The sequence below is a fragment of the Rana temporaria genome, chromosome 6 (assembly GCF_905171775.1).
Source record: "Rana temporaria chromosome 6, aRanTem1.1, whole genome shotgun sequence".
NCBI lineage: Eukaryota > Metazoa > Chordata > Amphibia > Anura > Ranidae > Rana > Rana temporaria.
The window spans coordinates 208373758-208444902 of record NC_053494.1 but is presented as its reverse complement, the minus strand read 5'-3'; the positions used below and the strand labels follow the sequence as shown (position 1 = coordinate 208444902).

The 71145-nt window shown below is 44.8% G+C and overlaps 2 protein-coding genes, 1 long non-coding RNA gene, 9 other non-coding genes and 3 pseudogenes across 21 annotated transcripts in view; 2 read left to right on the top strand and 13 right to left on the bottom strand.

Annotated features, from left to right (window-relative positions):
- Nucleotides 1-9417, top strand: part of LOC120944224 (probable hydrolase PNKD) — a 126247-nt gene extending 116830 nt beyond the window's left edge. Inside the window, exons 8-9 of the mRNA XM_040358190.1 lie at nt 5212-5327; nt 8584-9417. Of these exons, the coding sequence (XP_040214124.1) occupies nt 5212-5327; nt 8584-8757 (290 nt within the window). The 3' untranslated portion in view covers nt 8758-9417. The remainder of the gene's footprint in view (nt 1-5211; nt 5328-8583) is intronic.
- A 9737-nt stretch (nt 9418-19154) lies between these two features.
- Nucleotides 19155-42901, top strand: LOC120942702 (ciliogenesis associated TTC17 interacting protein). Its single transcript, XM_040355629.1, has 10 exons — nt 19155-19396; nt 23569-23669; nt 24891-25091; nt 28240-28295; nt 31299-31385; nt 33760-33930; nt 34744-34865; nt 36675-36751; nt 38695-38783; nt 42599-42901. Exons 2-10 carry the CDS (start codon nt 23576-23578, stop codon nt 42827-42829), a joined length of 1128 nt encoding a protein of 375 aa, XP_040211563.1. The 5' UTR covers nt 19155-19396; nt 23569-23575; the 3' UTR covers nt 42830-42901.
- Nucleotides 42902-50266: 7365 nt separating this feature from the next.
- On the bottom strand, nt 50267-62019 carry LOC120944223. Of its 10 annotated transcripts, XR_005750367.1 has the most exons (12): nt 61693-61816; nt 61147-61214; nt 60612-60678; nt 59474-59541; nt 58748-58815; nt 58224-58290; nt 57668-57735; nt 54959-55026; nt 54253-54303; nt 53677-53744; nt 52433-52490; nt 50267-50438 (listed from the first exon to the last, which is right to left on the bottom strand). It is a non-coding gene; the product is annotated as an uncharacterized LOC120944223 (long non-coding RNA). The 10 variants fall into 10 exon arrangements; XR_005750374.1 differs by lacking the exon at nt 54253-54303 and having other exon boundaries at nt 61693-62019; XR_005750371.1 differs by lacking the exon at nt 59474-59541 and having other exon boundaries at nt 61693-61815.
- On the bottom strand, nt 50520-50632 carry LOC120944592. Its single transcript, XR_005750453.1, has one exon. It is a non-coding gene; the product is annotated as a small nucleolar RNA SNORD89 (small nucleolar RNA).
- LOC120944593 lies at nt 52719-52830 on the bottom strand. The gene has a single exon (XR_005750454.1). It is a non-coding gene; the product is annotated as a small nucleolar RNA SNORD89 (small nucleolar RNA).
- LOC120944591 lies at nt 53944-54056 on the bottom strand. Its single transcript, XR_005750452.1, has one exon. It is a non-coding gene; the product is annotated as a small nucleolar RNA SNORD89 (small nucleolar RNA).
- On the bottom strand, nt 54428-54527 carry LOC120944601 (annotated as a pseudogene).
- On the bottom strand, nt 57377-57486 carry LOC120944597. Its single transcript, XR_005750458.1, has one exon. It is a non-coding gene; the product is annotated as a small nucleolar RNA SNORD89 (small nucleolar RNA).
- On the bottom strand, nt 57935-58045 carry LOC120944594. The gene has a single exon (XR_005750455.1). It is a non-coding gene; the product is annotated as a small nucleolar RNA SNORD89 (small nucleolar RNA).
- On the bottom strand, nt 58455-58562 carry LOC120944598. The gene has a single exon (XR_005750459.1). It is a non-coding gene; the product is annotated as a small nucleolar RNA SNORD89 (small nucleolar RNA).
- LOC120944602 lies at nt 58938-59036 on the bottom strand (annotated as a pseudogene).
- Nucleotides 60318-60423, bottom strand: LOC120944599 (annotated as a pseudogene).
- Nucleotides 60846-60957, bottom strand: LOC120944595. Its single transcript, XR_005750456.1, has one exon. It is a non-coding gene; the product is annotated as a small nucleolar RNA SNORD89 (small nucleolar RNA).
- Nucleotides 61411-61521, bottom strand: LOC120944596. The gene has a single exon (XR_005750457.1). It is a non-coding gene; the product is annotated as a small nucleolar RNA SNORD89 (small nucleolar RNA).
- LOC120944600 lies at nt 61928-62035 on the bottom strand. The gene has a single exon (XR_005750460.1). It is a non-coding gene; the product is annotated as a small nucleolar RNA SNORD89 (small nucleolar RNA).
- Between the last annotated feature and the right edge of the window lie 9110 nt (nt 62036-71145).

Below are 71145 nucleotides of genomic sequence, written 5' to 3'. Positions count from 1 at the left end.
GGGGGTGTGCCCTGTGACTGCAGGGCGCTGGGCAGGATAGACAGCACCAGGTGACACCAACCCTAGTAACGCCACTGGTCCAATCAATATTAAAGACGGCCCTGGAGAACAGAATCCCACACTCCAAGATTTATTTGAATATCACAGAAAATACTTTCTCAACCAGGGTTCCTTCAGGGGTTGCTAGGGGTTCCTTGAGCAATGGGCAACGTCTGCCTTTCAAGTAACAACTGGCACCAAAAATTTTTTTTAGATATCGTTAAGGAGGGGATTCTTCCAAATGACCACCAATGTAAGGAGCATTCTTCCCCACTGGCCAATATTCAGTAAGCTGTAGGTACAGACATTTTTAGCAGGGCTTCCTTGAGACTGGAAAGTTATTTCAAGGGTTCCTATCCATCCTAAAAAGGTTGAGAGAGGCTGCCGTAGCTGTTGGTGAAGGCTTCAATACTGAAATGAAGGACACAGTGTGCTGTCAGAGAGCCAAGTATGGTATTAGGAGGTCTTCTCTTGCATGGTCTCTTTAAAGGAGAAATCCTGGAAATAAAACTGGAAAGGTTAATTTAGAGAAGGTTAATGTACTGCTGTACCCAGCTCCAGGTATTCAGGCTAACTGACCAAGATGGACAATTCCTGAAATTGTTCCCAAAAGTCACATACCCCTATAGGGAACATGTGGGCCTCTGCAGAGCAGTACAATTGCATAGAGCGGAATTTGGAGTAAGGAAGAGAGAGGGGGGATCTTTTCTGGTGTTATGATGAGACGTCCCACTCATTTGCTCTCCCTTAAATCTCTAAAGCTGCTTTCTATTTTTCCTGTTGGCTTCATCACAACCCATAGGTCTCGCTGCCTGTTTTTTAATCCATGTTACCATGAAGCACGTTGCACACTTACTCAGTATTTGCTGATGAGTAACATTTGTCTCTTTTCTTAAGTCGCTTATAAGAGGCAGATGTCTTTCTTGGCAAAGCATACTCCGTTAATAATCTTTGACTAAGTTTATCTCCGACGTGGATTTAATTGGCACCATCCCTACTGAATGTAAAAGTCAAATCTTTTATACTCGTTTAAGCATTATGGCCCCATTGAGCAGGCTTTACACTGATCTGGGCAAGGCTGAAGCCTCTAAGCCAGTGGTGGTCAACTCTCTATATATGGGGGGACCTCCATCACCAAAGGGCTGCACATACATTTACGTGAATATTAAGTCTCTGAGACAACAGGGTATAGTCGAAGACTGGCGCTCATTATACAAGAGATGGTCAGAGGCTGCAGACAAGACACAGAAGATGGTCAGACTACGGACATGGCACAAGAGTTGGTCAGGGACTGGGGGCATGGCACAAGAGTTGGTCAGGGACTGGGGGCATGGCACAAGAGTTGGTCAGGGACTGGGGGCATGGCACAAGAGTTGGTCAGGGACTGGGGGCATGGCACAAGAGTTGGTCAGGGACTGGGGGCATGGCACAAGAGTTGGTCAGGGACTGGGGGCATGGCACAAGAGTTGGTCAGGGACTGGGGGCATGGCACAAGAGTTGGTCAGGGACTGGGGGCATGGCACAAGAGTTGGTCAGGGACTGGGGGCATGGCACAAGAGTTGGTCAGGGACTGGGGGCATGGCACAAGAGTTGGTCAGGGACTGGGGGCATGGCACAAGAGTTGGTCAGGGACTGGGGGCATGGCACAAGAGTTGGTCAGGGACTGGGGGCATGGCACAAGAGTTGGTCAGGGACTGGGGGCATGGCACAAGAGTTGGTCAGGGACTGGGGGCATGGCACAAGAGTTGGTCAGGGACTGGGGGCATGGCACAAGAGTTGGTCAGGGACTGGGGGCATGGCACAAGAAATGATCAGGGACTGGGGGCATGGCACAAGAGATGATCAGACTTTCCTGAGACAATAGGCATGATGAGAGAAGGCAAGAGATTTCAGAAATGCTGGAGATGCACTACACGGGCCTGCTAGAGACCATTGTTATAACGGGGCACTCGGGAAATGCAGATTAGTGTATGTAGGGGTCCAGGGGGCTGCAGGCTGTGCACATGTCTGTGCCATGTAACCTCCCTCTCATGCCTCGGTGTGCAAGTGGGTTAGACTGCAGTGGGTTCAAGATGTCCCATAACATTCTGCTGTGTAACTTCCCTGTCCTGCTCCATCACAGCTGGGGTGGGCTCAGGTAGGAGCACTGCACTGAAACCACCTCCTGTTACATGATTCTAGCTTCTTAATTTATCATAGTGCATTCTTCTGTTTCAGCAATAGGTGTTGGTGCTGTTATTTAGTTGGATTTCCTCCCTGTCGGGGCAGACATGTCAGTCCAGGGTTGCAATGCACCAAAAGAAGGATGCTAACATGTCCCCTGCTTGAGCTAAAAAATGGTGAGATGAAACTTTGCCTGGCCAATTCGAGAATAATAAACTCTAATTTAACACGTGTGTAGTTTTCATACATGTAACTGTACAGAACCCTTTTTTTTTTTTTTTTTTTTTTTGAGTGTCTGTTAGAAGCCATTTGATCAGCAAAGATTTGGACAGCTGGGGTGGAGGTGGGGTGGGGGGGTTCTTTCCAGCCCGACTCTCTCTTGCTTTTGACCTGGAGAGAATACAAGTAAATATCACCTGAGAGATAAGGTTCCACTGTTGTACCGGTTTGAGAGGAACCTTTTGGTGAATAGAGTAAGCTTTTATATTTTCCTACTAGTCTTGAACTGGAAAGGAACTTGCAGTTATTGTGAAGTTGCTGATATAAACATAACCCGTAATCTGAGTTTCCTGCGCAGATGTAACATTCTACTTTACACAAGACTGTACTTTCGGTATTAGGATTCTCCAGCTGTTTTGAAAGAGACCAACAAGAACAACATTATGTGGAAAGCCCCTGCTGAATGTTCTATAGATATACTTGGATCTTGTAAAACTGAATTTATATTGACTGATGCTGATTGCAGAGAGAACTGATCTGTAGTAAACCCACCCTGTGTTTATTCCAGATCTGGATGTAGATAGTTGTGAGCATCAGAAACCATTGAAAATGGATGGTCCTGCTCAGGGCCGGCCTTTGGGGTGTGCGAGCTGTGCGGCCGCACAGGGCGCCATGGCCATCACAGTTCGCAGAATGTGAGTCGTAGCAGGGCCGGCTAGGGTTGCAACCTGTCCGGTTGTGACACATGTGCCCCGGTTTTCACCCACCGGAAACCCGGGCACACATTCCATCATGTGGCTGGTGGCAGCGGATCTCTGGCCCCGGCTCCCACACCTGGAGTGGTGCCGCGCATCCCGTGCCCGGAAAAAGTATCAAACAGTGCCGGTGCTGTCTGAGCCCAGCGGGTGCCCTGTGATTGGCCGAACGGGTCATGACATGAAGGTCTGCGATTGGCCAGGCGGAGGCTGCTGGTAACATGTGGAGGCAGGGCTGGGCTGTGGATAATCGCGCCTGCTCCTGCTCCCGCCTGCTGTGCGTCTCCCTAAGGTCGCTCTCATCTGCTCTGTCAGCCCACCTCCTCTCTCTCCGTCACCCCCCCTTCCTCTCTCTCTGTCGCCCCCCCCTCCTCTCTCTCTGTCTATAATTATAGGGCGAGGTAGTGCTGCATTTGTTTTTATTTAAATTTGCCACCGCGCGCTTACGTGATGCATTATTGCTCTTCTCCAGGTCTTTAAAATCATATAGTGTAAAGTGCCGCTAAAGTATTCGGGTTTGGCTTGAAGAAAAGGTGACAACCCTAGGGCCGGCACTACCCTACCACTAGGCGCACTGCCACCTAGGGGTGCCGCTGACTCCTGCCTCACCTTTTCCTCCTCATTGTTGCTCCCCAGGCTCCCGGCAGAGGATAGAGGGGCCCCGGACAGCCACTTTGTGTATTTTTAGGTGACCAGGGGGTGAGGGGTGAAGATGGGGGGGGGGCGCCACATGATTAGCTCGCACAGGGCGCCTGAACACCTAAGGCCGGCCCTGGTCCTGCTTATTCAATCAATAAAATACTTTGACAAGGAAAAATGGATGGTCCTTCCACAACCATCCAATGAGATTCGTAGTCCTTTTTTCATGTAGAACTGGAAATCGGAAGGGTAGAATCTGATTGCATAAAAATGGCATTGAGATCTTCTTTTTAAACGCTTGTGTCCATGAGACCTTTTGTGACGTAAAGGACAGATACACCCAAACATAATATTTTGGTTGTAGGTGATACCGGGTATGCGGAGTTAGCCCTTGGGTTCTTACAGTATAAGTCTTAGCCCAACAAGATCTCCCAGCCATAGATCCCAACTATATCTGTATCTGTCCACCTGGGAGTCTTTGGTGTTCTCGTCTATCTTTGTGTGTTCCAGCGCCTCCTGTTAATTCTCTTTTTTAATGTAAACAAAAAAAAATATTCTATTAGCAATGGTGGGAAGTCTTCATGGTGGGAACAGTAGGTGTACATAACTGGGGATTTATTGTGGGGATGGTGAGAACCCATCATAATGGGCACAGCAGGTGTGCAGACCTGGGAATTCAGCACAGGGATCTTAAGAACCTCTCATAATGGGTACAGTAGGTGTACAAACCCGAGAACTTGCAAAAGGGATTGTGGGAACCCCTCATAATGGGCACAGAAGGTGTACAGACCCAGGAACTTGGCTCAGCGATGGTGGGAACCCCTCATAATGGGTGGGCACAGCAGGTGTGCAGACCTGGGAATTCAGCACAGGGATGGCGGGAACCCCTCATAATGGGATAATGGGCACAACAGGTGTACAGACCCAGGAACTTGGCACAGGGATGATGAGAACCCCACGTAATGGGCACAGCAGGTGTACAGATTGGGAAGGTCAGTGCAAGTACAGAGGGAACCCCCTCATATTGGGCACACCAGGTGTATAAATCTAGGAACTTGGCACAGGGATGGACGGAATCCCTCCATAATGGGTACAGGGATCTTACAATTGTAGCCCCTGAGAGACAGAAGAAATGGTCAGGGGGCTCAACTGTCCAGCATCTACTAAGCACTTAAATATCAGTTCTGGGTGCGTGCATCCTTTAGGTTTTTCATATGTCTGAAATAAAGGTTATTTTCCTATAGCAGCCACTCCGATCACAGCTGTCATGTTTCAGATGCAGCTTGGAACATATACGGATGGATGCGATCAGTTGCTTTAGGCCATGTAGACCTTTTCCTATGAACTTGATGCAAGTGGTGGTCATTTTTTATTTATTTTTTCTCTTCCCATGCAGGACATGAGTATGCCGCAGACAATCTGAAATTTGCCGAAGTGGTGGAACCTGACAACACTGTTCGTGACCGGAAGACCCAGTGGGTCAATCAGCAAAGGCTGGAGAAGAAGTGTTCGGTGAGTAGGTGGCCAGATCAGGGGAATGTATTGTGGTGACAATTTAGTAACAGACCAAAGGATACGATTTGGAGGAAGGTTTGGCCATACGTCTGGTCCCATCGACGAAATTTACCAAAATTTGCATAATTTAAAGGTCTACCTCAGTGGTCTCCAAACTGCGCCCTGGGGGCCAAATGCTTGCCTTTGTCCAACCCTTGGGGCACTATTCCTCCCACAGATGCCAGTGATGGGGCAGTATTAATTCCCCAAATATGGGCAATTGTTAACTCCCACTGATAGGACATTTTCTATTCCCATTTGCCATGATCCGGCCCCTCTAAAGTCTGAAACACAATAAACTGGCCCCTTTGTTTACAAAGTTTGGAGACCCCTGACCTACCTGGTTAGAGCTAATCTGATTGCCTAGACCAGGGTTTCTCAACCAGTGTTTCTCCAGTGGTTGCTAGGGGTTCCTTTAAGCAATTGGCATTATCTGCCTCTCAGATAAGTTTCCACCAACAACAATAATAATAATCTTTAGTTATCTGTAAGGGGGTAATTATTCTCAATGACCATGAGTATAAGGAGCATTTTTCCCACCGACCATCACACTAAGGTAGCATAGTCATTTTTTAGAAGAGGTTCCCTAAAACTGAAAAGTTATTTCAAGTGTTCCTTTGTGTTGAAAGGGTTGAGAAAGGGTGGCTTAGAACCTAAGCAATCTAGAGTTCTACCTGGTTAGATCTAATCTGATTGCTTAGGCCCAGACCAGCTATTGTTGGCCAGGGTTCCTTAAGAGATGGCTAGAGGTTCCTTAAGCAATTTATGCCTCCCAGATGACACCATTGGTCTTTTTAGGTATTTGTTAGGAGGCTTTATCCCCAGTGACCATTACACTAATGCACTGTGAACTTTAGGTATAGATATTAAAAGGAGCTTCCTGAGACAAGGAAAGTTATTTCAAGGGTTATTCCATGTTAAAAAGGTTGAGAGAGACTGTTGTACGTGTAGCGCCTAGTTACTTTAAAGTACCGGTGCTATTTAAATTTAGAGGGAGATCAGAGTGTTAAACTCTGATCTGGTTAATATGTTCAAATTGGGTCTCTGTCTCAGCTTGGCTGTGCTGTGGGCTCATTCTGTTGTACTGGGGTGTTCTTCCCACCCCAGGGCAGTAGATGGCAGCAGTAAAGTCAAGGTTTGGATTCTCTTCCCCAGCAGTCAATCAGGAGGATTGAGCCTTGCTGTGCATGCTGGGGGAGGGTGTTTATGGGTCAGATGCCATTGGTTCAGGGGCTTCTTCTTTAAGTGCGGCATCCACCTTTAGGGTGTCTGCACCACGGCGCCCCCGCGTTATGGCCTACCGGGCCGGGGCGTGCGTGCCATGCGGAGTTCCTGGTTCCGGGACCATGTTGGTCCGGAACATTTGAGCTGTGGCCGGGAACCCAGTGGTCGACTGGGTTCCCAATCCTGAAGACCCCAAGCGGTATAGCTGTTCGGTGGGGAGTCCATCTGAGGAGGGCCAATGAGAGGCTGGCGATCCAATAGGGTCTCGACAATCCACCGGGGATCTAAGTATCTGGACACTGAGAGGCTGGTCACCTGTCAGTCGGTACCTAAAAGCAACTTGAAGGAGATCCAGGCGTAATTCTACCAAGGAGGTTCATCTCCGTAACCACAATGAGGAGGGCCTGTGGCAGAAGTTTCTCTCTGAATCCATTCCAGGAGGGTCTGTGGCAGAGATTTCTCCCAAAGGTTCCAGTTCATTCCAGGAGGGTCTGTGGCGGAGACTTCTTCTTAAAGGTTCGAGCGATACTCTGGCTGCCAGGTCAGTGAGAGAGGTACGCCAATCCCACTCAAGCAGGAGTGGTGCAAGAAGTGTTACACGTGGGAGCAGGACTGTTTCCCTATTGCTACGCCTGAATTTGCTATTCTCCTTCTCCTTTCAACTCCACCTTCTTCACCACAAGTTTTATTGTTTTTACCCGGCTGGGTAATAAAGAGCAGAGGAAAAGACACCTGTTGCGGACATTCCGTTACTTCTGCTATATGCACCATACACCCCTAGGTATTCAGAGAGCCACAAGGTAAATGTGCCACCCAAAACAAACCAGCAGCTCCTCCAGGGGTAGTGCTACATAAGTTTGATAGGCCTCCTTTGAGGCAGTGCCCTATGCCCGGTTCCATTCCAGGCCTTCTACAACAAGACAGGTTGGAACAGGAGCGGGCAAGCCCTGGATTCCCCAATGATATCTCCTGGGGCACGCTTAAGCCTAAGCTGGTGGTTGCAGGATCAGAACCTGCAAAAGAGAAGATCCTTCCTTCCAGTGTTTTGGAGAGTACTGACCAGACGCCAGTCTCTCGGGCTGGGAAGTGACCCAAGAGGGGCTCATAGTTCAGGGCGATGGTCAAGGACAGGACAGAGCCTGCCCATCAACATCCTGGAGTTACGGGTGGTACGTCTGGCCCTATGGTCCTAGATGGTGAAGCTTCAGGACTGCCCCATTAGGGTTCAGTCTGACAATGCCACCACAGTGGCCTATATATCACCAGGAACCATTTAGCTCAGAAAGAGGTGAACCACATACTAGCCTGGGCAGAGGGACATGTGCTGGTTCTATCGGCGGTCCATAGCCCGGGGCTAGAGAACTGGAAGGCAGATTATCTCGGTCGTTGGCAGATCTGCCTCGGAGGGAATGGTCCCTACACCCACAGGTGTTCCAGAAAAGTTGCCAGCGCTGGGGGTGGCCAGAAGTCGAGCATCCAGGTTCAACAAGAAGCTACATCAGTTTGTGTCCCGAACAAGGGATCTCCTGGCAATCGGAGCAGATGCTCTGGTAGTTCCATGGAGCCAGTACTCCCTGGTTTCGGCTTTCCCCCTCGATCCCTCTCCTTCCACATTTTTGTTGCACAGGATTTGGAAATAGAGGGTTCCAGTAAGTCTGGTGGCACTAGCCTGGCTCAGAAGGCCCTGGTTTCCAGAGATTGGCAATAGACGGGCCATGGACACATGAATACACATTTACAATACAAATGTCAAATTGACAGTGCTATAAAATTGCCTAAAACCAAAATGTTTTTTTCTTTAATGAAGTAGCACAAATGGTAACCAGTAGTAAACTCAGGTTTCATCTTTCATTGGTTTAGATAACTCAGGACAAAGAAAGATGAATTCTGATTGGCTGCTAGAGTTTACTAACCTTTGCACCTTGCTGTTGGTCTCGGGATGTTAGCCCTGGTCTGATTATTAAAGGACTTTTCTTTTTTCTCTTTGCAGTGCCCATCCACAATAGGTGAAGAGAAGGAGTACAATCCATTCCTGCGGACGCATTGTAGAGACTTGCACATGGCGCTGGACCTCCAGCGAGGGGCAGATGAGGAATGGAGTCATTTTCGTGCTCGAGTGTTGGAGGAGGTCCGACGGAGGAAAGATCTTTTCAAGGAAAGATAGTTTCCCCATCTACAGGATAGCAGACGGCTGTGCAGAACGACTCTGACCCCCCCACCCACCGCCAGGCACCTGATCCCGAATGTGTGATGTGTGACCTCCATCCAATGACGTGCTGTGAAATCCTCCCCGTGTGTTCTGCTACAGAAATATAATCTGAGTACACTGGAACCCCCCCGGAAGAACACTATAATCACCTGTACAGAATGACACCCCAATTATTTCCCCAATCAATGAAACTTGCACTAATGTCTTGGAAACACACTGGAGCACTATATAGAGAAGGGGGGGGTCACTGCACATCTACCATTGTATAACACTGGGGACTGATTCACTGGTGTGAACACTAATCGGAGGATTCTGGGAAATATCAAGTTCATCCTTTTTATGTTCCTCCCTTCCTAATTTCACTACTGGATATATTTTGGTAATTTTTAAACCTGTGACGCCTTCAACTGCCCTCTCATGTTCTCTTACCACAATCAGTCTGTCTGATTTTCTTTTTTTCCTCCCTTTTTCTTTTTACCCCCTTACCCTTCTTTCTCTGTATATTCATATTCTCCCTCCCTGCCATTCCCACTTCTATTTCTATACCATTTACAGTGGAACCTCGGTTTAGGAGTAACTTGGTTTGAGAGTGTTTATGATTTGCGAGCAACACTTTTTTTTTTTTTAATTTTGACTCGGTTTGTGAGTGTTGACTCACAAGACGAGCAGAATTCAAGCTAAATAGGCCTGCAGTACCTCATTTGGCCTGAGGTATGGGGCCGCAGAAGCCAAGCAGAAAATATGCATTCAGTACCTCATTTGGCCTGAGGTACGGGGGCGCATGAGCCGAGAAAAGATGAACATTGGCCTGCAGTACTTCATTTGGCCTGAGGTACGGGGGCGCATGAGCCGAGAAAAGATGAACATTGGCCTGCAGTACTTCATTTGGCCTGGGTACAGGGGCGCAAGGAAACTAGCCGAAGTGTCTTTGGGCCTTTTCGGCGCTCTCTGGTGCCCCCCCCCACCTCTTGCCGCATTCGGTATTGCATCCCATTGAAGTCAATGCGGGAACTAATTATTTTAGTTTCCATTGACTTCAATGGGAAAGCGAGTACTTTGGATTACGAGCATACTCCTGGAACGGATTATGCTCGTAATCCGAGGTTCAACTGTACTCTCCTTCATTCTCTTTCCTTAGTCTTTCTATCTCCCCCCTATCCTTTACCTTGCTTTTTCCTCATTTCTTTTCTCGCCCCCCTTTCTGCCTCCCTCTTTCTCCATCTGTTCCACTTGTTTTCCCCTGTCATACATCTTTTCTTCTCTCTTTCTACTTTACCCCCCCCCTTTTTTTTTCTTTCCTTATCTTCCTTACTCCTTCTCCCCTTTTTTCTCCCTCTTCCTTTTTCTGATTCTTTTTTTTCCAATTTTACTTCTTTCCCACTCCACCCCCCCATACTTTTCTTCCTTTTTACCTCCTCTCCTCCTTTACTCTTCCCCCTTCTCTTTTTTTTTCTTTCCTTACTTTCCTTACTCCTTCTCCCCTTTTTTCTCCCTCTTCCCTTTTCTGATTCTTTTTTTCCAATTTTACTTCTTTCCCCCCCCCCCCCCCCCCATACTTTTCTTCCTTTTTACCTCCTCTCCTCCTTCACACTACCCCCTTCTCTTTTTTTTTCTCCCCTTCTCTCCTTCTGTTTATCTTTCCCTCTGTTACTTGCTCTGACCTTACTGACACACATATAATCTTGGTGCACTCTAATGGGTTTATACTCTTAAAGCCCTGTACACACGGCCGGGAATCCCGTCAGGAAAAAAAAAGTCAGTTTTCCTGACGGGATTCCTGGCAAGCTTGCCGTGCATACAGACGGCCACTCAAAAGAACCGACATTCTTTAGAATGTCAAGAACATGGTAACGTCATTGACTACAATGAGCCGGTGCTCGTCACATTCAATGACGTCGCCGCCATCTTGCTACACCCCACACTAACCTTGTATGCTACCGCGCATGGGTCAGTCTTATCGAGCATGCGCGTGTTTTACCTCGAACAGGTAAGCATTCAGACGACTGTTTTTCTCAGGAGGAAACACTCTGCCGGAAAAATAGAGAGCAGGTTCCCTATTTTTCCAGTGCAGTTTTCCTGTCGGGAAAAACTGCTAGGGCGCAAACACACGGCCGGGATTCCCGGCCGAATGCTCTCCTGGCAGTTTTCCTGCTGGGAAAACCGGTCGTGTGTACGAGACTTTACCAGTAATAGCACCGACTTAGAGCATCCGTAGCAAACTCTGGGCCAGATTCACAGAGGAAATACGCCGGAGTATCTACTGATACTCCGGCGTATTTTCAAATTTGCTGCGTCGAATGTTTATTTGTAATTCACAAAAAAGATACGACGGCTTTTGGCTAAGATCCGACAGGCGTACGCCTTCGTACACCTTCGGATCCTAGGTGTAATTTTCCGGCTGCCGCTGGGTGGAGTTTGCGTCGTTTTCCAGTGTCGGGTATGCAAATTAGCTGATTACGGCGATTCACAAAGATACGCGCGTTCGTCGCAATCTCTTACGTCGTCGCTAGTCGGTTTTTCCTGTCGCAAACGTAGGCCTGCTTTTTCATGGCTTACATTTACAACAGCCTTGTTAAAGTATGGCCGCCGTTCCCGTGTCGAATTTAAATTTTTTATTTTTTTTTGCGTAAGACGTCCGGGAATACGAAACGACGTAACGCACGTCGCCGTTCAAAAAAATACGTCAGGGCACCGTAATTTCGCGCAAAGCACGTCGGGAAATTTTCACACGAAGCATGCGCAGAACGTTCGACGCGGGAACGCGCCTAATTTAAATGGTACACGCCCCATTTGAATTAGGCGGGCTTGCGCCGGACGGCTTTACGTTACACCGCCGTAAGTTTACACGCAAGTGCTTGGTGAATCAGGCACTTGCGCTGAAAACTTGCAGCGGTGTAACGTAAAGACGATACGTTACGCGGCCGCAGATATATGTGAATCTGGTCCTCTATTCCCAGTGTTCTTCCATTTTGAAGGGCGTGTTTATAACTGCCATGGAAAGGTTCTCAACGTTCTGTATATATGAGGAACATATATGTATATTCTATAGATGTAAATATTCTCAGGCATTCCATTCCTAACATTGTGTTAAATTTTAGGATGATGCAGAATAATTTATAGGATGCTGACACAAGAATTGTGACACTCTAATGGATGACAATGAGGTCTTTGTGACTCTTCCTTGCCGGATATATACATACCACAGTAGACTGTACATGAGCACCGGTCATCTGGCCAATGGTCTAGTTTGGCCTCCAAAATGGCGACCTCACTCAACTTTGCATGTCTGATCTGGGGGGGGTCTTTAAATAATTTTAGATCTATTATCTGCACTTGTGTTGGGTCATTTTACCAAGAACAAAGACCGCGATTCCCTTCCCAGGCAGTTTTTGGGTCATTGATTCTACCAAGAACAAAGGCTACGATGTCCCTTCCAGTGCCAATATCATATTCTACAAGTTGTTGGTACCCGTGAAGTTTGTAGAGAACTTTTGCAACTTGTACAAATCCGCTCAGTATTTTGTTATAAAGTGCCTCGGTTATAAAATTCATTGTTGTTGGTGAAAAGTCTGATACCCTGGACTCATGAATATTACCTCAACCTACAAACTCTGCTTCCATTGTGTGTGACAGGTACTCTTTTAGTATAGGATGTACAGTACATATGTGTTTTGGCCCAACAGAGGGCTTAATGATTGCTGTTTTAATTTAGTTGGACTTTTCCAGGCATAACTGGAATGAGAACATAGAATTAGGCATTAGTATGGCAATAAAGAATCATAATGTGAATGTTCAATTAACCAATCAGTGTTCATCTTTAACAGCGCTGACTACTGTAAACTATAAGCGGATTGGTTGCACCTTCCTTGGTTCAGTATCTTATTTCTTTGTGTTGAGAGGAAAAAAATGATATATTAATATGTATTAAAGTGTGTGTGTGTGTGTGTGTGTGTGTGTGTGTGTGTGTGTGTGTGTGTATATATATATATGGGGACAAGTTGCACATGCTCAGTTTGGGGTGTATTGCTAGAGCTTTGTTTTTTTCTTGGGAGGGTGCATGTGATCAGCACAGGTCCAATCAGCACTGTCCAGACAAAGTCAGGGGTCCTGCAGCCTCATAAGACTGTCGGAGGTGAATGAAAACTCTTAGTACAAGCTTTAATCCAAACACTGATCGAAGTCACAAGACTGCTGATATTTAGCAAAATAATTGCATTTCCGTGTTCTGTGGGAGACCAGATATAGTGAATTCAGGGTCCTGGGTTTAGTAGCACTTTAGGGGCCCACATACACTTTCGTGTTTTGGTAACTCATGCGTTACCAGAAAGCTCAGTACAGAACATTCGCTGCATTAAGATTTCACCCTAATGCATCTGCGCTGTAGTGCGCCACAATGCATAGTAGTGTAAAAAAGAATGGGAGAGGGCCCCCCTGACATTGGTGGTCTGTGGAGAGGGCCCCCCTGACATTGGTGGTCTGTAGAGAGGGCCCCCCTGACATTGGCGGTCTGTGGAGAGGGCTCCCCTGACATTGGTGGTCTGTGGAGAGGGCTCCCCTGACATTGGTGGTCTGTAGAGAGGGCCCCCCTGACATTGGTGGTCTGTAGAGAGGGCCCCCCTGACATTGGCGGTCTGTGGAGAGGGCTCCCCTGACATTGGCGGTCTGTGGAGAGGGCTCCCCTGACATTGGTGGTCTGTGGAGAGGGCTCCCCTGACATTGGCGGTCTGTGGAGAGGGCCCCCCTGACATTGGCGGTCTGTGGAGAGGGCCCCCCTGACATTGGCGGTCTGTGGAGAGGGCCCCCCTGACATTGGCGGTCTGTGGAGAGGGCCCCCCTGACATTGGCGGTCTGTGGAGAGGGCCCCCCTGACATTGGCGGTCTGTGGAGAGGGCCCCCCTGACATTGGCGGTCTGTGGAGAGGGCCCCCCTGACATTGGCGGTCTGTGGAGAGGGCCCCCCTGACATTGGCGGTCTGTGGAGAGGCCCCCCCCGACATTGGCGGTCTGTGGAGAGGGCCCCCCCGACATTGGCGGTCTGTGGAGAGGGCCCCCCCGACATTGGCGGTCTGTGGAGAGGGCCCCCCTGACATTGGCGGTCTGTGGAGAGGGCCCCCCTGACATTGGCGGTCTGTGGAGAGGGCCCCCCTGACATTGGGGGTGAGATGAGTACAATTACTTTGATCATTGTGGAAGACCCCCCCCCCATACACTGGTGGTCATTGGGGAAGGGCCCACTTACATAGGTGATCAGTGGATAGGTGCCCCCCTCCCTGACACTTGGTCATTGAAGGACCCCCCCCCCCCCCCAGAAATGTTTGTGATTGCTCGAGAAGGGAATTCTCTTAATTCATATTTGCTGAAGAAGTGCCCCTCTTATCTTGGTTGTTAGTGGATAAGTGCCCCCCCCCCTCCCTACATTGGTGATCAGCAAAGTGTTTCCCTTACATTTTGCAGTCTGCCAAATGATTCCCCCAACAACCTTAGAAGGAACCCCTAGAATTCCGAAACATTGCTTAGAAAAGCTAAACTAGGAGGGAGACGAGTATCCAGACCAGAAGTGTCATCCTCTGTGAGCTACAACCCTGATCATAAATGGATAGACCACCTAGAATCCCATACAGAGGTATAATATTCCTCTACAGAGATACATACTGTGTGTGTGTGTGTGTGTGTGTGTGTATGTATGTATGTGTGTATATATATATAATTTATAATATATTATTTATAATATATTATTTTCTCCTGTAAAATATATTAGACATGTGCAATTTTGTTTTGTTCCGAATTTGTTTTTCAACAAATTTGACAAATTCGTTTGGAAATTTTATCCAAATTTAACTTAATTTGAAAATCTGAAATAACTCAATAATTATAATTTAACTATTACTAACTATTATGCCCTGTACACACGATCGGAATTCCAATGGTCTAAAATCCGATGGAATTTTTCGTCAAAATTCCAATGAAGCTGACTTTCATTAGTCTTGCCTACACACTATCGGACTAAATTCCGACTGTCCAAAACACGGTGGCATAAAACACTACGACGAAAAAAATGAAGTTCAATGGTTCCGAGCATGCGTCGACTTGATTCTGAGCATGCGTGGATTTTTCTCTGATGGAATTCCACAGACGATCGGAATTTCCTATTGTTTTTTTTTTTTTATTTAAAACATGTTCTATTTTTTTTTTTTTTTTACACCGATGGGGAAAAAAGACAGATGGGGCCCACACACCATCGCTTTAAATTGTAGGTATTGGAATTTCCTTTCAAATTTGTCTGTTGGTGAACGAATATTTTACCCGAAGTTACGCATTATCAGAAATAACGAATGTCGTATCTAAACGCATAGAACGTAACATAATAATAATTATAATAATAATAAACTTTTTATTCATTTGTTTCGTTCCATAAGTTTAGATGCAGAATTTGTTGTTTCGGATAATTTGTTGTTTCGGATAATTTGTTGTTTCGGATAATTTGTTGTTTCGGATAATTTGTTATTTCGGATAATTTGTTATTTTTGGATAATTTGTTATTTTTGGATAATTTGTTATTTTTGGATAATTTGTTGTTTCTGATAAATTCATATATGTTAGGTTCACTAACAGACAAATTTTAAAGGAAATTCCAATACCTATAATTTAATAGTTGTTAGTTATTTCAAATTTTCGGATTTTCTTTCTTATGTTCGGATTTTTCGAGTTCATGAATTGTGATCATAGTGATCTAAAAAATTAAATAAAAAAATACGAAAACGAACACATTTTTGGGCAATGCGCATGTTCAAAATATATATCATCTGAAACAGCAGGATCTAAATGATATGTAGTGATGTGTGTGTGTGTGTGTGTGTGTGTGTGTGTGTGTGGGGGGGGGGGGGGGGGTGGGGGGTGGGTGTGTGTGTGGGTGGTGCGTGGGGGTGTGTGTGTGTGTGTGGTGTATGTGTGTGTGGGGTGGGTGGGTGGTGTATGTGTGGGTGGGTGGTGTGTGTGTGTGGGTGGTGCGTGTGTATGTGGGTGGTGCGTGGGTGGTGCGTGTGTATGTGGGTGGTGCGTGTGTGTGTGTGTGTGTGTGGGGTGGGTGGTGTGTGTGTGTGTGTGTGTGTGTGTGTGTGGGGGGTGGGTGGGTGGTGTGTGTGTGTGTGTGTGTGCGTGTGTGTGGGGGGGGGGTGCGTGTGTGTGTGTGTGTGTGTGTGGGGTGGGTGGTGTGTGTGTGTGTGTGTGTGTGTGTGTGTGTGGTGGGTGGGTGGTGTGTGTGTGTGTGCGTGTGTGTGGGGGGGGGGTGCGTGTGGTGGGGTGGGTGCGTGTGGTGGGGTGGGGGGGAGGTGTGTGTGTTCCTGTATATATGTCATTTTATAGTGAAGAGTTGGACAATCTCTAAGGATACAATGAAGGTGTAAATAATCCGTAGTTATTAGAATTTGGTGACTGTTCTACGCTCTACAATCTAAAGTTGTAATTTCTGATTAATACATTTAATAATGAATGTCGCTCTGTAATGTAAGGTGCCAATATTCTGTGTTTTCAATAAATAAAGCCGAGTGAAACGATTATCTTTTCCTCTTTTATTGTCACTTTGTATCAAAGGTTATCCCGCTGTGATTTATGGAGATTTAATATTTAAGCCGTTTCACATGCTGCTTATGGAAATGATGACAATCACAAGTGACGATTGATGACTTTTACTTTTAAAGCAGAGGATTACCCAAATAACAATTATATAAGACCAAATTCTTTATACTACCAGCATGTACAGTCGGCACTTTTTTTTTTTTTTTTAGGCTGTACATACCTTATAATCTTTATTTGCCGTTTTGGAGAAATCGGCATCGGCCGATTTTTTTTTCCAAATTAGGGCGATTTTTAATATGGCCGCTAGCGGTGCCACGGCCGCGGTCACAGCATCAGGAAAGGCCGCGGCTTTGGCCTAGCTCCGGAGCCGCGGCCATCTTGGTACACCCTGCGCGGCAGCCAACCAGCGGGCCTGTAACAGCCAATCGGCGGCGGCTGCTGCCGACATCCTCCACTCTGGGGAAAAAAAACGTCCCCTGACATGCTGCGCGCCCTGCCTCTGCCTACAAACCCCAGAATGCAGCGCGGGCCGGTGCACTCCACCCTAAACAATTATCTCCTCTCCACCTTAGGTTTTTGGAGATGAGGGGAAAAAAAATAATAATAAAAAAAAAATCGGCCTAAAATATCGGCCGCAAAAATCGGCAACACATATCGGCCATCGGCCGCCCCGATTTCCAAATATCGGCATCGGCCAGAGAAAAACCCATGTATATGTATATATGTGTGTGTGTGTGTGTGTGTGTGTATGTATATGTGTGTATATATATAGCAAGAAAGAACAGCAGACAAGGCCCCCCTCCATACAGTATTATTAGAAAACCCTGATGCTTCCCTCCCCGCTCACCAGGATCCGTTAGAAGAGCGCTTTCTCATTGGGCGGGAGGCTGACGCTCGACATGTCGCGGCCGTTGCTCGCCCCTCCAGTCGGACTCCCCGGTTCCCCTCGTGCTGTGGCCCGATTCGCCTCCTCCCCACGGTAGTCGGTGTGACTACTAGTCTGCTGTGCTGCTGGCCTGTCGGCGGGCGGCCTCCTCCTGGCGGCTCCGGACTGTGAGGGAGGAGGAGGGGAGAGGGAGCTGGCGGCCATCCATTGGATTCAAAAGCCGCGCCTCCTTCTCAGGCTGTTCCGTGATAGGCGGAACAGTCCTTTTCCCAGCAGAGCCTCTGTTTAGAGTTCAGCCTATCATGGATGCCCTCTCGTCTGAGGCCGAGGATGAGAAGGCATCCGTGATAGGCTGAACACTAAACAGAGGCTCTGCTGGGAAAATTAGTGTTCCGCCTATCACGGATGGAACAGTCAGAGGGGAGGCGCGCTTTTTTAATAATGGATGGGCGACGCTGAGTGACAGGTAGGTGTAATCACGGTAACGCTGCCCAAGTAGATTACTCGTTACCCTCAAAAGAGGCTGCGTTAGGTAACAGCGTTTATTTAAACGCCGTTACTTACAACACTGGTAACCAGTGCATTTTTATAGCACTGATCGCTGTAAAAATGACAATGGTCCCAAAATAGTGTCAAAAGTGTCCGATGTGTCCGCCATAATGTCGCAGTCACGATAAAAATCGCTGATCGCCGCCATTACTAGTAAAAAAATATCTTAATAAAAATGCCATAAAACTATCTCCTATTTTTGTAGACGCTATATATTTTGCGCAAACCGATCAATAATTGCTTATTGCGTTTTTTTTGTTTTTTTTTTTACCAAAAATACGTAGAAGAATACATATAGGCCTAAACTGAGGAAAAACATGTTTTTTTTAAATATATTCTTGGGGTTATTATTGCATTTTTTTTTTTTTATTCTCGCTCTATTTTTGTTTTATAGCGCAAAAAATAAAAAACGCAGAGGTGATCAAATACCACCAAAAGAAAGCTCTATTTGTGGGAAAAAAAGGACGTCAATTTTGTTTGGAAGTCACGTCACACGACCACGCAATTGTCAGTTAAAGCGACGCAGTGGCGAATCGCAAAAAAAGTGGCCTGGTCCTTTCGCAACAAAATGGTTCGGGGCTTAAGCGGTTAATTAGATATGTTTTATAGCAGAAAGTAAGAAACATTGGCCCGGATTCAAGAAGCAATTGCGTCTGCGTAACCATAGTTACGCAGCGCAATTGCTTAGTGGCCCCGGCGTAACGAGTTCTCCTGATTCAGAGAGCTTGTTACGCCGACTACAGCCTAAGATATGCGTGGCATAAGCCTCCTTATGCCTTCATATCTTAGGCTGCATTCTTGCGTTGGCCGCTAGGGGGCGCTCCCATTGTGCTCAGTGTATAGTATGCAAATTGCATACTAACGCCGATTCACAACGTTACGCGAGCCCTGCGTACGCAATTTACGTCGTTTCCGTACGGCGTGTTTAGCGTAAGGCTGCCCCTTCTAATAGCAGGGGCAGCCAATGCTAAAGTATACCCGTCGTTCCCGCGTCGCGACGTTTGAATTTTACGTAATTTGCGTAAGTGATTCGTGAATGGCGCTGGACACCATTCACGTTCACTTTGAAGCAAATGACGTCCTTGCGACGTCATTTTCCGCAATGCACGTCGGGAAAGTTTCCCGACGGAGCATGCGCTCTACGCTCGGCGCGGGAGCGCACCTAATTTAAATGATTCCCGCCCCCTACGGGATCATTTACATTAGGCGCCCTTACGCAGGGCAAGTTTACACAGCGCACACGCAATTTACGTAGCTACTGCCTCATGAATCGCGGGTAGCGCAGGAAATTTGCGGGGGCGCAGGGCAAAAACGCAGACCTGCGCCTCCGTAACAAAGGGGCAAATCTACCTGAATCCGGGCCACTTTTATCAGCACCAGCCCCTGATAATAGAGCGCTGACAGCAGCCTGCAGTACACATTTCTGGCCACAAGATGCCGCTGGTGTACTGGAGCTCAGAAACTCCCCGGGCTCTGGTTGCTATGGTTACCATCTGTTGCCTTGGAAGAGACGCGGCCCGGACTGTGCAGATTCCGTCCTCCGCTCCCGGGATCCGTGTGACTGCAGGGCGGCCATAGAACTCAGGTACGGAGCATAAGCTTACAGCTATATACAGGACTGCATGTGCAGATGCTGTATTGACAATGTAAATAGCTTTTCTCTTCTATATTATTGTTGCTGACACAGATCTAGCAGAGCTAAGTGGACACCGAGTTTGTGTTGTCTGCAACTTTTCTTCCTGATCGTATGGCGTCCGCCATTTTCTTGGAGACTATATCTATAGATGTCTATGGGAATGGGCCCTGGTAAAATGGCTCCTATATGGAGACATCAGTACAACAGGTGTGATTAAGGGGCTCCTGCAGCCTTGTATGATCTTATTCATTCATTTTTGTAATGGGAAAGAATCTTCAATAATGTCAGGTGTTATAGAGAACCCTAAAATGATGATCTACAGATATAAAATGGAAGCGCTGTACCCGGAGTGTCTGTCAATTATTTTTGTAGCACCGCCTGTGGGATATAATTACATGATTTTCAGTCATAATTATAAAATTAAACAATTTGTAATATTTGCTAGAAAAAAGAACAGAGTAAAAAACGTAGGGTTCCCTTACATTGGTGGTCAGAGGAGAAGGGCCCCCGCTTATATTACCCCTTTATGTCCCAGTGACCCACATGTGCGACGGCAAAAAGCTGGGAATTAACCACTTAAGCCCCGGACCATTTTGCAGCCAAACGCCCAGGCCAGGTTTTGCGATTCGGCACTGCGTCGTTTTAACAGACAATTGCGCGGTCGTGCGACGTGGCTCCCAAACAAAATTGGTGTCCTTTTTTCCCCACAAATAGAGCTTTCTTTTCGTGGTATTTGATCACCTCTGCGGTTTTTATTTTTTGCGCTATAAACAAAAATAGAGCGACAATTTTGAAAAAAATGCAATATTTTTTACTTTTTGCTATAATCAATATCCCCCAAAAACATATATAAAAAAATTTTTTTCCTCAGTTTAGGCCGATACGTATTATTCTACATATTTTTGGTAAAAAAAAATCGCAATAAGCGTTTATCGATTGGTTTGCGCAAATTTTATAGCGTTTACAAAATAGGGGATAGTTTTATTGCATTTTTATAAAAAAAAAAATTTTTACTACTAATGGCGGCGATCAGTGATTTTTTTCGTGACTGCGACATTATGGCGGACACTTCGGACAATTTTGACACATTTTTGGGACCATTGTCATTTTCACAGCAAAAAATGCATTTAAATTGCATTGTTTATTGTGAAAATGACAGTTGCAGTTTGGGAGTTAACCACAGGGGGCGCTGTAGGAGTTAGGGTTCACCTAGTGTGTGTTTACAACTGTAGGGGGTGTGGCTGTAGGTGTGACGTCATCAATCGAGTCTCCCTATAAAAGGGATCACTCGATCGATACGCCGCCACAGTGAAGCACGGGGAAGCCGTGTTTACATACGGCTCTCCCCGTTCTTCAGCTCCGGGGAGCGATCGCGACGGAGCTGCTATAAATGCGCCGTCGTCCCGGATCGCTCCCTGAGGGAATCCGCCCGCCGCACGCAGCGGGGGGGTCCCGATCGGACCCCCCCACCCGCTAGAAGGCAGGGACGTATATATATGCCCATCTGCCTGTCCGTGCCATTTTGCGGACGTATATAGTCGTGCGGCGGGCGTTAAGGGGTTAAAGAGGAACTGCAGTTGGCTCACATAATTTGTAATAAAAACATCTTTGCCACTCTGAAGCTTCCCTCCAACCACTTTGCATATTATTTTATATATACTGTGATTCTGTACTTGCCAAATATTCTGCAGAAATCTCCCTCCACTGAGTCTGGCAGCAGCCATTTTAACTGTGGGCAGCTGAAGCTGCTGCCTGTTCACTTCCTGGATTTACACAGAGGCACACCTCCAGCTCTGCAGCTCTCATTGGCCCTCTTATGACTCATCGGGAGAGTACGCCTAGGCTAATCCCCAGACAAGAAACATGAAGTGGGCTGTATAAGGTATTTACTGGCAGACAGTGGCGGCTGGTGCTCAAAATTTTTGGGGGGGGGCGCAAACAACAACAAAAAAATTGGCCATGCCATCAAACGCAGCTACTGTGCCATGCCATCATCAATTCGCACCACTGTGCCATGCCATCAAACGCAGTCCCTGTGCCATGCCATCAAACGCAGTCACTGTGCCATGCCATCGAACGCAGCCACTGTGCCATGCCATCGAACGCAGCCACTGTGCCATGCCAGCATAAACTATAAATGCCCTCTATATTCTATAAACAATGAATACCATTTATATGCTATAAATGTGGTTAACTCCCAAACTGCAATCGCATTTTCACAGTAAACAATGCATTTTTAATGCATTTTTTTGCTGTGAAAATGACACTGGTCCCAAAAATGTGTGAAAATTGTCCTAAAGGTTTCCGCCATAATGTCGCAGGCACGAAAAAAATCGCTGATCTCCACCATTAGTATTAAAAAATAAATAATTAATAAAAATGCAATAAAACTATCCCCTATTTTGTAAACGCTATAAATTTTGCGCAAACCAATCGATAAACGCTTATTGCGATTTTTTTTTTTTACCAAAAATAGGTAGAAGAATACGTATCGGCCTAAACTGAGGAATTTTTTTTATATATATATATATATTATTGGGGGATATTGGGGGATATTTATTATAGCAAAAAGTAAATAATATTGATTTTTTTTCAAAATTGTCGCTATTTTTGTTTATAGCGCAAAAAATAAAAACCGCAGAGGTGATCAAATACCACCAAAAGAAAGCTCTATTTGTGGGGGGGAAAAGGACGCCAATTTTGTTTGGGAGCCACATCGCACGACCGTGCAATTGTCAGTTAAAGCGACGCAGTGCCGAATCGCAAAAACTGAAAAAGTTCTGCCGTGTGTATGCAGAACAAGTTCACGGCCAACGCCCTTCGAACAAAAATCCACGGAAAAGTCGATTGGAAGTCCGATCGTGTGTATGAGGCTTAGCAAGTGTAGATTCCCAGACTCGGGAGAAAAGTGATCCTGAATAGTGTTGCTCGCGAATATTCGTATTGCGAATATTCGGCTCGAATATGGCATATTCGAGTATTCGCGATATATTTCGAATTTCGCGGTGAATATTCGCAATTCCGAATATTCGCATTTTTTCAATTTTATTTTTAAAACAGATCACATCCTATCGACGTCTAAAAGCATTGCTGGTATTAATAGAGACCCTGGGCCGAGTAGCTAAGCTGAGGCGATCCTTTTATGTTGCCGAATATAAAAAAAAAAAAAATTCGCTATTGCGAATGCGAAAATGATTGCGAATTTTCGATAACTGTGGTAGGAGAACTCTGATTGTCTGATGCAAAAATGAATATTTGTATGTTTGATATTATTATTTTTTGTAAGAAGGAAAAAATTGCGCATACCTTAAAAAAAGGGGAGAATACAGCAGCAACTCAAAAATGTTATACAACATAAATGAATACAAGACAGAAAATGGAGTCGCTCTACAAGAATAAAAAATATGTCTAGTGACAAGACATGTGGGCAAATTATAAAATAAGCAAGCGCAAATAACTTGTGAAATACACAGTGAAACAAATATATAAAGAAATATAGTCCCAATAATAGAAAAATAATCTTTCATAAAAATGTCTTTGATATGTGAAGTGAAAAAAAGTCCAAAGCATGCAGCATGAACGTGTTCAATCTTCAAGGTGTTTGATTGACAAACGGCTGTGACAGATGGATAGAGTAAAGAATCACCACCAATGCAAAACACTTTTTATTTTCTATTGTAAAATATCAAGAATATTCTGAGCCAATCAGAGTGCTCCTTCCGCATTTGCCGAATATTCGCAATTATTTTGTATTGTAAAATATCACGAATATTCTGAGCCAATCAGAGTGCTCCTAGCGCTGTTGTCGAAATTTCGCCATCAATATCGCATTCGCATTTTGCGAAATTTCGATAAAATATCACGAATATTCTGAGCCAATCAGAGTGCTCCTACCGCAGTTATCGAAAATTCGCAATTATTTTCGCATTCGCAATAGCGAAAATTCGCAATCATTTCATTTCGATAAAATATCACGAATATTCGAATTTAGCGAATATATCTCGAATATTCGACTATATATTCGAGATATATCGCGAAATCGAATATGGCGTATTCTGCTCAACACTAATCCTGAATCTTTGTTTTTATTGTTGGCAGGTAACGAGTGATTTGTTTTTCAGGCTCATCATGGAAACAACTTTCCCAACAATAGTGGAGACTCGGGAACCTCTGAAGGACCAGAGAGCCAGCGCTGAGGCTCTGGAGTTTTTATCCAGAATAAGTAAGTCTTCACCCCAGATTGTGGACGCCGGTAGCGTTTTATGTCAGACCAATCACAACCCTTTGTCCAGTTTTGGAAGGAAAAAGAAAGGACTCTGTCCGGTTTTTATGGCAGACGGACAGCTCAGTTAACAAGATCTCTTTGCAGTGGCGGTGCGTCCATAGAGGGCGCTGGAGCGCCGCCCCCTCTCTCCTGCACCCGTCAATAAACATTAGATAGATTCATTCATTGCAAACTGGCAGCATTTGATGGGGCAAACTGGCAGCTATTGATGGGGCAAACTGGCAGCATTTGATGGCGCAAACGGGCAGCGTTTGATGGGGCAAACTGGCGGCTATTGATGAGGCAAACTGGCAGCATTTTATGGAGCAAACTGGCAGCATTTGATGGGGCAAACTGGCAGCATTTGATGGGGCAAACTGGCAGCATTTGATCGGGCAAACTGGCGGCGTTTGGGGCAAACTGGCAGCATTTGATGGGGCAAACTGGCAGCATTTGATGGGGCAAACTGGCGGCGTTTGATGGGGCAAACTGGCGGCGTTTGATGGGGCAAACTGGCGGCGTTTGATGGGGCAAACTGGCGGCAATTGATGGGCACAGTGGCTGCGTTTGATGGCACAGTGGCAGCAATTGACGGGCACACTGGTGGCAATTGATGGGCACACTGGTGGCAATTGATGAGCACACTGGTGGCAATTGATAGGCACAGTAGCTGCGTTTGATGGGCACAGTGAGGCTGCAATTGATGTTTTTTCATTTTTTTTTTTTTCAGTTTGTTTTCACCTCCCCAAAAATTTTGAGCACCAGCTGCCACTGCTTGAAAGCCCTCTACCCTACTGATACTCACCTCTGCCACACACCTGTGGCATTCTATTTATCAGTCATAGCACTTGGAAATTCCCCCCGTACTTTCAGGTATGGTGAAGCATGTGACGTCCCCCCTCCACCCATGACGACATGCAAGGACCTAAACAGCCAACCGCCAGGCCCAAACACTGTCACAAGGAGTGGAAGCAGGTCATTAGCCCAGTGTAAGCTTTGACACTGATTAGCTTGGAGCTTACACAGGTGCCCATACAAAGAGTGATGGGGGACTACAGCATAGGTATTAGTGGCTGGGGGGGGGTTTCAAGAGAACCTGTCACTTTACTCATTACTTTTTATAATCCTAGTATTTGCTCTTTTGTCACTTTGAGCCCCCTGTCCATTCTCTCCTTCCAGGGCCCAGTGATCTGGATCTTTGTCTCTTTCCGGAGACTTTACAGACATTGTCAGATTCAGGAACGGAGGTCGGGGATTTCACTGTCAGCGTCCAACCCGCCTACTATGAACAGGAAGGAGAAGAGGAGGAAAGATGTTTTCTGGTTCATGCCAGCAGTCACGGCACCATTGATGGTGTGCCATGTGGAACCTCCATAGTCGGTCAGTATATTCTCTAGCTGTGAAGGCGGCGCTGGTCATGTGAACTGTAATTAGCACGGCTCAGTCTTGCGTGTGCTGTTCAGATTTGGGTTGCTGGTTCACAAATGGAACTAAAAATAATGCAGAGATGGGTCCCAGCATGGAAAGGCTAACCGGACTGCATTTTATTTTTCATATGCTACAGAAATCTCCCTCCACTTCTGGCGGCAGCCATTTTAACTGTGGGCAGCTGAGCTGCTGCCTGTCACTTACTGGATTTACACAGTCACACCTCCAGCTCTGCAGTCCTGCAGCTTTCATTGGCCCTCTTATGATTCAGTCCCCCCTTCCTTCCTGGCAAACTCTCACAAAAGTGAGAGAGAGAGATGCATGATGTCATAAGTCTAGACTAATGACCAGACAAGAAACAGGAAGTGGGCTGTATAAGGGATTTACTGGCAGAAAAAAAATGTTTTACTATCAAAAGTTAAAACAAACAAAACTCAATATTGAATCCTACGGACTAAGGGCTAGATTCTGTAAGAGTTAGGCCGGCTTATCAGTAGATACGCCGACCTAACTCGGAATCTACGCCCACTTACGTTTAAGTGTATTCTCAAACAGAGATACACTTAAACCTATCTAAGATACGACAGCTTGCGCCGTTCCTATCTTAGGGTGCAATAATTAGGCTGGCCGCTAGGTGGCGCTTCCATTGCGGTCGGCGTAGAATATATAAATCACTAGATACGCCTATTCACGAACGTACGCCCGGCCGACGCAGTACAGCTACGCCGTTTACATAACGCTTTATCAGGCCTAAAGATATTCCATCAAATAGCTGGAATAATGATGTTACGTATGGCCGCCGTTCCCGCGTCGAAATTCGAAAATTTTACGTCGTTTGCGCAAGTCGTCCGTGAATAGGGATTTACGTCATTTACGTCCATGTCGAAACCAATAGGCCCGTGCGGCGTACGTTGCCGCAATGCACACTGGGATATGTAGGCGGACGGCGCATGCGCCGTTCCAAAAAAACGTCAATTACGTCAGGTCAAACCAAATTAACATTAAACACGCCCCCTCAGCCTATTTTGAATTAGGCGCCCTTACGCCCGCCCGCTTTAGGCTACGCCGCCGTAACTTAGCAGGCAAGTACTATGTGAATCATGTACTTGCCTCGCTAACTTACGGCGGCGTAGCATAAAAACACGATACGCTACGCCGCCGCAAAGTTAGGACGCCCTTTGTGAATCTAGCCCTAAGACTGGGATGCCATTAAATTTCATGTGTGTGTGTGTAAAGGCAGGCGTCCCAATACTTTTGGTAATATAGTGTATGTTAAGTCGACCTATACTGCATTGTTATTAACAATTACATAAAATACATATCTGAAAGAGTAACCCAACACCTCGCTGCCTCTTTACAAGCAGTCCCCAAGTTACGAACACAATAAGGGGGTAGATTCAGGTACCCGTAATTTCAAATCTGCGTATCGTTACGCCGATTCTCCAAGGCAGATACGTCTAAAAAAAAAGGTTCTTCCGCCGACGTAAATTGAATGCGGCGGCGTAGAATTGTGTGCAATATTACGTTGTCCGCTAGGGGTGCTTCCGTAGTTGTCAGCGTAGAATATGCTAAATTCCTAGATACGCCGATTCACAAACGTGCGTGCGACCGGCGTTCGTTTTTTACGTCGTTTGCGTTAAGGCTTTTTCGGCGTAGGGCTGCTCCTGCTATTAGGAGGCGCAGCCAATGTTAAGTATGGACGTCGTTCCCGCTTCAAAATTTGAATTATTTACGTCATTTGCGTAAGTCGTTCGCGAATAGGGCTGGACGTAATTTACGTTCACGTCGAAACCAATACGTCGTTACGCCGTACAAGGAAGCAATGCACACTGGGATATGTACACGGACGGCGCATGCGCCGTCCGTAAAAAACGCCAATCACGCCATGTCATCATACATTTACATAAAACACGCCCCCTTCCACATTTGAATTACGCACGCTTACGCCGGCCCCATTTACGCTAATCCGCCGCAACTTACGGAGCAAGTGTATCTCCTCTATTTTTTTGTTTTTTATTAAAGGGCCCAGAGGTCCCCAGGGCCTTTTTTTTTTATAAACAAAATGTTTTTTATTTATTTTTTATATATTTTTTTATATATATATTATTTTTTTGTTTGTTTTTATTAAAGGGTCCAGAGGTCCCCAGGGCCCCGGATGGCAACCCCCCTTTTTTCTTTTATTCAAAAAAATGTAAACATCCCCAGGGCCCCGGATTGCTACCCCCCCCTTTTTTTTTATATATATAAAAAATTATTTTGTATGGGGCCCAGAGGACCCCAGGCCCCCCCCCCGCTTCTCAATTTGAGTAGGATTAATTCGTAACACAGGGACTGCCTGTACTGTCCAACCAAAACTCATGTGCCCGGTCCAGCAGTACAACATAATGGCGATCCCAGGAATGCATGCCAAGCTACAGAGAGTGGCAGTTGTCCTTCTCAATGGCACATCTAGAATGGCTTCAGAGGACTTCAATCCTATGGAAGTCCCACAAAGGAAACTTTGACAGCAAATCTGTTTTGTATTATGGAAAATCCATGGGGGGGGGGGGTGACACCATCATTTTGCAATCACCCCCCAGCGTTTGTGAAGCTGATCCATAGCTCCCAACTGTCCCTGATTTGGAGCAATGTCCCTCTGTCCCTCATTCTCCTCATTTGTCCCTCATTTTGGTCTGATCTATAGATGTATATAAAATGTACTTTTTATCTATCAAAAAGTGTTTCCCAGTGCTAAACCTTTCATCTGATTTCTAAATCGCTGCATTTGTAAATTCCAAAAGCCAATATAAAGGAATAGTAGTGGTAAAAAAAAGCACTTGTGGGTTTAACTAATCTTGTTTTTTTGTACAATTCTCCTTTAAGGGGTGTGTCAAGGGGTGTGTCCTATGCCTGCATACTTTTTCTGATAGGTGTCCCTTATTCCCATCTCAGAAAGTTGGGAGGTATGCTGATCTAATGTCCAGATCACTTTCCATCCATGATCTGTACAGCGTGCATGCTGCCTCTTGGCTGCTGTAGCGTGGCGGGACTCTCCTTAGAATATCTGTGTATGCGGCTTGAGATTTTTTGCTTGGCTGATTTTGTTTGGGTTTTGTTGCAGCTTATATTACACCGAAGCTGGAAACCTTAGAACAGCATCTTCACGAGTATGTGAAGGTAAGTCCTTTTTCTTTTACTGATAATTACAGGATTATATGCCCCTTCACACTTTTACTGGTGCATTGCAATGCATTACCCCGTGCATGGCCAGGACAAGGGGTGGGCAGAAGGGTCAGTTGCCCTGGGCGCAGTGAAGCAAAGGGGCAAAAAATGGAGGCAGGGTGGTACACCCGTTCTATGGCATGTATTAATAGTGAGGTAGGGGGGCGCAAGTCTGCATCCTTGCCCTGGGCGCTGGATGGCCCTATCCCAATACTGTTAAGGTGTAATATTTCATGTGTTATAATGCCTTACCTTATAACAGCTTTCCGTTCAGTCTTGCACAGTTGTACCGGTGTTCTGTCGAGAAACGACCTGCGCATGCGTCGCACGGAACAGCTCAAAAGCTGATTTTACGATCAGCTGTTGTGATAGTGACACGGCAGCCTGCGCACAATAACCGATGGAAGACATTTTTGTGTCCAATTGTGGCTGGTGCTGCCGAGGTGTGTTTACAGGGCCGGTGCTACCACTAGGCAAACTAGGCAGCCGCCTAGGGCGCACTGCTGCCTAGGGCGCCCGACCACTGGTGTTCCTACTCTCTTTTCTCTGCAGCAGCGGTGGACTGTGTCTGTGTCCCAACTCCCGAACGAATGGAAGCAAGCAAACATTCATTGATGGGCACTGGTAGGTTGCATTGAGGGGTGCTGGTGAGGCTGCATTGAGGGGCGCTGGTGAGGCTGCATTGAGGGGCGCTGGTGAGGCTGCATTGAGGGGCGCTGGTGAGGCTGCATTGAGGGGCGCTGGTGAGGCTGTATTTGATGGGTGCTGGTGGACTGGGCACTTCATTAAAAAGGTGGGGTATACATGGGCAGGGCAAAGGGGGTGGAGTTAGGGGTGGAGCAACTGTCCTGTGTGTTTATGTCGGTGAGGGGCGGATTTCTAGATGTTGGGGGCGGGGTTTTTAAATGATGGCCAGTGCTGCAAAACAAATCATTTTCTGCTGATTTTCATGGACCCTTGCGGGGCGTCTTTAGTCAACTGAAGAGGTTTTTTTTCTATGTTATTGGTCGGCTTTTCCAGAAAAATAGCAGAAAATCATTTGTTATACAGCACTGGCCATCATTGAAAAATCCGCCCCCCAACATCTACAAATCTGCCCCATCTAAGGACTGGAAAACTGCAATAAATCACATTTTCATGTTTGGATTTAGATACACTTTAATGCTGTGAATTAATGATGGACTAATATCGCCAATCAGAATACAGCATCATTATACGGCGGCAGGTCGGCTCCCCTGCACGAGAGCCCGTAGCTATACGTCGGCTCTCGCGCAGGCCACTAGGGGTCGCGCTCGTCTCCGACTCGCATGCGCGTGCCTGGCGGGCGCGATCGCCGCTGGGCACACGCGATCGCTCGTTATAGAGCGGGGACCAGGAGCTGTGTGTGTAAACACACAGCTCCCGGTCCTGTCAGGGGGAGAAATGCTGATCTTCTGTTCATACAATGTATGAACAGAAGATCAGTCTTTCCCCTAGTGAGTCCACCCCCCCCTCCCCCCACAGTTAGAACACACCCAGGGACACACTTAACCCCTTCCCTGCCAGTGGCATTTTTATAGTAATCCAATGCATTTTTATAGCACTGATCGCTATAAAAATGCCAATGGTCCCAAAAATGTGTCAAAAGTGTCCGAAGTGTCCACCATAATGTCGCAGTACCGAAAAAAATCGCTGATCGCCGCGAAAAAATATTCATAAAAATGCCATAAAAATACCCCCTATTTTGTAAACGCTATGGCCCAGATTCACAAAGAGTTACGCCGGCGTATCAGTAGATACGCCAACGTAACTCCGAATCTAAGCCCGCCGTATGTTTAAGTGTATTCTCAAACTGAGATACACTTAAACATGCCTAAGATACGACGGCCTGCGCCGTCGTATCTTAGGGTGCAATATTTACTCTGGCCGCTAGGTGGCGCTTCCATTGAGGTCGGCGTAGAATATGCTAATGAGTCGTTACGCCGATTCACGAACGTACGCTTGCCCATCGCAGTAAAGATACGCCGTTTCCGTAAGAGATACGCGGCGTAAAGAGAACTTTCTTTTGGTGGTATTTGATCACCTCTGCGGTTTTTAGTTTTTGCGCTATAAGCAAAAATAGAGCGTCAATTTTGAAAAAAATGAATATTTTTCACTTTTTGCTATAATAAATATCCCCCAAAAATATATAAAAAAAATAGGGGATAGTTTTATTGCAAATTTTTTCGTGACTGCGACATTATGGCGGACACTTTGGACAATTTTGACACATTTTTGGGACCATTGTCATTTTCACAGCAAAAAATGCATTTAAATTGCATTGTTTATTGTGAAAATGACAGTTGCAGTTTGGGAGTTAACCACAAGGGGGCACTGTAGGAGTTAGGGTTCACCTAGTGTGTGTTTACAACTGTAGGGGGGTGTGGCTGTAGGTCTGACGTCATCGATCGAGTCTCCCTATAAAAGGGATCACTTGATCGATGCAGCCGCCACAGTGAAGCACGGGGAAGCCGTGTTTACATACGGTTCTCCCCGTTCTTCAGCTCCGGGGAGCGATCGCGAGGGGGCCGCTAGAAACGAATAGCCACGCCCTCATCCCGGATCGCTCCCTGACGATTTCCGACCGCTGCATGTACCGGGGGGGGGGGTCTCGTTCGGACCCACAACCCACGTCTAGGCAGCAACACGCGGGCACGTCGTTCTGCCTGTCCGTGCCTTTCTGCCGATGTATATGTACATGCAGCGGTCGTTAAGTGGTTAATGAAGGTACAACATTTAGCAACTTATTGCTACACTTAGAGGCGCCTCTCTTCTCTTTTATACCCTGTAAAAAAAATGCTTTGATATACAAGTGCTTTGGATTACAAGCATGTTTGTGGAACGAGTTATGCTCGCAATCCAAGGCTTTACTGTAATGCTATTTAATAAGGTTGTAAGCCATTCAGAAACCCTGATAAACATCTTTTATTCATCTTTCAGGTTAAATCGCATTCTCTTGACAAGAAAACTCACATGAAGAGACAAGGAGACAAGCTAGTGATCAGCAGAGTCATTATAGAGGGTCAGGTGAGTTATTAGAAATATTATACTAACTAGGGTTGTCCCGATACCACTTTTTTGAGACCGAGTACAAGTACCGATACTTATTTTTCAAGTACTCGCCGATACCGATTACAATTTTTATTTTTTACAATTTTATTTTTATTTTTTTACAGTGATTTCTTCTTTTTTGGGGGGGGGGGAGGGTGTATTGTCAGTGTGTTTTTTTTATTTACATTTTTATTATTAAAAAAAAAAAATTATTTATAGCAATTTTTTTTTCTTTTTTTAATCAGCTCTGTTGGGGGTCTTTGATGAGATATCAGGGGTTTTAACAGACCTCTGACATCTCCCCAGAGAAAGGGACCAAGGACACAGATTCCCCAGTCCCTTTCTCTGCAGCCTCAGCTGAAATGAATGGAGAGAAGCTCCTCTCCATTCATAAACTGAAGCATCGTAAACACAGGTTACGATGCTCAGTTATGTGATCACTGACTCTGTTCATTCTGAAAAGGTAGAAGCTGGATTTGAGGCTCCTACCTCCGCTCTCCATCCTGACAAGTTGAGGGGGGAGAGCAGCACAGAGGGGGAGAGTACGGAACACGGAGGGAACAGCACGGAGCACGGAAGGGACAACACAAAGGATGGAGGGGATGGTACGGAGGGGGACAGCACGGAGGGGGACAGCACGGAGCTCGGAGGGGACAGCATAGAGGGGGACAGCATGGAGGATAGAAGGAGACAGCACGGAGCATGGAGGGGACAGCACGGAAGAGGACGGAGGGTGACAGCACAGAGGAGCACGGAGGGGGACAGCACGGAGGAGGACGGAGGGTGACAGCACAGAGGAGCACGGAGGGGGACACCACAGAGGGGACAGTGCGGAGCGTGGAGGGGACAGCACGGAGGGTGACAGCACGGAGGAGGATGGAGGGTGACAGCATGGAGGGGGACAGCGCAGAGGAGGACGGAGGGTGACAGCACGGAGGAGGACCGAGGGGTACAGCAGGGAGGAGGACCGAGGGGGAAAGCACGGAGGAGGACAGCAGGGAGGGGGGCAGTCAGCGGTGATCGGTGGCTGCCCAGGTATCGGGTGAAGCATCGGAGCATTTCCCCGAGTACAAGTACTCAGGGAAAAGCTTGGTTTCGGTACCGATACTAGTATCGGTATCGGGACATCCCTAATAGGAACAATGGGCCAGATTCACAAAAGGGATACGACGGCGTATCTGCTGATACTCCGTCGTATCCCTGTTTCTATCTATGCGGCTGATTCATAGAATCAGTTACACATAGATATCCCCAAGATCCGACAGGTGTAATAGTTTTACACTGTCGGATCTTAGGATGCAATACCGCGGCCGCCGCTGGGGGGAGTTTGCGTCGTAAACCAGCGTCGGGTATGCAAATTAGCAGTTACGGCGATCCACGAAACTTTTTCCCGTCGTTACGTCGCCGCAAGTGTTAGTTTGCCGTCGCAAAGATAGGGCACCTTTTACAAAGTGTAAACTTACTACACCATGTAAAAGTATACCCGTCTTTCCCGCGTCGCTACTGAATTTTAAAAAAAATAAATAAATTTCCGGCGCTTTTTTTCACGTCGCGATTCACAAAACGTCGGCACGTCATAATTTCGCGCAAAGCACGTCGGGAAATTTGCGTCGGGAGCATGCGCAGTACATCCGGCGCGGGAGCGCGCCTAATTTAAATGGTACCCGCCCCATTTGAATTGGCCCGCCTTGCGCCAGACGGATTTAGGATACACCGCCGCAAATTTCCAGGTAAGTGCTTTGTGGATCGGGCACTTAGACAGAAAATTTGCGGCGGTGTAACCTAAATCGGTTATGTTACGCTGTGCCCGGGCTACGTGAATCTGGCCCAATATACTCAGTAATGCAGCACTGGAGTCCTGAATTCACATATCAGAAGGGACTCCTCTAAAATTTTGTTTGCATGTACGGATCCGTTTCACACCCATGCGATTCGATTCCTGTCCGAATTGACAGTTCGCACTGCGATATGCAAACTGATCTGGGGGTGTCATTACTTTCTATTGACACTCCCAACAGTTCGCATATGGCAGTGTTGGGTGCGATTCGGGAACACGCAGTGGATTTGCAGGGTTCTCGCATTGCGCCAAGGTGAACCGAGCCTAAATGTATCTTTGGGTTACATTTTTCTAATATTGCACTTAACTCCCAGTCCTTATATGATTTGGATTATATATAGCTTCCTCCCGCACTCTAAAAACATACTGGTAGATGAATTCTCTTCCTCCTTGTTGGGACTCAGGAAGTGTTAGATATACCAATTTATGAATACATGAAACAACTAAACTTACAACCTCTTTTCATGCGTGTGATTCATGTCTAGTATATAAATTGCTGTTGTCTCTTTGTAGCAAATGCAGCAAGAAACATCATCACGATCACATGACCTGAGCTCGCTGAGCGGATTTATTTCCGAAGCTTCAAACTTGCTGATAATGCGGCTTCTGGTGAGAATGGAGAATAAGCAAAACTTGGACTTCCTGGCCTTCGACGCCGAGATGAATTTGTGTATTTCTTCTTATGTGAGTAATAGAATAAAAGTGAGCCTGATTTTGCACACTCCGGGCCTGATCCACAAAAGGGATACGCCGGCGTATCTACTGTTACGCCGTCGTATCTACTGTTACGCCGTCGTATCCCTGTTTCTATCTATGGAACTGATCCACAGAATCAGTTTCCAAGAGATAGACAGAAGATCCGGCATGTGTAAGAGACTTACACTGCCGGATCTTAGGATGCAGTACCGCATCCGCCGCTGGGGGCATTTCTCGTCGAAATCCAGCGTCGGGTATGCAAATTAGCACTTACGGAGATCCACAAAGCTTTTACGCTTCGTTTTTTCTCCGTAAGTATTAGTTTGCCGTCGCAAAATTAGGGCTGCTTTTACAAAGTGTAAAGTTAGTACACCATGTAAAAGTAGACCCTTCTTTCCCGTGACGCTGTAAATTTTTTTTTTTCCCGCCGCATCTCTTTTTTTTCCCGACGCAACTTTTTTGACCCGGCGCGATTCACAAAACTCGGCGTAACGTAATTTCGCGCAATGCACGTCGGGAGCATGCGCAGTACGTCCGGCGCGGGAGCGCGCCTAATTTAAATGGGACTCGCCCCATTAGATTGGGCACGCCTTGCGCCGGCCGGATTTAAGTTACACCGCAGAAAATTTCTAGGCAAGTGCTTTGTGGATCGGGCACTTAGGTAGAGATTTTCCGGCGGTGTAACTTAAATCCAAATATTTAAGTTACACCCGCTGGCTGTGGATCTGGCCCTCCAGCTTTAGTAAATATACCCCGTTGTATTGTATATTACATCGTATAATATAACTCTGTATCTTCTAGAGTGACCTCGGATCCCGTCCTCAGGATATCGGGAAAGACACAGTGGAAGTTTACGGTATAGAGAGAACGATTTACTCTGAGGATATCCCCAACACATGGCAGTACTACTTCCTATCAGATGGGTAATGGCGGCATTGCTGTACTTCTTACTTTTTATGCCACTGTAATCAGATTGGTTTAGTCTCTCTTGTTGTTTCCAAAGTCCTACTTCATAGAAGTTATTAATTCCATATCATGCACTGATGATACCCAACAAGCCATGCTGACATAAGGATTGGTTACTGCATGGTTGCCATGGCAACAAAGGGATCCATCCTCTTTCCATGGTGACGGAGGGAGTGGCACTATTGCCATGAACCTATTTCCTTGGTGTTCTAATTTTTTAGGTCCACCCTAACAAAAAATATGTCTACTGGGAAAGACACATTGGCCTGGATTCACGTAAAACACTTACGCGGCGTATCTCGAGATACGCCGCGTAAGTGTCAATGTGCGCCGTCGTATCTATGCGCCGTGCCCATAGAACTAGATACGCCTGAAAATAGGCTTCATCCGACCGACGTAACTTTCCTACGCCGGCGTATCTTGGGCTCATATTTATGCTGGCCGCCTCACTGCAAATATGCAAATGAGGGAGATACGGCGATTCACGAACGTAGTTGCGCCCGGCGCATCATATACGCGGTTTGCGTAAGGCTTACGTCCGGCGTAAAGTTAAGCCTCATAAAGCAGGTGTAAGTCATGTTAAGGTATGGACCAAGGAACAGCCGTCGTATTTTACGTCGTTTACGTAGTAGTACGTGAATAGGGCTGGGCGCAGGTTACGTTCACGTCGTAGGCAGTGATTCGACGTATCTTAAGGAGTATTTCCGACGTGATTGTGAGCATGCGCATTGGGAAGCGTCTACTGGACGGCGCATGCGCCGTTCGTTCGGCCCATCATTTGCATGGGGTCACGGTTCATTTAAATCGATCACGCCCATTTCCACCTACTTTGAATTAGGCCGGCTTACGCCTAGGAATTTACGTTACGCCGGCGCAACGTTGGGAGCAAGTGCTTTGTGAATACTGTGCTCGCCGCTCTGCGCTACGTCGGCGTAGCGTATATTCGATACGCTAAGCCGGCATAACTATGCGCCGAGGTATGTGAATCCAGGCCTTAAAGTCTAGACACAGACTGGCCAGAAAAGGCTTTGTTCCAGTCTCCTATATATTAACATGGAAGCGACGTCACAACGTCACTTCCGGTTTACTCGGCTGCCAATGGCACCGTTTTTTTTTTTTTAAATATACACTATTCAGAATCGCCATTTTCGGCGATCTGAATGCTTTGAAGTGCAAAGGAGGGATTTGGGGTCTTTTAGAGACCCCCCAATCCCTCCATAAAGAGTACCTGTCACCACCTATTACTGTCACATGGGATGTTTACTTTCCTTGTAACAGCAATAAAAGTGATCACATTTTTTTTTAAAACACAATGTAAAAATAATTAAATAAATAAGAAAAAAAATGTTTAAAGCGTCCCCGTCCCCGCGAGCTTGCGCAGCAAAGAAAACGCATACGGAAGTTGCGCCTGCATATGTAAACGATGTTTAAATCACACATGTGAGGTATCGCCACGATCGTCAGAGCGAGAGCAATAATTCTAGGTAAGCGTTCATTTTTTTATGTGGGGGGGGGGGGTTTAAAGGGGGAGGGGATCAACACTTGGAAGCTGCTGGCGGGGAGCTCTGGGGGATCACAGCGCTGGAGAACAGGTGATTATAGTTCTGCTTTCAGTGGAGCTCCACACAGTGCAGTTAGAAAATAGATTTAGCAAATGTTCAATAAATATGTGTGACCAAATAGAAACATTTAGCTATAGTTATGAGTCAGACAGCCCTGTGACAACGATCCAACCAACCAATCCATCTTTTTTCCCATTTTCATAGGCATTTGGCTAGTCGGGTCCAGGTCGGCTCTCCTGTGTTTGTCAAACTGATGGAAATGCCCATATTGTCTGAGCCTGGTAAGACAAACGAGTCATCAGGGGATTTCCTGAACTGTGAACAGGTTGAAAAAGTGAAATTCAATTTGTGCTACAACTTGTTATTCACGTCCTATGTGCAGTTCTCACTTTTTGTATGAAGTGTTGGGGGCGGGTCCATCACACCTGGAAGTGTTAGATGTAAGGATTCTTTGGGTGGCTTTAGTTTGCTCTGATTGAAGATACCATGAACAGGCGCTGGGACAACCTACAGTATCTCACAAAAGTAAGTACACCCCTCACACGTTTGTAACTATTTTCTTCTATCTTTTCATGTGACAACACTGAAGAAATGACACTTTGCTACAATGTTGTGTAGTGAGTGTACAGCTTGTATAACAGTGTACATTTCATGTCCCCTCAAAATAACTCAACACACAGCCATTAATGTCTAAACCGCTGGCAACAAAAGTGAGTACACCCCCTAAGTGAAAATGTCCAAATTGGCCCAAAGTGTCAATATTTTGTGTGGCCGCCGTTATTTTCCAGGACTGCCTTAACCCTCTTGGGCACGGAGGTCACCAGAGCTTCACAGGTTGCCACTGGTGTCCTCTTCCCCTCCTCCATGATGACATCACAGAGCTGGTGGATGTTAGAGACCTTGCGCTCCTTCACCTTCTGTTTGAGGATGTCCCACAGATGTTCACTAGGGTTTAGGTCTGGAGACATGCTTGGCCAATCCATCACCTTTATCCTCAGCTTCTTTAGCAAGCCAGTGGTGGTCTTGGAGGTGTGTTTGGGGTCGTTATCATGTTGGAATACTGCCCTGCGGCCCAGTCTCTGAAGGGAGGGGATCATACTCTGCTTCAGTATGTCACAGTACATGTTGGCATTCATGGTCCCCTCAATGATCTGTAGCTCCCCAGTGCCGGCAGCACTCATGCAGCCCCAGACCATGACACTCCCACCACCATGCTTGACTGTAGGCAACACACACTTGTCTTTGTTCTTCTCACCTGGTTGCCGCCACACGCCTGACACCATCTGACACCAAATAAGTTTATCTTGGTCTCATCACACCACAGGACATGGTTCCAGTAATCCATATCCTTGGTCTACTTGTCTTCAGCAAACTGTTTGCGAGATTTCTTGTGCATCATCTTTAGAAGAGGCTTCCTTCTGGGACGACAGCCATGCAGACCAATTTGATGCAGTGTGCAGCGTATGGTCTGAGCGCTGACAGGCTGACCCCCCACCCCTTCAACCTCTGCAGCAATGCTGGCAGCACTCATACGTCTGTTTCCCGAAGACAACCTCTGGATATGACGCTGAGCATGTGCACTTCTTTGGTGGACCATGGCGAGGCCTGTTCTGAGTGGACCCCGTCCTATTATACCACTGGATGGTCTTTGCCATCGTGCTGCAGCTCAGTTTCAGGGTCTTGGCAATCTTCTTATAGCCTAGGCCATCTTTATGTAGAGCAACAATTCTTTTTTTCAGATCCTCAGAGAGTTCTTTGTCATGAGGTGCCATGATGAACTTCCAGTGACCAGTATGAGAGAGTAAGAGCGATAACACCAAATTTAACACACCTGCTCCCCATTCACACCTGAGACCTTGTAACACTAACGAGTCACATGACACCGGGGAGGGAAAATGGCCAATTTTGGGGTGTACTTACTTTTGTTGCCAGCGGTTTAGACATTAATGGCTGTGTGTTGAGTTATTTTGAGGGGACAGGAAATTTACACTGTTATTTCAAGCTGTACACTCACTGCTTTATATTGTAGCAACGTGTGTTATCACATGAAATGATAGAAGAAAATATTTATAAAAACGTGGGGGGTGTACTTACTTTTGTGAGATACTGTACATCCTCCTCTTTTACAGGAGCTTTTTGTTTTTCTTTTTTTATTGCAGCAACAGACTCACTTTAGTTATAGTGATGATATGAATGTGCTTCTGAAGCTTTTATATTTTCACAGAGGAACAAGATCCTAAACCCGTGTTTGAGAAGCAGCCACTGAATTGGCAGGACGATGTGCAGCTCCATTCTGAGTTCCTGGACAGAAAGGTGCGTGTTATCTGACGTATAGGCTGACTTTCATTGTATCTATATAACCCCTTCAATACCGGGCACTTTTACCCCCTTCCTGCCCAGGCCAGGTTTTAAGCTTTCAGCGCTGTCACACTGTAACGGAATGACCCGGGACACCCAGAGACTTTGTGAGGATGGGGGATACTCCTGTGTCAGCGTCACTGATAACTCTTGGGTCTGAGTCCACCCTGTGCCCTTTGGGCATGGGGTGGCAAGTGAATCATAATTCATGTATTACATGAGATGGGACATTAATAATAGTCCATATTGCAGGATCTTGAGAGATTGCAAGTTGTTGGTTAATTATGACCCCAACCAGTCAATAGTGACTCATTCTGATTAGCCCTGACTAGTGACATGCTAATTGAGTCAGGGCCTGGAAGACATTCCATTGTCCTTGTGTAAAGGTGTTAACCCAGGTCTGCTCCCAGAACTCTAATTATGCATGCTAAATACTGTTTATGTGTGATAACACTGTCTAAAGCCTAGTGATGCTCAGAGGTGTGAATAGGTGTCAAGCTGTATGCGGAGACGGAACGTCTGCCTAGGGAACTCAGTGTGTGATGGGGTTTTGTTTGTTATGCTGTTAATTAAGGAATGTTTAGTAATTAGCCTTAGTGTGTGATTAGGGGGGTGGAGATCTCATTGTTGCTTTAATGCCTTGTACTGTATAAAAAGCTGAGAAGAAACCATTAAAGGATCATTACATTTGGAACAAGTACAGAGCTGTGTCTCGTCTTGATTCTGGGAAAATGGGATGCCTGCTGATTTGTCTGGGTGTCAGATGAGCTGTCGTGGATGGGATGGAAGGTCGTAAACGGTGGTGACCGTTACACACACTTTGAATGACAATTGCACAGTCATACAAATCTGTACCCATAGGACATTTTTATCATTTCTTTCCCACAAATAGAGCTTTCTTTTTGTGGTATTTGATCACCTCTGCTCCATTTCTTTGGTGAAAATAACACAAATCAGTGTCTATTATTTAGTCTGTAGGAAAGTTATAGAGTCCACAAACTATGGGATTCAGTTGTGCTCATAAGTTTACATACCCCGGCAGAATTTTTTATTTCTGGGCCATTTTTCAGAGAATATGAATGGTAACACAAAAACTTTTCTTTCACTCATGGTTAGTGTTTGGCTGAAGCCAGGGCCGCCATCAGGAATTATGGGGCCTCTTACACAGCTTCAGGCATGGGCCTCCTGGAGCAGAGAACCGAGGGGAGGGGGGGGTGCTGCCATCTGAAATTGAGAAGCGGGGGGGGGGGCCCTTTTAATATATATATATATATATATATATATATATATATATATATAAAAATGAAAAACATTTTTATAAAAAGAAATTACAAAAAAAGGCCTCTGGGCCCTTTAATAAAAAGAAAAAAAAAGAAACCCTCTTTGTGTATCTGCGTCTATGTGTATGTATGTATGTATGTATATATATATATATATATATACCGTGTTTCCCTGAAAATAAGCCCGGGTCTTATATTAATTTTGGCAACAAAAGACACAGTAGGGCTTATTTTCGGGGTAGGTCTTACCATGTAATGTGCTGTCTTCTCTTCCCCTCTCCCTCCCTGCCTGTTAGGAATCCCCAGTGTGAACCGAGTTAAAATGCTTGTAAAATCTTTACATAGTGTGCCCTGAATTTGTGCCTGTGTTGACTTCTTACTTCTTCCCCCCCCCCTTGTGTCGCTCACAGATTGTTCCCGTTATGGGGTGGGCGGGACGGGGGGGGGCTTCCTCTTGTTCCTTTAGGCTCTGAAACAATATAACCCGAACATCCCATTATTGTTTTGATATAATATCTATGAAAGTAACTTACACACTATGTTTTCAAGAAAAGATTATATGCGGTTTTATTGCTGGACTGTATTGTTGTATCCCATGCTGCATAATCTGTTTTATGCATTACTTATCATCTAATGTTTTTGCATCATCTTGAATACTATGTACCGTTGAAATACTCAATAAAATTGTTTGGAAAAAAAAAAAAAAAATGCTTGTAAAATCTTGTAATCCACTCTATTACAGTATTATATAATGTACAATGTGTGTGTTTCTGTAATATAATTGTGCCAAATACCTTCATTATAGCGCCGCTCGGCGCTTCTGTGACCTGCCGGAGCTCTCTTCCCCGCAATTATATTACAGAAACACACACATTGTACAGTGTGTACTACTGTAATAGAGTGAGTTATAGGATTTTAAACTAGGGCTTGTTTTTGGGGTAGGGCTTATATTGCAGTCCTCCTGGAAAATTACGCTAGGTCTTATTTTAGGGGTAGGTTTTATTTTATTTTTCTGTATCGCAAAAAGTACTCTGGCCATGAAGGGGTAAAACCTTCTGGAGGACGAAGGACGAATGGTTAAAGAATGCAAACGGTTGTGCTCCCTGAGTGTGGCTCAGCGATTATCCCAATTGTACATTGTGCTCAGAGTGCATTACACACCCGTCAGACTATTTAAAATGGGGGTGAGGCCAGACTCCAATTGCACCAGGTGCGCAAGGGACCATGGCGACTTGATCCATTTACTGCGGCGGTGCCCCAAGCTTCATTTATTCTGGTCAGGGGTCGTGACTCTCCTTAAAGCGGTTGTAAACCGCATAAACTTTTTTTTTTTCCCCCCAAACCTGCAATGCAAAAGGCATAATAGGCTAGTATGCATCGCATACTAGCCTATTATGAAATACTTACCTCGGAACGAGGTGTGTACCACTTACCTGGTCCACGCCGAGCAGGATGTCATCTTGCTCCGGCGTGTCTTCCGGGTATCGCCGCTCCAGCGCTGTGATTGGCTGGAGCGGCGATGACGTCACTCCCGCGCGTGCGCGCGGGAGATTTAAAATCGGCAGGGTCCGGCGATGCCGGTCCTTCAGCCGTGGAGTCCCCCCTGCGCATGCGCCGCCCGCATTGCGGGGGTAATATCTCCTAAACCGTGCAGGTTTAGGAGATATTATCCTTACCTACAGGTAAGCCATGTTGTAGGCTTACCTGTAGGTAAAAGTCCAAATAGTGGGTTTACAACCACTTTAACAGAGTTTATCTGACTAGCATTCCTGTTGATCCGAAACCATGTCTTCTTGGCATTATAGATGATGCGTCACTGGACGACAATAGCAGGCAAGCCATATTGAGAGCTCTGTTTCAGGCCCGTAGGCTAATCCTTCGGCATTGGAAGGCAGTTGATCCTCCAACGTTGAAGGAATGGATTGCTCAAATGGGTGACACCATAAGATTGGAGAGGTATGTCTATCAACACAGGGGTTGCTCGAGAAAGTTTGAACAAGTGTGGGCCCCGTGGTTGGATTCACCTGGCTTATCCCCGGTGGATCTGGTCATGGATAGGCTGCTTAGGTAGATGAGGCCATGGGGGGCAGTCGGAGAGTGGGGAGTTTGATTCATTGATTTTATCGTTTATATATGATTTGGGGGACGTGTGTATTCCAGTGGGGCTAGTGCCTCTTTAATAGTGGCCTCGCACTGAGGTCTTCTGTTATTTGGGAGTCTGCGGTGCTTCAGGTGTGAACTGTTATTTGCACTGGTGGAATGTTTTGGTGATGTGTTAATGAGCTGTGTATTCGCTGTGATTTTCCTTTGTTTTTTTTTTTCTAAATAAACATCTTTGATTTAAAAAAAAAGAATGCAAACGGAAGAATGATTTTTTTTTGTTTGGGTGAATCTTATTTTCAAATCCTGTTCTCACATATTCTGCATCTGAGAATTTTTTTTCAACCAAACTTTAGATTTGAACCGTTTTCTCCTTCCGTCTCCATTCAGGAAGAGCTGATCTCAGATCATGACACGTATCTCAGCCGCCACCCAGACATGAAAATTCTGCTCAGCGACTTCATGCAGTTCCTTCTCCTTAGAAAGCCAGATGATGTCTTTACTTTTGCTGCCGAGTTTTTCGGCCCTTTTTCTTCAACAGCAGAGAGAGCCGACGCGTTCCGATCCTCCAAGGTGTCTAACCCTTTCCGTGATGTCACCGATGAGACCCGAGATTCTTAAATATGAATCTGCAGCACATTGCTGGTTCTGTACACTACTTCAACGTTATTAAACACAATTGATTTTAAAAATATATATATCTTGTAGCCACACTTACTGTTATTTTTTTTCCTCGCACTTTCAATAACAATTGCGCGGTCGCGCTACGCTGTACCTAAATGACATTTTTATCGTTTTGTTCACACAAATAGAGCATTCTTTTTGTAGTATTTATTCACGACTCCGTTTCTACTTTCTATTTTAACTACTTGCCGAACCAGCCGCCGCAGTTCTACGGCAGCAGGTCGGCTCCCCTGCGCGAGACCATGTACTATAACGTCGGCTCTCTAAGCGGCCACTAGGGGACCCGCGATCGCTCATTACAGAGCGGGGAACGGGACCTGTGTGTGTAAACACACAGCTCCCGGTCCTGTCAGGGAGAGAAATGCTGATCTTCTGTTCATGTAATATATGAATAGCGATCAGTCATTTCCCCTAGTGAGGCCACCCCCCTACAGTTAGAACACACCCAGGGAACATACTTAACCCCTTCCCCGCCCCCTAGTGTTAACCCCTTCCCTGCCAGTGGCATTTTTAGTAATCAATGCATTTTTATAGCACTGATCGCTATAAAAATGCCAATGGTCCCAAAAATGTGTCAGAAGTGTCCGCCATAATGTCGCAGTACCGAAAAAAAAAACGCTGATCGCCGCCATTACTAGTAAAAAAAAAAAAAAAATATTAATAAAAATGCCATAAAACTACCCCCTTTTTTGTAAACGCTATAAATTTTGCGCAAACCAATCAATAAACGTTTATTGCGATTTTTTTTTGATGAAAAATATGTAGAAGAATACGTATCGGCCTAAACTGAGGGAAAAAAAAGTTTTTTATATATATTTTGGGGGATATTTATTACAGCAAAAAGTAAAAAATATTCATTTTTTTCAAAATTGTCGCTCTATTTTTGTTTATAGCGCAAAAACGAAAAACCGCAGAGGTAGTCAAATACCACCAAAAGAAAGCTCTATTTGTGGGGGAAAAAAGGACGTTAATTTTCTTTGGGAGCCACGTCGCACGACCGCGCAATTGTCAGTTAAAGCGACGCAGTCCCGAATCGCAAAAAGTGCTCTGGTCATTGACCAGCAATATGGTCTGGGGGTTAAGTGGTTAAAAGAAATCCAATAAAATCAAATTTTGACCGAAATTTAAGCCAAAATTTATTTTGCTACATGTCTTTGGTAAAAAAAAAAATCCCGTTAAGTGTATAATAATTGTTTTGTGTGATCACGGACATATGTCAGCAGATGATCATTGGGACATAGGATTTTACTGTTACATATATGGGGGGACAGGTATTTTGAGGACACTATTTCGGGGACTTAACGTGTTTACACTGTGTGGGGACACTGGGCCCGGTGATCAGAGTGTAAAAAGCTGTAAAGAAAGAAAAAAAAAAAAAAAAAATCATATTCCCTGATCACCAGCAGGCAGCAGAGATCCACTCTCCTCTCCTCACTGACAACTTCCTTAAGAGGAGAGCTGATCACCTAGCAACCGACTCTATTTACATCACATGACGGCTGTGATTGGACACAACCGTCATGTGATCAGGAGGGCCAATCAGAGAGCCCTCCTGCCGATCGGAGATGTGCCGTGTCCCGGTGACACAAGCGCCTCGGGATCGTGGCACTGTAATGCGCCACGTCCGCTGTAATGTCGCATTCCCAATAAAAATCGCAGATCGCCGCCATTACTAGTAAAAAAAAAAAAAATTATAAAAAAAAATCATAATTCGGTCCCCTATTTTTAGGCGCTATTGCGATTTTATTTTATTTTTTTTACAAAAATACGTAGAAGAATATGTATCGGCCTAAACTGAGATTTTTTATTTATTTTTTAAATGGGATATTTATAATAGCAAAAAGTAAAAAAATATTGGCCCAGATTCTCAAAGGCGTTACGACGGCGCAACACCATTTGCGCCGTCGTAAGTCCTAATCTGGGCCCGGGTATCTATGCGACTGATTCTTAGAATCAGTTACGCATAGATACCCATTAGATCTGACAGGCGCAAGTCTCTTACGCTGTCAGATCTTAAATGCAATTTTTTTTCCCGCCACTAGGTGTCGCCGAAGTCGTTTTCCCCGTCGCTTATGTAAATTAGCAAATTACGACGATTCCCGAACGTACGCGCGCTCGACGCAGAGAATTTACAACTTTTCCGTAGCCTTTGCGACGCGTAAAGTTGCCCCTGGGTCTATGGGGCGCAGCCAATGTTAAGTATGGCCGTCGTTCCCGCGTCGAAATTTAAAAAACCTACGTCGTTTGCGTAAGACGTCCGTGAATGGCGCTGGACGCCATTTACGTTAACGTCTAAGCAAATGACGTCGGTGCGACGTCATTTAGCGCAATGCACGTCGGGTAATTTACCCGACGGAGCATGCGCAGTAAGCTCGGCGCGGAAACGCGCCTAATTTAAATGGTGCCCGCCCCATTTGAATTGGGCGGGGTTGCGCCAAGCGCTTTTACGATACACCGCCGCAAGTTTACAGGTAAGTGTTCTGAGAATCAGGCACTAACGCTGTAAACCTGTGGCGGTATAACGTAAATCACATACGTTACGCTGCCCAGCAGCAACGTAATTATATGTGAATCTGGGCCATTCCATTGGTTCCATTGTGGCGATCAAATACCACCAAAAAAAAACTATTTGTGGGGGAAAAAAAAGGACGTACATTTTGTTTGGTAGCCACGTCGTGCGACCGCGCAATTGTCAATTAAAGTGACGCAGTGCCGAATCGCAAAAAGTGCTCTGGGCAGCCAAATGGTCCAAATGTTTTTTTTTTTTTTTTTTAAAAGAAAATATTTTGTTACACTTTCCCTTTACTTTTTATTTATTTTGATCACTTTTCTTCCTCTTTACTTTTTATTTATTTTGATCACTTTTATTCCTATTACTGTCGCCATGATTGTTTTTACTGGGCAGGGAATCTCCGTCTAAGAAAAAAAAAAAAAGAGATCTGAACGATGCCTGCAGCTGCACCCATCATTCAGATATCTCCACTGAAAGCCAAGGGCGTCATACGAAGTTCAGGGGTATGGAAGTGGTTAAAAAAAATGTATTTAAATACAAAAATAAATAAGAAATATACTTTTTAATAAAGGTGAACTTATTTTTTTTTTAAATTTGTAAAAAAGATGCATATACTTACCTGTTTTCAGCCTACACCGGTGATCCAGCTCCCCTGTATCAGACAGTGGCAGCTGCAGGGGAGAGGAGGGAGCACCAAGAAATGGCTGGGACATGGATGCCTATGGGTGATGTCATTGCTCTTGGTTTTCGCAGCCATTGTTGAGCGCTCTCTCCAGTCCCCTGCGGCTGCTACTCACTGACATGGGGGATCACGTGACTTTTGGGATCACTTTACCGTGGCTGGTTTTATATAAAGTTAATTTCTTCACTTTTGCAGGGGCAAATAACGATATAGAATGCCTCAAATGATGGCAACATTTGTTACAAAGCTCCAAAATAAATATCCTTCATATTATTACTACATAGTGGATGGCGCACATGCTATGCAATCATCACATGGTATAATAACTTGGCGAGTGACCTCTAGTCCCATTTCACGAAAACTTCTCCTTTCTCTCACCAACACTGGGAAGTAAATAGTGTGATCATCTCCATCTTTCTATTGCTAAATAGATTACAGCAGAAGTCCTGAGTCATGAAATCTTCCCAACATCAAAACCTGTCAATATATACCCTATATTGCCAAAAGTATTGGGACGCCTGCCTTTACACCCACATGAATTTTAATGGCATCCCAGTCTTAGTTTGTAGGGTTCAATATTGAGTTGGCTCCGCCCTTTGCAGCTATATCTGCTGGGCTGGTGCACTTAGGGCCGGTTCACACCAGAACATGGTGCAGGAAATTCAGTTTCTGGGCACTTTTCCGTCACCATGTTCAAATCGCACGGTTATTCCAATTTGCAGCAGGTGCCACCCAGACAAAAATTCAGGTAAAGGACCTGGGCAGTTTTAGCGATTCGGCACTGCGTTGCTTTAACTGGCAGCCACGTCGCACGACCGCGCAATTGTCAAACAAAAATACCCGGAAGCGGCGGAGAAGATCTATCTAACTCCCGCTTTAACCCCCGGACCATATTGCTGGTCAAAGACTCTTTGCGATTCGGCACTGCGTCGCTTTAACTGACAATTGCGCGGTTGTGCGACGTGGCTCCCAAAGAAAATTGACGTCTATTTTTCCCCCACAAATAGCGCTTTCTTTTGGTGGTATTTGATCACCTCTGCGGTTTTTATTTTTTGCGCTATAAACAAAAAGAGAGCGACAATTTTGAAAAAAATTCAATATTTTTTACTTTTTGCTATAATAAATATCCTCAAAAACAAAAAATTATTTTTTTCCCTCAGTTTAGGCCGATACATATTCTTCTACCTATGTTTGGTGTAAAAAAAAAAAAAAAAAAAACACAATAAGCGTTTATCGATTGGTTTGCGCAAAATTTATAGCGTTTACAAAATAGGGGATAGTTTTATTGCATTTTTATTAATTTTTTTTACTACTAATGGCGGCAATCAGTGATTTTTTTTCGTGACCGCGACATTATGGCGGACACATCGGACAATTTTGACACATTTTTGGGACCATTGTCATTTTCACAGCAAAAAATGCACCGATTATTGTGAAAATGACAATTGCAGTTTGGAAGTTAACCACTAGGGGGCGCTGAAGTGTGACCTCATATGTGTTTCTAACTGTAGGGGGCGGGGCTGGACGTGTGACATCATTGATCGTGTTTCCCTATATCAGGGAACACACGATCAATGACAGCGCTACAGTGAAGAACGGGGAAGCTGTGTTTACACACGGCTCTCCTCGTTCTTCAGCTCCGGGGACCGATCGCGGGACTCAAGCGGCGATCGGGTCTGCGAGTCCCAGGGAGCTTCGGACCAGGTCGCGGGCACGCGCCCCACGGCTGGGCACTTAGAGGATGTACGTAAATGTGCAGGCGGCGGTCCTTAAGTGGTTCCCGTACGACAACATTTTTTTTTAGTCTGCACATCTAGCTTTTGCTGGATGAACAATTGGAATTGTCTGTCTAAGGCCTCATTCACACTTGGCGGACTCAGTCGCCCAATTACTCTATGGAGATGGGTCACATCTCCACTCCAAAACATCTGAAGCTCAAACAAGTTCCGGGACTTTGTCACATTTGGGCATTTTCTTCATTGGTAACCTGTACACAAACAACGCCAAAAAAATTGCACATTTTGCGTTTGCTGGCCTACAATTCTTTGCCAGTTTGTATGCAAGACAAGTTCCTAGCCAGCGCCATTCAGACAAAAGTCCTACACTTTGCAGAAAATCCAATCGTGTGTATGAGGCTTAAAGTGGAGTTCCACCCATAAATTTAACATTACATCAGTTTAAAAAAAAAAAAAATGTCATTAGTCCTTTATTTTTTTTAGATGCCTTCAAAGTGTTGTTGCTAGGCAGAATAGTTAATCTTCCCACTTCCTGCACCTAGGTGCTTAAGCTTCCTAACCTACACCGCACAGACTGGGAATGTAGTGGGTGTAACTTTCCAGGAGTCTGTGCACTCCCCAGTCTCAAAGAATCATGTGACTTAGGTTTCAGCACCTGTACTGTCCATTACACTGGTTGTGCAGCACTGAGCATGTGCGAGATCTGCAAGGCTGAAATCCAGGAAGTCATACAGTCTGGCTTCATGATGCCCACACTTAAGATGGCCCCAGTCAATTTCTATTTTATAAAGTGTCTAAATGCTGTAACAACCTAACAAAACGGACCTTAGTTTACAGACTAACTTTACTAGAATACATTAAGCTTGTGTATTACAGGGGTACTTATATTTAAAAAGTGAAATTGTGGCCGGAACTCCGCTTTAAGACAAAGGGCACACATTGAACAAGAGGTGAGGACCCCAGGCCTTGTCCTGATCACCAATCTTGCAGCCAATGTACAGTTCACACACTATTTTATAAGTTTAGTCCATGTGTCTCAGGGTTAAGCGTGTACGTGCCACACATGTAGCAGCACGCATGACAGCAGTTCGGACATTTCTGCCGTCACCAATTGTCTTACAGCAAATCTAACTGGCTTACTTGTTTTGTAAATTCCATGTACATAGACACTGTGCCTTCGCACAAAAATGCATGGAACACAAAGGCAGCATCCAGCCTAGGCACACCCAAACTGTACCAGTTGAATGGTTATGCAAGATGCCTAGGTGCAGGAGCTACACAAATAAGGTAAGCAAAAGGGGTAAAGAGGCATAATATAAATTGAGAAAAGGAGGAAAAAAAAAAGTTTTGGAAAGCCAGAAGCTTTAACCACTTAAGGACCGGACCAATATGCTGCTAAATGACCCAAGGGGTTTTTACAATTCGGCACTGCGTCGCTTTAACAGACAATTGCGCGGTCCTGCGACGTGGCTCCCAAACAAAATTGGCGTCCTTTTTTCCCCACAAATAGAGCTTTCTGTTGGTGGTATTTGATCACCTCTGCGGTTTTTATTTTTTGCGCTATAAACAAAAATAGAGCGACAAGTTTGAAAAAAAATGCAATATTTTTTACTTTTTGCTATAATAAATATCCCCCAAAAATATATAAAAAAATGTTTCTTCCTCAGTTTAGGCAGATACGTATTCTACCGATTTTTGGTAAAAAAAAAAAATTGCAATAGGCGTTTATCGATTGGTTTGCGCACAATTTATAGCGTTTACAAACTAGGGGATAGTTTTATTGCATCTTTATTATTTTTTTTTTTACTACTAATGGCGGCGATCGGCGATTTTTTCATGACTGCGGCATTATGGCGGACAATTTTGACACATTTTAAGGACCATTGTCATTTTCACAGCAAAAAATGCATTTAAATTGCATTGTTTATTGTGAAAATTACAGTTGCAGTTTGGGAGTTAACCACAGGTGGCGCTGTAGGCATTAGTGTTCACTTAGTGTGCGTTTACAACTGTAGGGGGGTGTGGCTGTAGGTCTGACGTCATCGATAGAGTCTCCCTATAAAAGGGATCACTCGATCGATACGCCGCCACAGTGAAGCACGGGGAAGCCGTGTTTACATACGGCTCTCCCTGTTCTTCAGCTCCGGGTGGAGCGATCGCGACGGAACTGCTATAAACGAATAGTTGCGCCGTCATCCCGGATCGCTCCCCGAGGGAATCCGACCGCCGCAAGTACCGGGGGGGGTCCCGATCGGACCCTCGACCCACGTCTAGGCAGGCACGTACAGGTACGTTAATGTGCCTGTCCGTGCCATTCTGCCGACGTAAATGTACATGAGGCGGTTGGGAAGTGGTTAATACCGCATGCGATAGGTCAAGTTGCGTTTTGTTATAATTAGCAGCCAAAGATGCCCCCAAAAAAAAAAAAAAAAAAAAAAAAAGAGTTCTGTGGGAAGCAAAATCTTTATTGTCCAAAGAAGGAGTCCATATAATCAGGTTATACATAAAACATTGAAGACATTCTCATAACTTTAGAGTAAGGAGGGGGGACAGAATATGATCATCCTCGATAGCTTAGAAGGTCCAACATCAGTCCCAGGTCTGCTACTCCTCTACCTGTAAAATATAAAAACACAAAAAGCACTTTAACTGACAATTGTTTCCAGAAATTGGCATTTTTTTTTTTTTAGTTACTATGCAGAGGTCAGTTAAAGTTTCGCTTCAGGAATTTTTGTCATCATGCCACCCAATGAGAGTTAACTGCTTAGGGTAGCACTGTAATTCGGCCTTTTATGTCATCATTCCTCTGCAGACAATTAAAACGAACCACCATTCCCCCCCCCCCCCCCCCCCTTTTTTGATCCTGGCTGACCGGATGCTGTGCACATTTCAGATACCCAGCATTGTCCTGACGATTCTCTTTGCAGCAGTCCCCGCTCCACAATCTACTTGTGCAACATCGAGGCAGTTACCAGCTCCTATGGCAGTCTTTTCGACGACATGCCACCAGGCCTGCCCCCTCCTTTGGGAGTGAAAGGCTATGTGCATTGGGATATGTGAAGTGCATATTGCAGGGGGCACAGCAAGCATAGAGCATGTTATTTGCCAAGCAGTAAAATACATATTGGCCTAAACTGACGAAATGCGTTTTATTTTTTGGACTGTGCAAATGTCAGGTAAAGAGACAATGCCAGATTGGTTAAGGTGAAAATATGGTTCAGTATCTTTAAAGCGGTGGTTCACCCTCAATAGCAACATTCTACCATTAAATCAAGCATAGTAGCGCGAGCTACAGTATGCCTTTATTTTTTTGGCCCCGTACTCACTGTTTAAACCTGAGATAAATTTCAGGCTCCCCGCAGGGAATGGGCGTTCCTAGTCAGAGGGGACAATGATTGACGGCCAGCTATTGTGCGCAACGCCTCCCGAGTAGGACTCGGCTCTTCACAGCGCCTGCATACAGACATCGGAGCTGACTGCGCATGCACCGTGAAGAGCCACGTCCTATTTCGGCTATTTCCGTGACGCGCCATAGCAGGCCGTCAATCATGTTCCCCTCTGACTAGGAACGCCTACTAGATTGAAACTTATCTCCGGGATTACACAGGGTGAACCCCCGCTTTAATACTGGACCAAGATTAGATTATTCAATAAGGACTACATTACTGCAGTGGTTGGGTTATGTGGGGGGTGCAGCAGGCATCTTCAGCCCATCACTGTTGGGACTTGGATACTAAAATCTTGTTTGTGAACGATAAACAAGTTACTCAGAGCCGGTTGGTGACTTGGGATCAGACTTGAAGTCGCCCAGTTGAGAAAGTCTAAATGAATGGAGCCGTCTTAATGTACACTACTGAAGTTGCTCCGACTTCAGAAAAAGTTCCTGTACTACTTCAATCTAACTTGTACCCATTGATTTCAATGGAAGTTACCTCCAAGTCGGATCACTGTCTTAACTGAAGCAACAATACAGGAAGAGAAAATTGTTTCCTCAGGCAAACCCCTCCCTCCCAGAGCCGATTGTTTTATTGGCCACTGTAAAGCCTTTTGTCCTGGAGGCGACTTGAAGTTGCCCCAAGTCGCGCTGTGGTGCGTGCTCAGGTTGCCTTGCAAAGTCACGCCCAGAGTCGTGTCGCCCCTGTGTGAACCGGCTCTCACCTGCACCGTGTCGTGGTTTTGTACAGCGCAGCCCCGATCCTCCTCTGGTTCCCTCTTACTGAGTACCCCCACAAGCAAGCAGCTTGCTATGGGGGCACCTGGGCCGAGCTGCAGCTCCGTGTGTCCAAACATGGATCTGCAGCCCCACCCCCTCGACAGCAGTGGGAGCCGATGGCGCTTTGCTGCAATCTCAGCCAATGCGGAGGGAGAGTCCCAGACAGCCGAATATCTTGTGCAACATTGCTGGATTGAGACAGGGCTAATAAGTATTAGAGGGCCTGCTGCACACAGGCTTTTTAATCTTAATGCATTAAGAAAAAATACAAATTCTGCCTTTACTACCACATAAACAACCAATCCAAGAACTACACCAGTATTGACCTATTCAAACATTTCAAATCCCTTATAAACCTGATTTTTGCAAGTGCTGAAACAATCCCTTGTGAACCCACCTTGTCATCCAGAGCACACGGCTCACTTCTGAAATGGTGTGACAGCATCCTATGGAGCCTGTAGACAAGCAGAATGTGAGATAAGTTAGACATTGCCCATTACATATTATCCCAAACAGAGGAATATCCAGGAATCCAAACTATAACTATATATATATATATATATAATAAAAAAAAAAAAATATGAACCACAGTGAGGATGTTCCATTCTCCCCTACACTAAAGCTGGAATCAATGGGGGGGGGCGGCACTCATCTTTGGAAACCATTGGCAGTTTTGTTGCTCTGCAGAGGTCAGTTAATGTTCGCTTCAGGAATTTTTGTCATCATGCCACCCAATGAGAGTTAACTGCTATGGGTAGCACTGTAATTCGGCCTTTTATGTCATCATTCCTCTGCAGATAACAGCGATATTTACGAGTGCCCCCACAAGCAAACAGCAGCTCTTTGTGTCCAGACATGGATCCGTGGACCCAACCCCTCTCCTTTGCGGTCTCAGCCAATGCAGAGGGAGAGTCCCGGACAGCCGAGTCTCTTGTGCAACATTAATGGTACGAGATGGGGCTCATGTAATAAGAGGGCCTGCTGCACGAAGGCTTTTCTTCATCTTAAAGCGGGGGTTCACCCCTAAAAAAAAAATTCTAACACTGCATGGAGCTGACCTATGAGAGACAGTATGCTGTTTTTTTTTTCTTGCGTACAAACCATTTTAGGGCCATTTTCACCCCTGGCTTTTTTAATCACAGGCTGTGATTGACGCGCTTCCGACCGGCGCATACTGCGCGTCACGAGTTGCCGAACGTCGGTGCGCAGGCGCCGTATAGAGCCGCACCGACGTTCGGCTTCTTTTGCCAACTCGTGACGCACAGTATGCGCCGATCGGAAGCACGTCAATCACAGCCTGTGATTAGGAACGCCCACTCCCGTGGGGAAGCCGGAGGTGAAAAAAGCCCTAAAATGGTATGCAAGGAAAAAAAAAATAAAAAAAAAAATAGAAACACAACAGCATACTGTCGGTCTCATAGGTCGGCTCAATGCAATGTTAGATTTTTTAGGGTGAACCCCCGCTTTAAGACCCAAAAAGCATCAAGACCTAAAAAAAAAAAAAAAAAAAAACACACCCTTCTGCCTTTACAGCCACTAAGTAAAATCAACCAATCCTAGAACTACACCAGTATTAACCGATTCCAAATCCCTTATAAACCGGATTTTTATAAGTGCTGAAGCAAGCCCTTGTTTACCCACCTTGTCATCCAGACCACACGGCTCACTTCTGGCCACATCAGAAATGGTGTGACAGCATCCTATGGAGCCTGTAGATGAGCAGAATATGTGATAAGTTAGACATTGCCCATTACATTACCCCAGAGGAGCAGCCAGGAACCCAAATCTGTACACTTATAAAAATGTAACCACACACACACACACACACACACACACAGTGGTGGGGGGGTTGGGATGTTCCATTCTTCCCTACACTAAAGCTGAATCCATTGGCAGTTTAGTTACTATGCAGAGGTCAGTTAAAGTTTCGCTTCAGGAATTTTTGTCATCATGCCACCCAAAGAGAGTCAACTGCTTAGGGTAGCACTGTAATTCGGCCTTTTATGTCATCATTCCTCTGCAGAGAGCTTAAAGTGTACCAAGCTTATTATGCCTTTGTCTTGCAGGTTTTTTGTGGGTTTACAACCACTTTAAAAAAAAAAAAAAAACACAACTAATTGAACTATATACAGCACTGAAGTTAAAACTCCGCATTTCAAATCACTTATGAATCCGATTTTTTTTTGTAAGTGATGAAGCAATCTTTTGTGCACCCACCTTGTCATCCAGAGCACACGGCTCCCTTCTGGTTACAGCATCCTATGGAGCCTGTAGACAAGCAGAATATGTGATAAGTTAAGACATTGCCCATTATCCCAAATCTGTAAACTTATAAAAAAACTATGTGAAAAAAATAAAAAACAAATTTTTGGAAACCATTGGCAGTTACTATGCAGAGGTCAGTTAATGTTTCGCTTCAGGGGTTTTTTGTCATCATGCCACCCAATGAGAGCAGCACTGTAATTCGGCCTTTTATGTCATCATTCCTCTGCAGATAAAGCAGATTGTCACTTCCCCTTTGTTATATCCCTGCATACCCAACGCTGGGCTATGCACATTTTATATACTCAACCACCCAGCTTTGCCCTGCCGAGATTCTTTGTTGCAGCCCATGTGCCACAAACTTGTTTGATGGCTCCTCTGGGTTCAGCTGGTGGGCTTTCCGATGATGCACCACTAGGCTTACAAGTTTTGTAATATGCAAAGTGCATATCCCAGGAGGCGCCGCCAGCACATCATTCGCCTAGCCAAGTGACGCGCAAGTGTCATTTCTTTTTTTTTTTACCAAGTGTAGCAGAAGGGTGAAGATCGATCTGCTTTAAAAGAAACATAACTAATCCAAGAACTATACAGGAGTCAAAAATCAGTATTTCAATTGCTTATGAACCCCATTTTTGGGCTGAAGCAATCCTTGGGCACCCACCTTGTCATCCAGAGAACACAGCTCACTTCTCGTTACATCAGAAATGGTGTGACATCATCCTATGGAGCCTGTAGACAAGCAGAATGTGAAACAAGTTAAACATTGGTGGCCATTAGATTACATTAAATCTGTCAACTTACAAAGATTTCCTTCCCACTTTCATAGAAGTTAAAACCCCCTTTCAGCAAAGACAAAGTCCTGCACCACCAAAACTGTGGCGATACTGAAATTAAAAAAGCACCCCAAAAAGCAGATAAACATTTAAAATCCAAAGTAGCCAGATTGTAACAAATTTTGCTACAATAGACAGTGCAAAGCCATTCCACAGTATATATAAAAAAGGGGGGGGGGGGGGGAAATCGAGCACTGTCCTCACCCAGGACGGTTCTTCGCTGGTATTCGGGTCCCTGGTGCCAGCATGTTTACTGTGGGAAGCTTGCTGTAAAGTCCTTGGGGCTTTACGTCAGTGTCCATGCACACTGCTTTAAATTAGAATTACAGCCCAACACCAACTAGTGTTAATATTCTACTCGTGTTACGAGAAGAGGCTCAGACACACCGTTCCAAAATACAGATCACCGTCCCTGGCCATGCATTGAAGAATCTGTTCCATGTAAGCTCCACTGCTCTGGTACTGGCAGATTGAAGTCATGTGGCACAGTCTCATGGCCAATGGCAGATGGATATTCAATGAATTTTGCAGATAAACCAGCAACTAGCCAGACAGAAGTAACAGTCCTTCACATGACCTCCCCGTTCTCACCAGATCCGGTTAGCCAATGGCAGCGATTGTTGAGTTCCTTTGAGCCGAGCTCCAAGACAGACGAACACATTCCATCCAAGACAGACGAACACATTCCACAAAAGGCGAGAAGCCCAGGCCTTGTCCTTTGTTTATAAAAGTCTAGTCCTCTATAGGTAATGAAAATCTCTGCTAAACCTGTACAGTTTAGAAGATATTTCCATTACCAAGGGGGGGGGGGGGGGTGTTCGGGAGAGGGATTAAGCAGGGATTTTTTCTTAAATGTTCGTATATGGTCATATTTGATACCTTCATACTTTGGAATTGTACTGGAGTAATTACGACTAGAATGTACCAATATATAAAAAGAAACAGAAGGAAAAGAGAGCAGCTCCCATTCGCAGGGGGGACACCGAAGTCCCCGCCAATCAGTGCGGGAGCCTGCAAACACAGAAGAAACTCCATGCAAGATGTCGGCCGTGTCAGCAATGAGTGAAAACTGCTACAACAGCTTTGTAGCATGGTAAGAATTTCATAATGAGCTAGTATGCAATACATACTAGCTTATTAATGCCTTTGTCCTGCAGGTCCCGCCCCCCCCCCCCCCCCCCCCCCAGGTTTACAACCTCCAAGTGTTTACTCGCCACAAATGTAGCAGAACACATCACAGCTGTTCGGACATTGAGACGTTTCTGCCGTCACCAAATCTTTAACGGCTTACTTGTCTAGTAAATTCCATGTGCATAAAGACGATGTCTTTGCATCAAAACGCATCTGCATGCAGGCCGATTGGTCTTTCCAGGCAGCATTAATTCAATGCATGCCCAAACTGTACCAGTTCAAATGTTACACAATATGCCTGCATGAGCGACAAATCTTATAAGGCAAGCAAAACTTAGTGTTACTAAACCCAGCATTCGCTATATCTGGTCTCCCACAGAACATGGAAATGTAATAATTTTGTAATTATTAACTGCCAAATACCTTCACAGCAGTATATAGCAGTCTTGTGACTGGTTAAAGCTTGTAGGAGTCCATTCTGCGACTGTCCTATGAAGCTGCAGGACCCCTGACCCTCTGTCTGGACAGTGCTGATCACATGTACTCTCTTCCAAGAAGAAAAACTAGCAATACACACCAAGCATGTGCAGCTTGCCCCCAAGTCTCTACCATCAGTAAATGGTTTGTGGACTGGAAGGGGAGAACCAGAGAAGACAGGATCAGACAGCCTTTTAGACAATGCAGAGGATTAAACCCTTAGATTCCACAGTGAGTATAACAAGCATGCTTTACTGCAAATAGACTGATTTTACTGTTGTGCGTTTAGAAATTTTAAATTATAAGTTAAGTTTAAGAAATAAAATCAGAACCATTTTTTATAGAAAAGTATGAAATCGGTCAAGTTAAAAAATAAATTAAAAAAGTTCTTTTGTTACAACAGCCAAAAATACACCAAAAAAATAAAAAGTGTTCATTGGACCACAGATTATTTCTACCTGGTCTGACAAAATATTGATGTTCACTTGGTAACTTTCAGCCACTTTACAAGAGTAGGTGGGGAGGGGGGCATAAAATCCTCCTCAATAGTCCAACGTTTACAACAGTCCCAGGAAGATTGAAAGAGGCACTTACAGCAGCTCATCTTTGAGAACCATTGGCAGTCATTTAGTTACCCTGCAGAGGTCAGTTATTTATCGCTTGAGGAATTTGTCATCATGCCACCCAATGAGAGTTAACTGCTTAGGGTAGCACTGTAATTCGGCCTTTTATGTCATCATTCCTCTGCAGAGAACTTAAAAAGTGTACCAAGCTCATTATGCTTTTTGTCTTGTGGGTTTACAACCACTTTAAATAAAACAACTAATCCCAAGAACTATATACAGCACTGACATCAAAACTCAGCATTCCAAAATCACTTATGAATCAGATTTTTTTGCAAGTGCTGAAGCAATTCCTTGTGCACACACCTTGTCATCCAGAGCACACGGCTCCCTTCTGGTTACATCAGAAATGGTGTGACAGCATCCTATGGAGCCTGTAGACAAGCAGAATATGTCATAAGTTAGACATCGGCCATTACATTACCCCAGAGGAGCATCCAGGAACTGAAATCTGTAAACTTATAAAAACTGAACTACACACAGCAAGGATGTTCCATTCTTCTACACTAAAGCCGGAATCCATATGGGGGGGCACCCAATTTTGGAACCCATTGGCAGTCATTTAGTTACTATGCAGAGGTCAGTTAAAGTTTCGCTTCAGGAATTTTTGTCATCATGCCACCCACAGAGTTAACTGCTATGGGTAGCACTGTAATTCGGCCTTTTATGTCATCATTCCTCTGCAGAGAGCTTAAAGCGTACCAAGATTATTATGCTTTTGTCTTGCAGGTTTACAACCACTTTAAAAACACCACAACTAATTGAATAACTATATACAGCACAGATGTCAAAACTCAGCATTTCAAAATCACTTATGAATCTGACTTTTTGCAAGCGCTGAAGCAATTCCTTGTGAACCCACCTTGTCATCCAGAGCACACGGCTCCATTCTGGTTACATCAGAAATGTGAGACAGCATCCTATGGAGCCTGTAGATAAGCAGAATATGTGATAAGTTAGACATTGTCCATTACATTACCCCAGAGGAGCATCCAGGAACCCAAATCTGTAAACTTATAAAAACTGACCTAGATTAGCGACGAATTAAAAAAAAATAAATTTTGGAACCCATTGGCAGTCATTTAGTTACTATGCAGAGGTCAGTTAATGTTTCGCTTCAGGAATTTTTTTCATCATGCCACCCACAGAGTTAACTTAGGGTAGCACTGTAATTCGGCCTTTTATGTCATCATTCCTCTGCAGAGAACTTAAAGTGTACCGAGCTCATTATGATGCCTTTGTCTTGCAGTTCTTTTGTGGGTTTACAACCACTTTAAATCAAACTAATCCAAGAACTATACAACACTGATGTCAAAACTCAGCATTTCAAATCACTTCTGAATCCGATTTTTTTGCACGTGCTAAAGCAATTTTTTGTGAACCCACCTTGTCATCCAGAGTACACGGCTCCCTTCTGGTTACATCAGAAATGGTGCAACAGCATCTTATGGAGCCTGTAGACAAGCAGAATATGTGATAAGTTAGATATTGCCCATTATCCCAAATAGAGGAGCATCCTCATCCATTAGTGACCAAAAAAATAAAAACCACCATTTGGCAGTCATTTAGTTACTATGCAGAGGTCAGTTAAAGTTTCGCTTCAGGGGTTTTTGTCATCATGCCACCCAATGAGAGCAGCACTGTAATTCGGCCTTTTATGTCATCATTCCTCTGCAGACAAAGCATATTGTCACTTCCCCCTTGTTATATTCCTGCTTATCTGATGCTGGGCACATTTTATATACTCAACCACCCAGCTTTGCCCTGCCAAGATTCTCTTTGCTGCAGCCCACGTGCCAAACTTGTTTGATGGCTCCTCTGGGTTCAGCTGGTGGGCGTTCCGTTCACCACTAAGCCTACAAGTTTTTTTAAAATGAAGTGCATATCCCAGGAGGCATGGTGAGCACATCATTCGCCTAGCCAAGTGACGCACAATTTTTTTTTTTTTTTTTTTTTTTTTTACTAAGTGTAGCAGAACGGAGAAGATCGATCTGCTTTAAAAGCAACACAACTAATCCAAGAACTATACAGACTCATGTCAAAAACAGAAAACAGTATTTCAATTTATTTTTAACCCGGCTTTTGTGCTGAAGCAATTCCTTGTGCACCCACCTTGTCATCCACAGCACACGGCTCACTTCTGGTTACATCAGAAATGGTGTGACAGCATCCTATGGAGCCTGTAGACAAGCAGAATGTGTGATAAGTTAGACATTGCCCATTATCCCAAACAGAGCATCCAGGAACCCAAATCTGTAAACTTAAAAACTAGGGGTGCAACGGATCAAAAAACTTGTGGATCAATCCTTGGATGAGAAAAAAAACAGAGTTTTAGATTTCAGTTATTTTCAACACAAAGTGGAGCTCATGTGCTTAAATACAGTATATGTAAATCTGACAGACTGTTTACATGTTACATTTTAAAAGCCGCAGCAAACTTGCTGACCTTACATGGTTGCTAATGTGAAAGAACACTTCTGAAATCAGAGGTGTTCTGTCACATTAGCAACCATGTAAGGTTTTGCTGCTGCTTTTAAAATGTAACATGTGAACAGTCTGTTGGATTTCCAAATACTGTACTTAAGCATACAAGCTCCGTTTTGTGTTGAAAACTACTGAAATCTAAAACTCCATTGGGTGTAACAAGATGTCCGCTTGCCCCCTAATCACTATCATTACTGTGCAGGAGTGTGGGGTGGAGCAAGATAGCGACGAAATGTCACTTCCTGACGAGACAGCTGCCGTTGGGTGTACCAAGATGGCCACCGCTCCGGAGCTAGGCCGAAGTCGGGGACTTTCCTATGGCCAAGGCTGCAAAACGCTCTGTGGATCGTGTGGTGTGCCGATCCGAACAGGGTGACCTGTTCGGATCAGTGACAATCCGTTGCACCACTGTAAGAAAACTATATTGACAAAAAAAAAAAAAGCAAACCTTTGGCAGTCATTTAGTTACTCTGCAGAGGTCAGTTAATGTTTCGCTTCAGGAATTTTTTTCATCATGCCACCCAGAGTTAACTTAGGGTAGCACTGTAATTCGGCCTTTTATGTCATCATTCCTCTGCAGAGAACTTAAAGCGTACCAAGATCATTATGCTTTTGTCTTGCAGGTTTTTTTTGTGGGTTTACCACTTTAAAAACACCACAACTAATTGAATAACTATATACAGCATACATGTCAAAACTCAGAATTCCGAAATCACTTATGAATCTGACTTTTTGCAAGCGCTGAAGCCATCCCTTGTGCACCCACCTTGTCATCCAGAGCACACGCTCCCTTCTGGTTACATCAGAAATGGTGAGACAGCATCCTATGGAGCCTGTAGACAAGCAGAATTTGTGATAAGTTAGACATAGTCCATTACATTACCCCAGAGGAGCATCCAGGAACCCAAATCTGTAAACTTATAAAAACTGACCTAGATTAGCGACGAATAAAAAAAAAAAGCCAATTTTTGGAACCCATTGGCAGTAATTTTGTTACTCTGCAGAGGTCAGTTATTTATCGCTTGAGGAATTTTTGTCATCATGCCACCCAATGAGAGTTAACTGCTTAGGGTAGCACTGTAATTCGGCCTTTTATGTCATCATTCCTCTGCAGAGAACTTAAAGTGTACCACGCTCATTATGCCTTTGTCTTGCACTTTTTTGGTGGGTTTACAACCACTTTAAATAAACACAACTAATCCCAAGAACTATATACAGCACTGACATCAAAACTAAGCATTTCAAAATCACTTATGAATCTGATTTTTTGCAAGCGCTGAAGCAATTCCTTGTGCACCCACCTTGTCAGCCAGAGCACACGGCTCCCTTCTGGTTACATCAGAAATAGTGTGACAGCATCTTATGGAGCCTGTAGACAAGCAGAATATGTGATAAGTTCGACATTGTCCATTACCCCAGAGGAGCAGCCAGGAACTGAAATCTGTAAACTTCTAAAAACTGAACTACACACAGCGAGGATGTTCCATTCTTCCCTACACTAAAGCTGAAATCCATGGGGGGGGGCACCCATTTTTGGAACCCATTGGCAGTCATTTAGTTACTATGCAGAGGTCAGTTAAAGTTTCGCTTCAGGGGTTTTTGTCATCATGCCACCCACAGAGTTAACTGCTATGGGTAGCACTGTAATTCGGCCTTTTATGTCATCATTCCTCTGTGGATAACTTAAAGCGTACCAAGCTGATTATGATGCCTCTGTGGGTTTACAACCACTTTAAATCAAAACCAAAACCAAGAACTATACAACACTGATGTCAAAAACTCAGCATTTCAAATCACTTATGTATCCGATTTTTTGCAAGGGCTGAAGCAACCCCTTGTGAACCCACCTTGTCATCCAAAGCACACGGCTCCCTTCTGGTTACATCAGAAATAGAGAGACAGCATCTTATGGAGCCTGTAGACAAGCAGAATATGTGATAAGTTAGACATTGCCCATTATCCCAAACAGAGGAGCATCCAGGAACCTAAATCTGTAAAACTTATAAAAACTGACCTAGATTAGCGACGAATAAAAAAAAAAAGCCAATTTTTGGAACCCATTGGCAGTCATTTTGTTACTCTGCAGAGGTCAGTTAAAGTTTCGCTTCAGGAATTTTTTTCATCATGCTACCCACAGAGTTAACTTAGGGTAGCACTGTAATTCGGCCTTTTATGTCATCATTCCTCTGCAGAGAACTTTGTTTTTTTTTGTTTTTACAAAAAAAGCAAATCTCTGATATTACTTTCACTGTCCCACAGTAAAAAAATTAACCCCTTACAGTAGCGATTTGCTCTTTGTACTCATTTTTATTTTTTAACCCCATTAGGTTACTAAACATCTCAGGCCGGGTCACACCTCTGTTTTTGGTGTTTTTTGTACAAACACACTACAGTTCATTTACATGTTTTCCTATGGGACACGTTCACATCCATGATTTTTTTTTCCCGGCTGCTGCGTATTTGGAAAGGGCAAGGACTTTTTAATGCAAAACGGTGCCATTTAGTTTTTTTTTGGTTCAATATACTTCAATGGAGAAGCTGCAGAAAAGCATGTAATGTGTTTTTGCAGCAATTTGTGTTTTGTAATCCGCCCAACAAATTGACCCAGATAAAAAAAAAAAAAAAAAAAAGAAGTAAAAAGGCTATTTTTTTAAGGCTATTATCCGATCTAAATAATAATCGGCCAACTAATCGATTATGAAAATATTCGTTAGTCGCAGCCCTAATATTATCCCAAATCTATAACTGAATAGAAGCATTTCCCTTTCTCTATGCTAAAGCTTGAATCCATGAAAAAAATTATATATACACACATATACACTATTATCCGATCGAAACACACACCTCCAGCGTCTCGGGGCTGCTGCGGCGTCACACTACAGGTGACAAAACGCCTAGGTGTGAATGGGGGCTAAAAAGATGCATTTAACATTCCATTCAGCATAATTCCAACATTTACACAATGCCGTTTTTTTTGCTGTACATACCGTCTTATTGTTTTCCGGGTTCTCACTCCCGCGGGAGTAGGCGTTCCTATGCAGAGGCTAGATGATTGACGCCTTGTGAAAAACTTCCTCCCGGCGCGTTACCAGTTTTCCGAAAGTAGCCAGCTCTATACAGCGCCTGCGCAGTCAGCTCTACGCGGCAGGCGCCGTATAGAGCCGACTAGCAGTTCGGCTACTTTCAGAAAACTGGTGACGCGCCTTATGCGCCGGGGGGAAGTTTTTCACAAGGCGTCAAAAAAAGCATTGTGTAAATGTTGGAGTTATGCTGAATGGAATGTTAAATACATGTTTTTAGGGTGTACTCAGTTTTAAAAAAAAAAAAAAAGTTAAAAATGCAGCCTATGGAGATTAAGCACACCTCCCAACTTTTTGAGATGGGAATGAGGGACACCCATCAGCAAAAGTATGCAGGCATAGGACACACCCCCTTGAAGGAGAATTGTACAAAAAAAAAATTGGGGGTTCCAAGTACATTTTTTAACAAAAATAAATACTAAAAGTTAAACTTGTAAAGAAAAACTTCCAGGAGAGGTCCGGCCATAAAGTGTCTAAACCAGGCTGCAGATCCCGCCAATGTTACAGGAAAGTCTGGCGGTGTTCTCAGTACAAAACTTTCCCGCCTAGAAGTTCTCAGCACGCGCCTCCATTAAAAAACAAAACCCACATCTGAAATTCAGACCGTACTATGGACAGATCCTCCTCTAAGTCACCTGCCTCCCCGCCACCGGTCACCTGCCTCCCCGCCACGGTACACACAGCCCCTCTCTTCGCCCCGGGAAACACTCACCAACGCCGCTCTCCTGCACGCCGCCATCTTTCTCCAAACAAGGTCATCACGTGACTAGTCCGAACTCCAGTGTCTCTCTTTTATAGCCAGCATATTGGGGCGGCGCTGGGAGCACAAAAAAATACACGTGACGTGTCCGCGGCTTTGTACCTCGGCGGCCATTTTGTCGGAGCCCTCTGGATTACTTTTGTCTTTCAATTGCCATCTTTTGACGAATAGGATAGGAGCGCCTCAGAGCACTAAAATGTTACTGGGACGTTCTCATCCAACCTACATTCCAGGCAAAGACATACAAATGTAAAAACATTGTAAATACATACATGCAGCCCTCATCCTCCCTCAGCCACCCCCTCTTCATGGTTTATTTTCTGGTAAATCACTTGCAGTGTGCAATGAACTTGCTAGGAAGATGGACTAGTAAATCCTGTAGCGCCGTCCCCTCACTCCTTGCACATCACATCCCTCTCTTCTTGGAGTGTCCATTACTCTGTGCTGGCCCAGCTCCTCTGCCCTGAGTCCTACATAACCTGGGGGAGGGGGATGAAGGAAGGGTAGTTTTGTAGGGATAACTTGAATGACAGCTCCAAGTCCACGGGTGCAAGAAACATCACATCCAAAATGGTGACCAGCACCCTTGGGTAAGGTGACCAAATTTTTTAAATGAAATCCGGGGACATTTTTTTATTGGCAAATTGGTAAACTATTTTATACACATTTTTTCCTCAAATTAGATATGCAGTCAGTGGTGTAGCGTGGGTTGTCAGTGCCTGGGATAGGGCAAGAAATGTGCGCCCCCCACCAGACTTTTAGCACTCCCTGAGTCCCTTCCACTAGCACAGTAGTACTCACGAACCTGATTCCTACACTGACCTACCTGACCACTGCACTAACCTACCTGATTCCTACACTGACCACTACATTGACCTACCTGATTCCTATACTGACCACTACACTGACCTACCTGATTCCTATACTGACCACTACACTGACCTACCTGATTCCTATACTGACCACTACACTGACCTACCTGATTCCTATACTGACCACTACACTGACCTACCCGATTCCTACATTGACCACTACACTGACCTACCTGATTCCTACACTGACCACTATACTGACCTACCTGATTCCTACATTGACCACTACACTGACCTACCTGATTCCTACACTGACTACCACACTGACCTACCTGATTCCTACACTGACCACCACACTGACCTACCTTATCCCTACACTGACCTACCTGATTCCTAATCTTTCCACTACACTAACCTACCTGATTCCTACACTGACCACTATGACCACTACACTGACCTACCTGATTCCTACACTGACCTAGCTGACCACTGCACTAACCTACCTGATACCTCACACTGTCCACTTGACTTACCTACCTGATCCCTGCACTGTCCACTACCCTGACCTACCTGATTCCTACACTGACCTACCTGATTCCTACACCAACCTACCTGATCCCTACACTGACCTACCTGATTCCTACACTGACCATTACACTGACCACTACCCTGACCTACCTGATTCCTACACTGACCTACCTGATCCCTACACTGACCTACCTGATTCCTACATTGACCGCTACACTGACCTACCTGATTCCTACACTGACCTACCTGATTCCTACATTGACCACTACACTGACCTACCTGATTCCTACATTGACCGCTACACTGACCTACCTGATTCCTACACTGACCTACCTGATTCCTACATTGACCACTACACTGACCTACCTGATTCCTACACTGACCTACCTGATTCCTACACTGACCACTATACTGACCTACCTGATTCCTACACTGACCACTATACTGACCTACCTGATTCCTACACTGACCACTACACTGACCTACCTGATTCCTACACTGACTACCTGGCTCCTAGATCTGAGATAATATCAAGATGACCAGAATAACTTTAACATCCTATAATGTGAAGGGACTAAACTCTCCAGAGAAACGTAAGACGTTGCTTGCAGAATTAGGGAGATTGAAGTCACACATTATATTCCTCCAGGAGACACATTTAAAAAAAAAAAAAATTCCAAGATTAGGCAATCTTAAATTCCAGACTGTGTATCACAGTGCAGCACCAATGTCAAAAACGAAGGGAGTATCCATTATTTTCTCAAAACAGATATTGTGGAAAGAATCCAAGATAATCACAGATGAGGAAGGGCGCTTACTTATAGTAAAGGGATTCCTGTATGACCAAAAGGTTACCCTGATAAATATGTATCTGCCTAACGAGGGACAAGTCACAGCCTTAGAGAGATATTTAAATTTGATACAACAAATAAAGAGGGGACTTTGATACTGGGAGGGGACTTAAATATAGCACTAGAACCAACCCTTGATGTATCTAAGGGCACTTCCCACTTATCGTATGTTACATTGCGTAAAGCATAAAGACTTTTTCAGGAACTGCAATTAATGGACAGTTGGAGAACTTTTCATGGACACGATAGGGATTATACATTTTTCTCTGCAAAATACAAAACGTACTCTAGGATAGACTACGTATTTATAGCTCAAAATGCCCTGCAGTGTATAGTTGAGACCTCTATCGGATCATTTACAATATCAGATCACGCACCAACCAACTGCATAGTGGAATGGGGAGAGCCATCCCCCGGGAATGGCACTGGAAGATACATGAGACTTTATTGAAAGAGCCAGAATACGAAATACAGATAGCCCAGGAATTAGAGTCTTTTTTTTTCAATTAATAAGACAGGAGAAGTAACCCCAATGTGCATATGGGAAACACATAAGTGTTATATTAGAGGGATCCTCATCTCCTTAGGAGCACGCAGGAAACGGCGTTTGGGGGCTAAGCTAGAATCTCTGCTGGGGGAAATTCATAGATTGGAAATAGTACACAAGAAATCACAAGCAGTACAGACGGAGGAAGAACTAGCTCGATTGCGGGAGTTATTAAACCTATTATTAACAATGCAAACAAGCCTTTTATGAGTATGGCAACAAACCAAGCAGGATGCTAGCGAATGCACTCAAAGAGACTAGGGCGCGTAATTATATCGAACGCATTAAAACTCAGGGAGACGTATTGGGGACCAACAACGGGCATCAAAGAAGCCCAACAGGGTAGAGGCCTCGGGTATGCCGGTTCTACCGGAAAAGAGAGCAGAAGAGATAGATGGCCCAATTACTGCAGAAGAATTTATAGATGCCCTCAAAACACTTGATGATACACTTTCGGAACCGTTCTACATTTGTAATGGAACATGGCAGGGGTGCCCATTATCGCCCATTATTGACGTTGGAACCATTCCTAAGAACAATAAGGGGCTAACCCAGATATCAGGGGTATACTTTTAAAGGGGAAGGAACATAAATTGGCTGCATTTGCGGATGATTTATTGTTTTTCATAACCGCCCCAGTACTGTCCCTTCCACCACTACTAGCGGAGATACGTGAATATGGGAGACTGTCCAACTTCAAGGTAAGTTACAACAAATCAGAAGCAATGGGGGAGGAGATGGAGAGATCTCTGCAACACCAGTTATCTACCTTTTTTTCCTTTAGATGGACAGAATCCCATATAGGATACTTGGGAACTAAAATAACGAGTAAATTAAATAGAATATTTGAACTCAATTTTGCCCCTTTAGCCCGACAGATTAAATTAGATTGGTAGATGTGGGTATATTTTTTTTTCCCCTCTTCTTTTCCTCTTCTTCTATTTTCTTTCTAAGATAACAAAGATAAAAGTATTAAAAGTAAAAAAGGATACAATTATCGGATATGGTTACAATTGTGGAGAAAGAGGAAGCTGGGAGGTGGAATGTTGATGACCATTTGTATACATATTTTTTCTTTTTTTTCTTTTTTTATTATTGTCTCAGTAGTTGTGATTCTGATGATTGGTTCAGAGTAAGCAAAGAAAATTAGGAAAACCATTTATCATTTTCCTTCCACTTCACAATTATGTGCCACTTTGTGTTGGTCCATCACATAAAATCCCAATAAGATACATTTACATTTTGGTTGTAACATGAAAACATTTGGAAGATGTCAAGGGGGTATAAATACTTTTTCAAGGAACTAAATATAAGAAAAGGACATCAATGCTAAACACCACTAGTTATATATGGATGGGAAACCCCCACCCATAAACCCACTCTATGTTAGCCTATGTGTCCATGCACACACAGACGTTTTTCAGCTTTAATGAGCAGTGGAGTTTATGGGCTTTTTTCTGAACGCCGAAAATCGTGTTCAAAGTGCCGTTTTCTTACCTCAAAAAAGCCAAACGCCAATGAACACTAAAAAAAGCCAGCGTTTTTGATCCATTGAAAAAAACACTAATAAACGCTAATGCCAGAGCACTTTTTGCGATTTGGGACTGCATCATATTAACTGACAATTGCACGGTTGTGCGACGTGGCTCCCAAACAAACTTGGCGTCCTTTTTTTCCCCACAAATAGAGCTTTCGTTTGGTGGTATTTGATCACCTCTGCGGTTTTTAGTTTTTGCACTATAAACAAAAATAGAGCGACAATGAATATTTTTTACTATTTGCTGTAATAAATATCCCCCAAAAATATATATAAAAAAAATGTTTCCTCAGTTTAGGCCGATACGTATTCTTCTACATATTTTTCGTAAAAAATTGATCGGTTTGCGCAAAAGTTATAGCGTTTACAAAATAGGGGGTATTTTTATGGCATTTTAATTTATATTTTCTTTTTACTATTAATGGCGGCGATCAGCGTTTTTTTTCCGGTACTGCGACATTATGGCGGACACTTCGGACACATTTTTGGGACCATTGGCATTTTTATAGCGATCAGTGCTATAAAAATGCATTGGATTACTATAAAAATGCCACTGGCAGTGAAGTGGTTAACACTAGGGGGCGGGGAAGGGGTTAAGTATGTTCCCTGGGTGTGTTCTAACTGTAGGGGGGGTGGCGATCGCGCCCGCCAGGCACGGGAGTCGGGGGCGAGCGGCCCTAGTGGCCTGCGCGAGTGCCAACATTATATTACGTGCTCTCGCGCACCCTGCCGAGGTAAAACTGCAGAGGCTGGTCGGAAAGAGGTTAAAGAAAAAAAAAATGTTTCTTTTTTTTTTTCAATGGATCAAAGACATTAAAAAACGCTGGTGACGTTTTTGAGCATTTATCGGCGTTTAGAGCGTTTTTACAGCTGAAAAACGTCTCTCTCAGAACCCACTCGTTTTTTTTTTGTTTTTTTTACTGCAGTGCTCAAAAACACCACTGCCCAAAACTGCTGATAACAGCCTTTGTGTGCATGAACACATAGGATAACATGATGGAGAGTTTATTGACTATAGAAAAAAAAACGTCTACTGCCAAAAACAGCTCCTGTAAAAACGTCCAAAAAACGTCCAGTGTGCATGAGGCCCAGTAATTGGGAGGTCGGATAAAAGATACATTTCTGGAGGTTCTCTTACATTTATAGAGGTCTATTCTAGAGCTGCACGATTCTGGTCAAAATGAGAATCACGATTCTCTTGCATAGACTAAAGATCACGATTCTCAAAAACTGAATGTCAGAACCCCCCCCCCCCCCAAATAAATAAACCTGTGATTTATCTGAAAATATGAATATATAAAAAACAGACCAGTGATATGTCTATAATGTTAAAGACCATATAACTCTTATGAAAAGAAGCAGAATCAAACTTTGATTCTGCTTTTTTCATAGGAGTTATATGGTCTTTAACATTATAGACATATCACTGGTCTCTTTTTTTATACATCAGAAGCAGTACCACCAGCAACCACTGGGTGGCGCATGGATACACACTACAGAACTGTGAGAGAAGCCCAGGCATCCATCCAGCGGCGCAGGCTGCTGACGTCGGTTTCCGATATCGGCGCCATTTGCGTTCCACGCTGGTTACGTGGAACCGGCGGTGACACAGAAGAATCGCAGGTCATCCCGCTGGGAGATCGCGGGCGGGGAGAATCGAGATCGCGATTCTCTCCGCGAATAATTGTGTAGCTCTAGTCTATGCAGAAGACCAAAAAGAGCGACCCATTTCCTTCTCCTGTCCAAACGGTTGGCCTCCAGGAGGTGGTGTGTAAAGTTTATTGCTAAAATGTGTCACTTTACCGTACTTTCCAAGTGTCAGGATATATAAGGGGAAATAGACAGCAATAAAGTATGAGATACACATGGCTTATCAAGGATTTATTGAGGAACAATACGAGGTCATAACAATCATGGCAAACAAATCGGTTAGAATTCATGTAGTTGGAACATTTTAAAGTGAACCTCAGAATGCTTATGAAAGCCGAATTCTGGGAAACCTGAACATTCCCCCTTGCAGCGGAGCTGCGCCTGCATTGCAAGGATTAAATGCTTATTTACAATACGTTCACACCTATGTGCTCTTTTGTTTGTTTTCCATTTTTCAGACATGCACTACAGTCCATTAACCACTTAAGCCCCGGACCATTTTGCAGCTAAAGGACCAGGCCACTTTTTGCGATTCGGCACTGCGTCGCTTTAAGTGAAAATTGCGCAGTCGTGCGACGTGACTCCCAAACAAAATTGTGAGTAATGTCTTTCGCGCTACTAAATGGTGAATAAATAAAATTTCCCAAAATAAACAGTTATAAGATTGCAGCAACAACTCGCAGTGTTTACAAAAACAGCAATAAAGTAGATATGTGAAATTAGGTTATTGCGCAAAATCTATAAAACACACACTAATATTGTGATCAAAAAATTCCTTATAAATCGTGCAAAGTGGAAAAGGTGAATGAATCAATCAAAATATATAAACAGACATAAAATAAAGTCCATAAGTAAAGTGGCAGTAAATACTGCTAAAAGGAGAAGAATACATGTCCACCAATCCCAGAGAGGAGTGAGTAACTGCACCAAGAAACGTAAATCTGGTCTCCCAGAACTCTCACCTCACCAATGAATAAAGTCAGCAGTACGGTATTAGATGTCTCCAACTGCATAGACCATTCCACACACAAATATCCCTGGTACCTCTCCGTCCGGATAGCCAAAGCCTTAACCCGTCTCCTCTGTTAATATCTGTATGATCTCCGTGTCAGGGAACAAGAGGAACAAAAAGAGAGGGCCTCCAATGGTGTAGTATTTTAAAACGTAGGGGAATGTTTATTGCGGTGTAAATACGCTTACATCAAATAAATAAAACAAGTGCATATGAAAATGAACAGTGGCGTCCTCTGCACCGTCTCATGTCACTCCGGCTGTAGGTCTGCCCACGGGCCAATCCCTACGCGTTACGACGCGGTCACGTGTCTTCATCTGTGTCGTAACGCGTGCCATTGCTCCAGTCTGCGTGCTGTTACCGGCGTCTCCTGCGCGCATGTGCGGGAGTGATGTGCCACGGCTCCGGCCAATCACAGCCCTGTGCGGGAGTCATGTGCGGGAGTGATGTCGCCACGGCTCCGGCCAATCACAGCCCTGGAGCTGCAATAGCCGGAAGTAACTCCGGGATGTCGGCGGCCGGA

Bases quoted from the DNA above. Each gene is read 5' to 3' on its own strand.
- LOC120942702 (XM_040355629.1), top strand. From the start codon at position 23,576: ATGGAAACAACTTTCCCAACAATAGTGGAGACTCGGGAACCTCTGAAG. The intron at 25,092-28,239 runs GTCAGTATATTC...GTTTTGTTGCAG, and splicing joins ATGTGGAACCTCCATAGTCG to CTTATATTACACCGAAGCTG. The intron at 33,931-34,743 runs GTGAGTAATAGA...TGTATCTTCTAG, and splicing joins ATTTGTGTATTTCTTCTTAT to AGTGACCTCGGATCCCGTCC.